Source organism: Falco punctatus, assembly GCF_963210335.1.
Source record: "Falco punctatus genome assembly, chromosome: 15".
Lineage (NCBI taxonomy): Eukaryota > Metazoa > Chordata > Aves > Falconiformes > Falconidae > Falco > Falco punctatus.
In genome coordinates this window covers 110,441-182,189 of record NC_137595.1, presented here as the reverse complement: position 1 = coordinate 182,189, position 71,749 = coordinate 110,441, and positions in this window count along the sequence as shown.

Genomic DNA, 71,749 nt, shown 5'->3' with positions numbered 1-71,749 from the left:
CGCCTCCTCGCTGAGGTAGCGGCGCAGCCCCGAGAGACAAAAAAAAAAAAAAACAAAAAAAAAAAATCCAGCCCAAAATAGGCAGCACCGTGAGGAGCCCGCTGACCACCGTCGCTGCCGGGGAGACGAGAACGGCCGGCAGCCCCGCCGGTCCCGGGCCGGGCCGGGCCGCCCGCCTCAGCCCGCCCGCCGCCGGCACCAGGCGCTCCCCGCCGCGGCCGAGCGCCGGCCCGCCGCATCCCCCGCCCCGCCCCCCCCGCTTCGGCCGCTGCCCGCCGGCCCCCGCCCGCCCGCCCGCCCGCCCTCAGGCCGAGCGCTCACCCAGCGCGCCGCCGCACGTCCCGGCCCGAAAGTCTTCCAGGCTGCCGGCGAAGGCTCCGCACCGCCACGGGCGCGGCGGCGCGCCGCGCGGGCTTGAAATGAACCCCACTTCCGGGGCCGTCTGCGTAACCCGTACGTGCGAGGCCGAAGCCCCGCCCCTAGGGGGCAAGCCGTTTCCGCGCACGCGCAAAAGCGGAATTGCGTCATACGCATGCGACGTCGCCGGAGACCACGCCCCCTTTGGCTTCAGTCCGGCACTGCGCATGCGCTGCCCTTAGTTTTGCCAGTACCTCTTCTGCGCATGCGCGAAAGCGGAATTGCGTCATACGCATGCGACGTCGCCGGAGACCACGCCCCCTTTGGCTTCAAGCCGGCACTGCGCATGCGCTGCCCTTAGTTTTGCCAGTACCTCTTCTGCGCATGCGCAGAAGCGGAATTGCGTCATCACCACGCGACTACTCCCCCAGACCACGCCCCCTTTGGCTTCAAGCCCCGTCTGCGCATGCGCTGCCCTTACTCTGCAGGGCGGCCACGCTGCTGCCGCCTGGCGAAAAAATTTGGGTACTGCAGCCAGTCTACCTAACAGACTGCACCCTTTATTAGACGAATGGAAGCGAGAAGGGAACTCTGCCCACGGCCCCTTAGCAAGTCGCCCGGCTTCACATCTCGCTGGATCAACTTCTTCCAGTGAACATATTCAATTCCACCAGTCTAGAGAAAAAGAGAAAAAAAAAAAAAAAAAAAAAAAAAAAAAGAAAAAACAAAAGAATCACTCGAGAGACCAGGCATACACTTTTTTTTTTTTTTTTTCCTTATAAAAACACCAGCAACATTGTCTTCACGATAAAAGAGGCAATGAAACCTTTTCTTGTCAAATGTAAGGGCACTAAAGAGAAGGTAATTCGACAGACAAGACAGAAACCTCTCCAGCTCTTTCCCCACGTCTATTTGGCATTCGTTTCCAAAAACTTTCTCGGGTGAACGTCTTTTGTCTTTGAGCAGTGCGACAGGCGGTTTGCAAACGGCACAAGTCTCTGCTTTTGAAAAATCAACTCAGACTCTGTAATCACTTTAGATGGGGCACTTTGTGTTTCAGAGAAACAAAACCAACGCTGAGTCTTTCCTTGAACGACACAGGCCTGTTCACCTTTAAATCAGAGAAACAACGGACGTGGTTCTGATCTCTCAAGGAATCTTTACTTTCCAACAGACTGCACCGTCAGGATCAACAAAGCAGTTTCCTACCGTTTCGCCAGCGAGCCAGAGGACTGTCTCGAGACTAAGTTTCCTTGAACAAACACCGAAGAGATCTTCAAGACTCGGTCCAAATGGCTCCGTCAACCTTGAAATCGTAGTCCCCTTCAGCTCCACACCGCTTCATTCTGGGAACGCCCGCTAGAAAAAAAAGGAACAGTTTATTCAGTGTAACGATTCGATTGGTATACAAGCCTTCAAGGCTCCCAAGACCAAGCCTAAGAGGGTCAGGACCGTGCATGTTTGTACTCGCAGTGAAGCTCAACACCTTAGGCAACCCTCAGCCGAGACAAAGGTGAAAAACTCACCGGCGCCGAACGTTTCCTCGTCTGTAAGCTGCCCATCCTTAGCATGCAGGACTCCACATTCAAAATTCACAGGTCCCGGAGAAAGAAAACCAAAAACTACAGGACAAACAGACAATCAAACAAAAGACCTCAAATAAGGTTTCCTCTAAGGACTGTTAGATACATCTTTTGTACACGACCTACGCACGGCAACATACGCTTCGTACCAGCTCCGTTACATGCTCAAGTAGCAGACGCCTCAGACTCTGCTTTCCATCACAGATTACGATTTTTTGATGACGTTACTAAAGCTGGTCATCTATTAGTACGATAGGTTATGCCAGTGCCTGAAATGATTTTCGATCTCAGACGCTGCACAGAAACGCCGCAGTTTTTCACTGCAATAAGCAATTGATACCTCAGTCGGTACACGTCACCGAGTGAGTGCTAGGAGTGAAAAGTTTACATTTACCTCTCGCTCTTCGACAGCCAATGAATCCGGTAAACAAAACAACATCTTTAGCACACCGGTACCGAAGACACAGCGCAAAACCCCCCGTTAATGTGCTCCTGTATTTGTTTTAATTTCAAAGTAGCCACTTCAACTGATAAAGACAGCCGATTCTCTACCTGTAACTCTACTCCTCCTTATTATCCTGCTACAGAAAGAAACAAACCGCTAGCATTTCTACGTAACGACTTATTTTTCCAGAGAAGAATAAAAAGCCACAACCGACCAACCAAAAAAAAAAAACCAAACAGAAACAAAACAAACAAAAAAAAAAAACCCCCAAAACAACTCACCTCCTACCTTCTGTGTCCCAGGATGAAAAGTTTCCTTCGGGTTCTTCCCAAATTTGTCATGACCCACAGGACTGAAATGCAAACGAAATACTGCTTTAGAGGAGAGCGAGCACACACCTCGACATTAAACCATGAACTGGCTGTAGTCGGAATCGATTGCGAGAAGAATCGTTCAAAGAGCCTCGCTGACGTGGAATTTTTTGCGGAAGAGCCATTTATTTCCCACACGACTAACCGCTGAGACTTCTTAAACTTCTTTCTGATTTTAAAAACAGAAACAACTAGGACCCTGCACGGAGATCACTTTTAAGCGTACCGTATTTACTTAGGAAGCACAGAACTTTATTCCCTCGTCCTTCGCTTCGGCTTTCTACGTAACTGTCGTGAGCGTTTTAGGAAGACTCGGTAACCTATCCTATTTCATAAGCTTCTCTTCCATCCCTTTGAAAACAACTCCAGGCACGTCAAATGAAAAACGAGCTGCTCGGCGTCAGGCTCGTACCCCAAAGATCCACAAGCAAGACCAGCTGCCTCGCTCAACGGAAAGACCTCACGTACAGCATTTCTTCCCAACTCGTGTTTCTACGTGACTGTCATTTTCGCCCCTTTTTTTTCCCCTACCGTGAATTTCTGGAGCTGCGCAGCACGCCACGGAGTGCCAAATGCAGTCTGTCTGAGGCACACCGAGCTGACACGGAGGTCACATCCGATGCGCCTCTCCATCATCGCTTACGCTAGGCCACCACGCCGACAGGATCTCCCGTAGTTCCCTTCGAAAGCAATTAAAAGGCTGAGATTAATTTAATTGACAAAAAAGCAGGTTTGTCGTGCAGCTGAAATTCGTTGACATAGTCGGTACCGAAACTCACGCTGGCTGTGAACGGGGTGAAATGGCAAAGGACCATCAGCCAGGCCCGAGGGAAGGCTCAAAGGCTGTACAAGCTAAAGAACAGCCAGGGAAGGGATTTTAGTCCGAGCCCAGGCGGGCAAAAGGAGATGACGTTAGTCCTGCTGCCTGCAGGCGTGTGGGAAAATCACCCCGGGGTGGGGGGGGGAACTCGAGAAAATTGCGTCCTAACGGAAGCAGGGTATTACGGAGAGCTTTTTTTAGGGTAGGATACAGCTACAGCCTCGAGGACGGTCGGCACGCACACAGCCTGTACCGCCACCGCTCCCTAAGCAGCGGCTCGGCGCACGCCGACAGCGGTGACGGAGGACGAGCTTAAGGCAAAAAGCCAAAAGCAAACCCCTCAAAGCCCAGAACCGTTCTCAGGAACGCAGGAGTCAAGCCTAAAAGCGGTTGAAAGCTGCCTCCTACCTCTTCCCCCTCCGACACCGGCACGTTTCCTCGCGATCCCTTTTCGCAAACAAAAGACGGACGCCTGCGGTATCAGCTTGGTCCCGAAGCACCACGACGCGCTTGCTGGCTACACGCTCTCTTCTGACAAGGCTGACAGCTTCTCCGCACGCGACAGCCGAGGCCCTGTGAAACACGAGGAAGGCAAACACCGGTAACGTCTCGCAGGGGTCAGGAGGAAGTCAGGATGCACTCCATTCGGAGCCCGACGCGTTACCCAAAGGAATTACCCCAGCAGAACAAGAGGCAGGAACGATCGGTAGACAGGCAGACCACATGCACGGCAGCGATACCCCCGTCAGACTTGCAGGGCGCTTCCAGTCCCAGCCGGCTGCCGCGGCTCAGGCCGGCGGCTGGGGGAAAGACAAAGCCCCGCGCAGAGCTGCGGCGGCTGCCCGGGCAGCCCAGAGGCGGCGGGGGGGGGGGGGGCGGCAGGTCGCCGCGGGCCGACCCCTCCCTCTCCCGGGCCCCGCCAGGCCGCCACAAGCGGCGAGCACCGGGGCCGCCCCGCCGCCGCTCCTCGCCTCCTCGCTGAGGTAGCGGCGCAGCCCCGAGAGACAAAAAAAAAAAAAAACAAAAAAAAAAAATCCAGCCCAAAATAGGCAGCACCGTGAGGAGCCCGCTGACCACCGTCGCTGCCGGGGAGACGAGAACGGCCGGCAGCCCCGCCGGTCCCGGGCCGGGCCGGGCCGCCCGCCTCAGCCCGCCCGCCGCCGGCACCAGGCGCTCCCCGCCGCGGCCGAGCGCCGGCCCGCCGCATCCCCCGCCCCGCCCCCCCCGCTTCGGCCGCTGCCCGCCGGCCCCCGCCCGCCCGCCCGCCCGCCCTCAGGCCGAGCGCTCACCCAGCGCGCCGCCGCACGTCCCGGCCCGAAAGTCTTCCAGGCTGCCGGCGAAGGCTCCGCACCGCCACGGGCGCGGCGGCGCGCCGCGCGGGCTTGAAATGAACCCCACTTCCGGGGCCGTCTGCGTAACCCGTACGTGCGAGGCCGAAGCCCCGCCCCTAGGGGGCAAGCCGTTTCCGCGCACGCGCAAAAGCGGAATTGCGTCATACGCATGCGACGTCGCCGGAGACCACGCCCCCTTTGGCTTCAGTCCGGCACTGCGCATGCGCTGCCCTTAGTTTTGCCAGTACCTCTTCTGCGCATGCGCGAAAGCGGAATTGCGTCATACGCATGCGACGTCGCCGGAGACCACGCCCCCTTTGGCTTCAAGCCGGCACTGCGCATGCGCTGCCCTTAGTTTTGCCAGTACCTCTTCTGCGCATGCGCAGAAGCGGAATTGCGTCATCACCACGCGACTACTCCCCCAGACCACGCCCCCTTTGGCTTCAAGCCCCGTCTGCGCATGCGCTGCCCTTACTCTGCAGGGCGGCCACGCTGCTGCCGCCTGGCGAAAAAATTTGGGTACTGCAGCCAGTCTACCTAACAGACTGCACCCTTTATTAGACGAATGGAAGCGAGAAGGGAACTCTGCCCACGGCCCCTTAGCAAGTCGCCCGGCTTCACATCTCGCTGGATCAACTTCTTCCAGTGAACATATTCAATTCCACCAGTCTAGAGAAAAAGAGAAAAAAAAAAAAAAGAAAAAACAAAAGAATCACTCGAGAGACCAGGCATACACTTTTTTTTTTTTTTTTTCCTTATAAAAACACCAGCAACATTGTCTTCACGATAAAAGAGGCAATGAAACCTTTTCTTGTCAAATGTAAGGGCACTAAAGAGAAGGTAATTCGACAGACAAGACAGAAACCTCTCCAGCTCTTTCCCCACGTCTATTTGGCATTCGTTTCCAAAAACTTTCTCGGGTGAACGTCTTTTGTCTTTGAGCAGTGCGACAGGCGGTTTGCAAACGGCACAAGTCTCTGCTTTTGAAAAATCAACTCAGACTCTGTAATCACTTTAGATGGGGCACTTTGTGTTTCAGAGAAACAAAACCAACGCTGAGTCTTTCCTTGAACGACACAGGCCTGTTCACCTTTAAATCAGAGAAACAACGGACGTGGTTCTGATCTCTCAAGGAATCTTTACTTTCCAACAGACTGCACCGTCAGGATCAACAAAGCAGTTTCCTACCGTTTCGCCAGCGAGCCAGAGGACTGTCTCGAGACTAAGTTTCCTTGAACAAACACCGAAGAGATCTTCAAGACTCGGTCCAAATGGCTCCGTCAACCTTGAAATCGTAGTCCCCTTCAGCTCCACACCGCTTCATTCTGGGAACGCCCGCTAGAAAAAAAAGGAACAGTTTATTCAGTGTAACGATTCGATTGGTATACAAGCCTTCAAGGCTCCCAAGACCAAGCCTAAGAGGGTCAGGACCGTGCATGTTTGTACTCGCAGTGAAGCTCAACACCTTAGGCAACCCTCAGCCGAGACAAAGGTGAAAAACTCACCGGCGCCGAACGTTTCCTCGTCTGTAAGCTGCCCATCCTTAGCATGCAGGACTCCACATTCAAAATTCACAGGTCCCGGAGAAAGAAAACCAAAAACTACAGGACAAACAGACAATCAAACAAAAGACCTCAAATAAGGTTTCCTCTAAGGACTGTTAGATACATCTTTTGTACACGACCTACGCACGGCAACATACGCTTCGTACCAGCTCCGTTACATGCTCAAGTAGCAGACGCCTCAGACTCTGCTTTCCATCACAGATTACGATTTTTTGATGACGTTACTAAAGCTGGTCATCTATTAGTACGATAGGTTATGCCAGTGCCTGAAATGATTTTCGATCTCAGACGCTGCACAGAAACGCCGCAGTTTTTCACTGCAATAAGCAATTGATACCTCAGTCGGTACACGTCACCGAGTGAGTGCTAGGAGTGAAAAGTTTACATTTACCTCTCGCTCTTCGACAGCCAATGAATCCGGTAAACAAAACAACATCTTTAGCACACCGGTACCGAAGACACAGCGCAAAACCCCCCGTTAATGTGCTCCTGTATTTGTTTTAATTTCAAAGTAGCCACTTCAACTGATAAAGACAGCCGATTCTCTACCTGTAACTCTACTCCTCCTTATTATCCTGCTACAGAAAGAAACAAACCGCTAGCATTTCTACGTAACGACTTATTTTTCCAGAGAAGAATAAAAAGCCACAACCGACCAACCAAAAAAAAAAAACCAAACAGAAACAAAACAAACAAAAAAAAAAAACCCCCAAAACAACTCACCTCCTACCTTCTGTGTCCCAGGATGAAAAGTTTCCTTCGGGTTCTTCCCAAATTTGTCATGACCCACAGGACTGAAATGCAAACGAAATACTGCTTTAGAGGAGAGCGAGCACACACCTCGACATTAAACCATGAACTGGCTGTAGTCGGAATCGATTGCGAGAAGAATCGTTCAAAGAGCCTCGCTGACGTGGAATTTTTTGCGGAAGAGCCATTTATTTCCCACACGACTAACCGCTGAGACTTCTTAAACTTCTTTCTGATTTTAAAAACAGAAACAACTAGGACCCTGCACGGAGATCACTTTTAAGCGTACCGTATTTACTTAGGAAGCACAGAACTTTATTCCCTCGTCCTTCGCTTCGGCTTTCTACGTAACTGTCGTGAGCGTTTTAGGAAGACTCGGTAACCTATCCTATTTCATAAGCTTCTCTTCCATCCCTTTGAAAACAACTCCAGGCACGTCAAATGAAAAACGAGCTGCTCGGCGTCAGGCTCGTACCCCAAAGATCCACAAGCAAGACCAGCTGCCTCGCTCAACGGAAAGACCTCACGTACAGCATTTCTTCCCAACTCGTGTTTCTACGTGACTGTCATTTTCGCCCCTTTTTTTTCCCCTACCGTGAATTTCTGGAGCTGCGCAGCACGCCACGGAGTGCCAAATGCAGTCTGTCTGAGGCACACCGAGCTGACACGGAGGTCACATCCGATGCGCCTCTCCATCATCGCTTACGCTAGGCCACCACGCCGACAGGATCTCCCGTAGTTCCCTTCGAAAGCAATTAAAAGGCTGAGATTAATTTAATTGACAAAAAAGCAGGTTTGTCGTGCAGCTGAAATTCGTTGACATAGTCGGTACCGAAACTCACGCTGGCTGTGAACGGGGTGAAATGGCAAAGGACCATCAGCCAGGCCCGAGGGAAGGCTCAAAGGCTGTACAAGCTAAAGAACAGCCAGGGAAGGGATTTTAGTCCGAGCCCAGGCGGGCAAAAGGAGATGACGTTAGTCCTGCTGCCTGCAGGCGTGTGGGAAAATCACCCCGGGGTGGGGGGGGGAACTCGAGAAAATTGCGTCCTAACGGAAGCAGGGTATTACGGAGAGCTTTTTTTAGGGTAGGATACAGCTACAGCCTCGAGGACGGTCGGCACGCACACAGCCTGTACCGCCACCGCTCCCTAAGCAGCGGCTCGGCGCACGCCAACAGCGGTGACGGAGGACGAGCTTAAGGCAAAAAGCCAAAAGCAAACCCCTCAAAGCCCAGAACCGTTCTCAGGAACGCAGGAGTCAAGCCTAAAAGCGGTTGAAAGCTGCCTCCTACCTCTTCCCCCTCCGACACCGGCACGTTTCCTCGCGATCCCTTTTCGCAAACAAAAGACGGACGCCTGCGGTATCAGCTTGGTCCCGAAGCACCACGACGCGCTTGCTGGCTACACGCTCTCTTCTGACAAGGCTGACAGCTTCTCCGCACGCGACAGCCGAGGCCCTGTGAAACACGAGGAAGGCAAACACCGGTAACGTCTCGCAGGGGTCAGGAGGAAGTCAGGATGCACTCCATTCGGAGCCCGACGCGTTACCCAAAGGAATTACCCCAGCAGAACAAGAGGCAGGAACGATCGGTAGACAGGCAGACCACATGCACGGCAGCGATACCCCCGTCAGACTTGCAGGGCGCTTCCAGTCCCAGCCGGCTGCCGCGGCTCAGGCCGGCGGCTGGGGGAAAGACAAAGCCCCGCGCAGAGCTGCGGCGGCTGCCCGGGCAGCCCAGAGGCGGCGGGGGGGGGGGGGGCGGCAGGTCGCCGCGGGCCGACCCCTCCCTCTCCCGGGCCCCGCCAGGCCGCCACAAGCGGCGAGCACCGGGGCCGCCCCGCCGCCGCTCCTCGCCTCCTCGCTGAGGTAGCGGCGCAGCCCCGAGAGACAAAAAAAAAAAAAAACAAAAAAAAAAAATCCAGCCCAAAATAGGCAGCACCGTGAGGAGCCCGCTGACCACCGTCGCTGCCGGGGAGACGAGAACGGCCGGCAGCCCCGCCGGTCCCGGGCCGGGCCGGGCCGCCCGCCTCAGCCCGCCCGCCGCCGGCACCAGGCGCTCCCCGCCGCGGCCGAGCGCCGGCCCGCCGCATCCCCCGCCCCGCCCCCCCCGCTTCGGCCGCTGCCCGCCGGCCCCCGCCCGCCCGCCCGCCCGCCCTCAGGCCGAGCGCTCACCCAGCGCGCCGCCGCACGTCCCGGCCCGAAAGTCTTCCAGGCTGCCGGCGAAGGCTCCGCACCGCCACGGGCGCGGCGGCGCGCCGCGCGGGCTTGAAATGAACCCCACTTCCGGGGCCGTCTGCGTAACCCGTACGTGCGAGGCCGAAGCCCCGCCCCTAGGGGGCAAGCCGTTTCCGCGCACGCGCAAAAGCGGAATTGCGTCATACGCATGCGACGTCGCCGGAGACCACGCCCCCTTTGGCTTCAGTCCGGCACTGCGCATGCGCTGCCCTTAGTTTTGCCAGTACCTCTTCTGCGCATGCGCGAAAGCGGAATTGCGTCATACGCATGCGACGTCGCCGGAGACCACGCCCCCTTTGGCTTCAAGCCGGCACTGCGCATGCGCTGCCCTTAGTTTTGCCGGTACCTCTTCTGCGCATGCGCAGAAGCGGAATTGCGTCATCACCACGCGACTACTCCCCCAGACCACGCCCCCTTTGGCTTCAAGCCCCGTCTGCGCATGCGCTGCCCTTACTCTGCAGGGCGGCCACGCTGCTGCCGCCTGGCGAAAAAATTTGGGTACTGCAGCCAGTCTACCTAACAGACTGCACCCTTTATTAGACGAATGGAAGCGAGAAGGGAACTCTGCCCACGGCCCCTTAGCAAGTCGCCCGGCTTCACATCTCGCTGGATCAACTTCTTCCAGTGAACATATTCAATTCCACCAGTCTAGAGAAAAAGAGAAAAAAAAAAAAAAAAAAAAAAAAAAAGAAAAAACAAAAGAATCACTCGAGAGACCAGGCATACACTTTTTTTTTTTTTTTTTCCTTATAAAAACACCAGCAACATTGTCTTCACGATAAAAGAGGCAATGAAACCTTTTCTTGTCAAATGTAAGGGCACTAAAGAGAAGGTAATTCGACAGACAAGACAGAAACCTCTCCAGCTCTTTCCCCACGTCTATTTGGCATTCGTTTCCAAAAACTTTCTCGGGTGAACGTCTTTTGTCTTTGAGCAGTGCGACAGGCGGTTTGCAAACGGCACAAGTCTCTGCTTTTGAAAAATCAACTCAGACTCTGTAATCACTTTAGATGGGGCACTTTGTGTTTCAGAGAAACAAAACCAACGCTGAGTCTTTCCTTGAACGACACAGGCCTGTTCACCTTTAAATCAGAGAAACAACGGACGTGGTTCTGATCTCTCAAGGAATCTTTACTTTCCAACAGACTGCACCGTCAGGATCAACAAAGCAGTTTCCTACCGTTTCGCCAGCGAGCCAGAGGACTGTCTCGAGACTAAGTTTCCTTGAACAAACACCGAAGAGATCTTCAAGACTCGGTCCAAATGGCTCCGTCAACCTTGAAATCGTAGTCCCCTTCAGCTCCACACCGCTTCATTCTGGGAACGCCCGCTAGAAAAAAAAGGAACAGTTTATTCAGTGTAACGATTCGATTGGTATACAAGCCTTCAAGGCTCCCAAGACCAAGCCTAAGAGGGTCAGGACCGTGCATGTTTGTACTCGCAGTGAAGCTCAACACCTTAGGCAACCCTCAGCCGAGACAAAGGTGAAAAACTCACCGGCGCCGAACGTTTCCTCGTCTGTAAGCTGCCCATCCTTAGCATGCAGGACTCCACATTCAAAATTCACAGGTCCCGGAGAAAGAAAACCAAAAACTACAGGACAAACAGACAATCAAACAAAAGACCTCAAATAAGGTTTCCTCTAAGGACTGTTAGATACATCTTTTGTACACGACCTACGCACGGCAACATACGCTTCGTACCAGCTCCGTTACATGCTCAAGTAGCAGACGCCTCAGACTCTGCTTTCCATCACAGATTACGATTTTTTGATGACGTTACTAAAGCTGGTCATCTATTAGTACGATAGGTTATGCCAGTGCCTGAAATGATTTTCGATCTCAGACGCTGCACAGAAACGCCGCAGTTTTTCACTGCAATAAGCAATTGATACCTCAGTCGGTACACGTCACCGAGTGAGTGCTAGGAGTGAAAAGTTTACATTTACCTCTCGCTCTTCGACAGCCAATGAATCCGGTAAACAAAACAACATCTTTAGCACACCGGTACCGAAGACACAGCGCAAAACCCCCCGTTAATGTGCTCCTGTATTTGTTTTAATTTCAAAGTAGCCACTTCAACTGATAAAGACAGCCGATTCTCTACCTGTAACTCTACTCCTCCTTATTATCCTGCTACAGAAAGAAACAAACCGCTAGCATTTCTACGTAACGACTTATTTTTCCAGAGAAGAATAAAAAGCCACAACCGACCAACCAAAAAAAAAAAACCAAACAGAAACAAAACAAACAAAAAAAAAAAACCCCCAAAACAACTCACCTCCTACCTTCTGTGTCCCAGGATGAAAAGTTTCCTTCGGGTTCTTCCCAAATTTGTCATGACCCACAGGACTGAAATGCAAACGAAATACTGCTTTAGAGGAGAGCGAGCACACACCTCGACATTAAACCATGAACTGGCTGTAGTCGGAATCGATTGCGAGAAGAATCGTTCAAAGAGCCTCGCTGACGTGGAATTTTTTGCGGAAGAGCCATTTATTTCCCACACGACTAACCGCTGAGACTTCTTAAACTTCTTTCTGATTTTAAAAACAGAAACAACTAGGACCCTGCACGGAGATCACTTTTAAGCGTACCGTATTTACTTAGGAAGCACAGAACTTTATTCCCTCGTCCTTCGCTTCGGCTTTCTACGTAACTGTCGTGAGCGTTTTAGGAAGACTCGGTAACCTATCCTATTTCATAAGCTTCTCTTCCATCCCTTTGAAAACAACTCCAGGCACGTCAAATGAAAAACGAGCTGCTCGGCGTCAGGCTCGTACCCCAAAGATCCACAAGCAAGACCAGCTGCCTCGCTCAACGGAAAGACCTCACGTACAGCATTTCTTCCCAACTCGTGTTTCTACGTGACTGTCATTTTCGCCCCTTTTTTTTCCCCTACCGTGAATTTCTGGAGCTGCGCAGCACGCCACGGAGTGCCAAATGCAGTCTGTCTGAGGCACACCGAGCTGACACGGAGGTCACATCCGATGCGCCTCTCCATCATCGCTTACGCTAGGCCACCACGCCGACAGGATCTCCCGTAGTTCCCTTCGAAAGCAATTAAAAGGCTGAGTTTAATTTAATTGACAAAAAAGCAGGTTTGTCGTGCAGCTGAAATTCGTTGACATAGTCGGTACCGAAACTCACGCTGGCTGTGAACGGGGTGAAATGGCAAAGGACCATCAGCCAGGCCCGAGGGAAGGCTCAAAGGCTGTACAAGCTAAAGAACAGCCAGGGAAGGGATTTTAGTCCGAGCCCAGGCGGGCAAAAGGAGATGACGTTAGTCCTGCTGCCTGCAGGCGTGTGGGAAAATCACCCCGGGGTGGGGGGGGGAACTCGAGAAAATTGCGTCCTAACGGAAGCAGGGTATTACGGAGAGCTTTTTTTAGGGTAGGATACAGCTACAGCCTCGAGGACGGTCGGCACGCACACAGCCTGTACCGCCACCGCTCCCTAAGCAGCGGCTCGGCGCACGCCGACAGCGGTGACGGAGGACGAGCTTAAGGCAAAAAGCCAAAAGCAAACCCCTCAAAGCCCAGAACCGTTCTCAGGAACGCAGGAGTCAAGCCTAAAAGCGGTTGAAAGCTGCCTCCTACCTCTTCCCCCTCCGACACCGGCACGTTTCCTCGCGATCCCTTTTCGCAAACAAAAGACGGACGCCTGCGGTATCAGCTTGGTCCCGAAGCACCACGACGCGCTTGCTGGCTACACGCTCTCTTCTGACAAGGCTGACAGCTTCTCCGCACGCGACAGCCGAGGCCCTGTGAAACACGAGGAAGGCAAACACCGGTAACGTCTCGCAGGGGTCAGGAGGAAGTCAGGATGCACTCCATTCGGAGCCCGACGCGTTACCCAAAGGAATTACCCCAGCAGAACAAGAGGCAGGAACGATCGGTAGACAGGCAGACCACATGCACGGCAGCGATACCCCCGTCAGACTTGCAGGGCGCTTCCAGTCCCAGCCGGCTGCCGCGGCTCAGGCCGGCGGCTGGGGGAAAGACAAAGCCCCGCGCAGAGCTGCGGCGGCTGCCCGGGCAGCCCAGAGGCGGCGGGGGGGGGGGGGGGCGGCAGGTCGCCGCGGGCCGACCCCTCCCTCTCCCGGGCCCCGCCAGGCCGCCACAAGCGGCGAGCACCGGGGCCGCCCCGCCGCCGCTCCTCGCCTCCTCGCTGAGGTAGCGGCGCAGCCCCGAGAGACAAAAAAAAAAAAAAACAAAAAAAAAAAATCCAGCCCAAAATAGGCAGCACCGTGAGGAGCCCGCTGACCACCGTCGCTGCCGGGGAGACGAGAACGGCCGGCAGCCCCGCCGGTCCCGGGCCGGGCCGGGCCGCCCGCCTCAGCCCGCCCGCCGCCGGCACCAGGCGCTCCCCGCCGCGGCCGAGCGCCGGCCCGCCGCATCCCCCGCCCCGCCCCCCCCGCTTCGGCCGCTGCCCGCCGGCCCCCGCCCGCCCGCCCGCCCGCCCTCAGGCCGAGCGCTCACCCAGCGCGCCGCCGCACGTCCCGGCCCGAAAGTCTTCCAGGCTGCCGGCGAAGGCTCCGCACCGCCACGGGCGCGGCGGCGCGCCGCGCGGGCTTGAAATGAACCCCACTTCCGGGGCCGTCTGCGTAACCCGTACGTGCGAGGCCGAAGCCCCGCCCCTAGGGGGCAAGCCGTTTCCGCGCACGCGCAAAAGCGGAATTGCGTCATACGCATGCGACGTCGCCGGAGACCACGCCCCCTTTGGCTTCAGTCCGGCACTGCGCATGCGCTGCCCTTAGTTTTGCCAGTACCTCTTCTGCGCATGCGCGAAAGCGGAATTGCGTCATACGCATGCGACGTCGCCGGAGACCACGCCCCCTTTGGCTTCAAGCCGGCACTGCGCATGCGCTGCCCTTAGTTTTGCCAGTACCTCTTCTGCGCATGCGCAGAAGCGGAATTGCGTCATCACCACGCGACTACTCCCCCAGACCACGCCCCCTTTGGCTTCAAGCCCCGTCTGCGCATGCGCTGCCCTTACTCTGCAGGGCGGCCACGCTGCTGCCGCCTGGCGAAAAAATTTGGGTACTGCAGCCAGTCTACCTAACAGACTGCACCCTTTATTAGACGAATGGAAGCGAGAAGGGAACTCTGCCCACGGCCCCTTAGCAAGTCGCCCGGCTTCACATCTCGCTGGATCAACTTCTTCCAGTGAACATATTCAATTCCACCAGTCTAGAGAAAAAGAGAAAAAAAAAAAAAAAAAAAAAAAAAAAGAAAAAACAAAAGAATCACTCGAGAGACCAGGCATACACTTTTTTTTTTTTTTTTTCCTTATAAAAACACCAGCAACATTGTCTTCACGATAAAAGAGGCAATGAAACCTTTTCTTGTCAAATGTAAGGGCACTAAAGAGAAGGTAATTCGACAGACAAGACAGAAACCTCTCCAGCTCTTTCCCCACGTCTATTTGGCATTCGTTTCCAAAAACTTTCTCGGGTGAACGTCTTTTGTCTTTGAGCAGTGCGACAGGCGGTTTGCAAACGGCACAAGTCTCTGCTTTTGAAAAATCAACTCAGACTCTGTAATCACTTTAGATGGGGCACTTTGTGTTTCAGAGAAACAAAACCAACGCTGAGTCTTTCCTTGAACGACACAGGCCTGTTCACCTTTAAATCAGAGAAACAACGGACGTGGTTCTGATCTCTCAAGGAATCTTTACTTTCCAACAGACTGCACCGTCAGGATCAACAAAGCAGTTTCCTACCGTTTCGCCAGCGAGCCAGAGGACTGTCTCGAGACTAAGTTTCCTTGAACAAACACCGAAGAGATCTTCAAGACTCGGTCCAAATGGCTCCGTCAACCTTGAAATCGTAGTCCCCTTCAGCTCCACACCGCTTCATTCTGGGAACGCCCGCTAGAAAAAAAAGGAACAGTTTATTCAGTGTAACGATTCGATTGGTATACAAGCCTTCAAGGCTCCCAAGACCAAGCCTAAGAGGGTCAGGACCGTGCATGTTTGTACTCGCAGTGAAGCTCAACACCTTAGGCAACCCTCAGCCGAGACAAAGGTGAAAAACTCACCGGCGCCGAACGTTTCCTCGTCTGTAAGCTGCCCATCCTTAGCATGCAGGACTCCACATTCAAAATTCACAGGTCCCGGAGAAAGAAAACCAAAAACTACAGGACAAACAGACAATCAAACAAAAGACCTCAAATAAGGTTTCCTCTAAGGACTGTTAGATACATCTTTTGTACACGACCTACGCACGGCAACATACGCTTCGTACCAGCTCCGTTACATGCTCAAGTAGCAGACGCCTCAGACTCTGCTTTCCATCACAGATTACGATTTTTTGATGACGTTACTAAAGCTGGTCATCTATTAGTACGATAGGTTATGCCAGTGCCTGAAATGATTTTCGATCTCAGACGCTGCACAGAAACGCCGCAGTTTTTCACTGCAATAAGCAATTGATACCTCAGTCGGTACACGTCACCGAGTGAGTGCTAGGAGTGAAAAGTTTACATTTACCTCTCGCTCTTCGACAGCCAATGAATCCGGTAAACAAAACAACATCTTTAGCACACCGGTACCGAAGACACAGCGCAAAACCCCCCGTTAATGTGCTCCTGTATTTGTTTTAATTTCAAAGTAGCCACTTCAACTGATAAAGACAGCCGATTCTCTACCTGTAACTCTACTCCTCCTTATTATCCTGCTACAGAAAGAAACAAACCGCTAGCATTTCTACGTAACGACTTATTTTTCCAGAGAAGAATAAAAAGCCACAACCGACCAACCAAAAAAAAAAACCAAACAGAAACAAAACAAACAAAAAAAAAAAACCCCCAAAACAACTCACCTCCTACCTTCTGTGTCCCAGGATGAAAAGTTTCCTTCGGGTTCTTCCCAAATTTGTCATGACCCACAGGACTGAAATGCAAACGAAATACTGCTTTAGAGGAGAGCGAGCACACACCTCGACATTAAACCATGAACTGGCTGTAGTCGGAATCGATTGCGAGAAGAATCGTTCAAAGAGCCTCGCTGACGTGGAATTTTTTGCGGAAGAGCCATTTATTTCCCACACGACTAACCGCTGAGACTTCTTAAACTTCTTTCTGATTTTAAAAACAGAAACAACTAGGACCCTGCACGGAGATCACTTTTAAGCGTACCGTATTTACTTAGGAAGCACAGAACTTTATTCCCTCGTCCTTCGCTTCGGCTTTCTACGTAACTGTCGTGAGCGTTTTAGGAAGACTCGGTAACCTATCCTATTTCATAAGCTTCTCTTCCATCCCTTTGAAAACAACTCCAGGCACGTCAAATGAAAAACGAGCTGCTCGGCGTCAGGCTCGTACCCCAAAGATCCACAAGCAAGACCAGCTGCCTCGCTCAACGGAAAGACCTCACGTACAGCATTTCTTCCCAACTCGTGTTTCTACGTGACTGTCATTTTCGCCCCTTTTTTTTCCCCTACCGTGAATTTCTGGAGCTGCGCAGCACGCCACGGAGTGCCAAATGCAGTCTGTCTGAGGCACACCGAGCTGACACGGAGGTCACATCCGATGCGCCTCTCCATCATCGCTTACGCTAGGCCACCACGCCGACAGGATCTCCCGTAGTTCCCTTCGAAAGCAATTAAAAGGCTGAGATTAATTTAATTGACAAAAAAGCAGGTTTGTCGTGCAGCTGAAATTCGTTGACATAGTCGGTACCGAAACTCACGCTGGCTGTGAACGGGGTGAAATGGCAAAGGACCATCAGCCAGGCCCGAGGGAAGGCTCAAAGGCTGTACAAGCTAAAGAACAGCCAGGGAAGGGATTTTAGTCCGAGCCCAGGCGGGCAAAAGGAGATGACGTTAGTCCTGCTGCCTGCAGGCGTGTGGGAAAATCACCCCGGGGTGGGGGGGGAGCTCGAGAAAATTGCGTCCTAACGGAAGCAGGGTATTACGGAGAGCTTTTTTTAGGGTAGGATACAGCTACAGCCTCGAGGACGGTCGGCACGCACACAGCCTGTACCGCCACCGCTCCCTAAGCAGCGGCTCGGCGCACGCCGACAGCGGTGACGGAGGACGAGCTTAAGGCAAAAAGCCAAAAGCAAACCCCTCAAAGCCCAGAACCGTTCTCAGGAACACAGGAGTTAAGCCTAAAAGCGGTTGAAAGCTGCCTCCTACCTCTTCCCCCTCCGAGACCGGCACGTTTCCTCGCGATCCCTTTTCGCAAACAAAAGACGGACGCCTGCGGTATCAGCTTGGTCCCGAAGCACCACGACGCGCTTGCTGGCTACACGCTCTCTTCTGACAAGGCTGACAGCTTCTCCGCACGCGACAGCCGAGGCCCTGTGAAACACGAGGAAGGCAAACACCGGTAACGTCTCGCAGGGGTCAGGAGGAAGTCAGGATGCACTCCATTCGGAGCCCGACGCGTTACCCAAAGGAATTACCCCAGCAGAACAAGAGGCAGGAACGATCGGTAGACAGGCAGACCACATGCACGGCAGCGATACCCCCGTCAGACTTGCAGGGCGCTTCCAGTCCCAGCCCGCTGCCGCGGCTCAGGCCGGCGGCTGGGGGAAAGACAAAGCCCCGCGCAGAGCTGCGGCGGCTGCCCGGGCAGCCCAGAGGCGGCGGGGGGGGGGGGGGGGGCGGCAGGTCGCCGCGGGCCGACCCCTCCCTCTCCCGGGCCCCGCCAGGCCGCCACAAGCGGCGAGCACCGGGGCCGCCCCGCCGCCGCTCCTCGCCTCCTCGCTGAGGTAGCGGCGCAGCCCCGAGAGACAAAAAAAAAAAAAAACAAAAAAAAACCCAGCCCAAAATAGGCAGCACCGTGAGGAGCCCGCTGACCACCGTCGCTGCCGGGGAGACGAGAACGGCCGGCAGCCCCGCCGGTCCCGGGCCGGGCCGCCCGCCTCAGCCCGCCCGCCGCCGGCACCAGGCGCTCCCCGCCGCGGCCGAGCGCCGGCCCGCCGCATCCCCCGCCCCGCCCCCCCCGCTTCGGCCGCTGCCCGCCGGCCCCCGCCCGCCCGCCCGCCCGCCCTCAGGCCGAGCGCTCACCCAGCGCGCCGCCGCACGTCCCGGCCCGAAAGTCTTCCAGGCTGCCGGCGAAGGCTCCGCACCGCCACGGGCGCGGCGGCGCGCCGCGCGGGCTTGAAATGAACCCCACTTCCGGGGCCGTCTGCGTAACCCGTACGTGCGAGGCCGAAGCCCCGCCCCTAGGGGGCAAGCCGTTTCCGCGCACGCGCAAAAGCGGAATTGCGTCATACGCATGCGACGTCGCCGGAGACCACGCCCCCTTTGGCTTCAGTCCGGCACTGCGCATGCGCTGCCCTTAGTTTTGCCAGTACCTCTTCTGCGCATGCGCGAAAGCGGAATTGCGTCATACGCATGCGACGTCGCCGGAGACCACGCCCCCTTTGGCTTCAAGCCGGCACTGCGCATGCGCTGCCCTTAGTTTTGCCAGTACCTCTTCTACGCATGCGCAGAAGCGGAATTGCGTCATCACCACGCGACTACTCCCCCAGACCACGCCCCCTTTGGCTTCAAGCCCCGTCTGCGCATGCGCTGCCCTTACTCTGCAGGGCGGCCACGCTGCTGCCGCCTGGCGAAAAAATTTGGGTACTGCAGCCAGTCTACCTAACAGACTGCACCCTTTATTAGACGAATGGAAGCGAGAAGGGAACTCTGCCCACGGCCCCTTAGCAAGTCGCCCGGCTTCACATCTCGCTGGATCAACTTCTTCCAGTGAACATATTCAATTCCACCAGTCTAGAGAAAAAGAGAAAAAAAAAAAAAAGAAAAAACAAAAGAATCACTCGAGAGACCAGGCATACACTTTTTTTTTTTTTTTTTCCTTATAAAAACACCAGCAACATTGTCTTCACGATAAAAGAGGCAATGAAACCTTTTCTTGTCAAATGTAAGGGCACTAAAGAGAAGGTAATTCGACAGACAAGACAGAAACCTCTCCAGCTCTTTCCCCACGTCTATTTGGCATTCGTTTCCAAAAACTTTCTCGGGTGAACGTCTTTTGTCTTTGAGCAGTGCGACAGGCGGTTTGCAAACGGCACAAGTCTCTGCTTTTGAAAAATCAACTCAGACTCTGTAATCACTTTAGATGGGGCACTTTGTGTTTCAGAGAAACAAAACCAACGCTGAGTCTTTCCTTGAACGACACAGGCCTGTTCACCTTTAAATCAGAGAAACAACGGACGTGGTTCTGATCTCTCAAGGAATCTTTACTTTCCAACAGACTGCACCGTCAGGATCAACAAAGCAGTTTCCTACCGTTTCGCCAGCGAGCCAGAGGACTGTCTCGAGACTAAGTTTCCTTGAACAAACACCGAAGAGATCTTCAAGACTCGGTCCAAATGGCTCCGTCAACCTTGAAATCGTAGTCCCCTTCAGCTCCACACCGCTTCATTCTGGGAACGCCCGCTAGAAAAAAAAGGAACAGTTTATTCAGTGTAACGATTCGATTGGTATACAAGCCTTCAAGGCTCCCAAGACCAAGCCTAAGAGGGTCAGGACCGTGCATGTTTGTACTCGCAGTGAAGCTCAACACCTTAGGCAACCCTCAGCCGAGACAAAGGTGAAAAACTCACCGGCGCCGAACGTTTCCTCGTCTGTAAGCTGCCCATCCTTAGCATGCAGGACTCCACATTCAAAATTCACAGGTCCCGGAGAAAGAAAACCAAAAACTACAGGACAAACAGACAATCAAACAAAAGACCTCAAATAAGGTTTCCTCTAAGGACTGTTAGATACATCTTTTGTACACGACCTACGCACGGCAACATACGCTTCGTACCAGCTCCGTTACATGCTCAAGTAGCAGACGCCTCAGACTCTGCTTTCCATCACAGATTACGATTTTTTGATGACGTTACTAAAGCTGGTCATCTATTAGTACGATAGGTTATGCCAGTGCCTGAAATGATTTTCGATCTCAGACGCTGCACAGAAACGCCGCAGTTTTTCACTGCAATAAGCAATTGATACCTCAGTCGGTACACGTCACCGAGTGAGTGCTAGGAGTGAAAAGTTTACATTTACCTCTCGCTCTTCGACAGCCAATGAATCCGGTAAACAAAACAACATCTTTAGCACACCGGTACCGAAGACACAGCGCAAAACCCCCCGTTAATGTGCTCCTGTATTTGTTTTAATTTCAAAGTAGCCACTTCAACTGATAAAGACAGCCGATTCTCTACCTGTAACTCTACTCCTCCTTATTATCCTGCTACAGAAAGAAACAAACCGCTAGCATTTCTACGTAACGACTTATTTTTCCAGAGAAGAATAAAAAGCCACAACCGACCAACCAAAAAAAAAAAACCAAACAGAAACAAAACAAACAAAAAAAAAAAACCCCCAAAACAACTCACCTCCTACCTTCTGTGTCCCAGGATGAAAAGTTTCCTTCGGGTTCTTCCCAAATTTGTCATGACCCACAGGACTGAAATGCAAACGAAATACTGCTTTAGAGGAGAGCGAGCACACACCTCGACATTAAACCATGAACTGGCTGTAGTCGGAATCGATTGCGAGAAGAATCGTTCAAAGAGCCTCGCTGACGTGGAATTTTTTGCGGAAGAGCCATTTATTTCCCACACGACTAACCGCTGAGACTTCTTAAACTTCTTTCTGATTTTAAAAACAGAAACAACTAGGACCCTGCACGGAGATCACTTTTAAGCGTACCGTATTTACTTAGGAAGCACAGAACTTTATTCCCTCGTCCTTCGCTTCGGCTTTCTACGTAACTGTCGTGAGCGTTTTAGGAAGACTCGGTAACCTATCCTATTTCATAAGCTTCTCTTCCATCCCTTTGAAAACAACTCCAGGCACGTCAAATGAAAAACGAGCTGCTCGGCGTCAGGCTCGTACCCCAAAGATCCACAAGCAAGACCAGCTGCCTCGCTCAACGGAAAGACCTCACGTACAGCATTTCTTCCCAACTCGTGTTTCTACGTGACTGTCATTTTCGCCCCTTTTTTTTCCCCTACCGTGAATTTCTGGAGCTGCGCAGCACGCCACGGAGTGCCAAATGCAGTCTGTCTGAGGCACACCGAGCTGACACGGAGGTCACATCCGATGCGCCTCTCCATCATCGCTTACGCTAGGCCACCACGCCGACAGGATCTCCCGTAGTTCCCTTCGAAAGCAATTAAAAGGCTGAGATTAATTTAATTGACAAAAAAGCAGGTTTGTCGTGCAGCTGAAATTCGTTGACATAGTCGGTACCGAAACTCACGCTGGCTGTGAACGGGGTGAAATGGCAAAGGACCATCAGCCAGGCCCGAGGGAAGGCTCAAAGGCTGTACAAGCTAAAGAACAGCCAGGGAAGGGATTTTAGTCCGAGCCCAGGCGGGCAAAAGGAGATGACGTTAGTCCTGCTGCCTGCAGGCGTGTGGGAAAATCACCCCGGGGTGGGGGGGGAACTCGAGAAAATTGCGTCCTAACGGAAGCAGGGTATTACGGAGAGCTTTTTTTAGGGTAGGATACAGCTACAGCCTCGAGGACGGTCGGCACGCACACAGCCTGTACCGCCACCGCTCCCTAAGCAGCGGCTCGGCGCACGCCGACAGCGGTGACGGAGGACGAGCTTAAGGCAAAAAGCCAAAAGCAAACCCCTCAAAGCCCAGAACCGTTCTCAGGAACGCAGGAGTTAAGCCTAAAAGCGGTTGAAAGCTGCCTCCTACCTCTTCCCCCTCCGAGACCGGCACGTTTCCTCGCGATCCCTTTTCGCAAACAAAAGACGGACGCCTGCGGTATCAGCTTGGTCCCGAAGCACCACGACGCGCTTGCTGGCTACACGCTCTCTTCTGACAAGGCTGACAGCTTCTCCGCACGCGACAGCCGAGGCCCTGTGAAACACGAGGAAGGCAAACACCGGTAACGTCTCGCAGGGGTCAGGAGGAAGTCAGGATGCACTCCATTCGGAGCCCGACGCGTTACCCAAAGGAATTACCCCAGCAGAACAAGAGGCAGGAACGATCGGTAGACAGGCAGACCACATGCACGGCAGCGATACCCCCGTCAGACTTGCAGGGCGCTTCCAGTCCCAGCCCGCTGCCGCGGCTCAGGCCGGCGGCTGGGGGAAAGACAAAGCCCCGCGCAGAGCTGCGGCGGCTGCCCGGGCAGCCCAGAGGCGGCGGGGGGGGGGGGGGGGGCGGCAGGTCGCCGCGGGCCGACCCCTCCCTCTCCCGGGCCCCGCCAGGCCGCCACAAGCGGCGAGCACCGGGGCCGCCCCGCCGCCGCTCCTCGCCTCCTCGCTGAGGTAGCGGCGCAGCCCCGAGAGACAAAAAAAAAAAAAAACAAAAAAAAACCCAGCCCAAAATAGGCAGCACCGTGAGGAGCCCGCTGACCACCGTCGCTGCCGGGGAGACGAGAACGGCCGGCAGCCCCGCCGGTCCCGGGCCGGGCCGGGCCGCCCGCCTCAGCCCGCCCGCCGCCGGCACCAGGCGCTCCCCGCCGCGGCCGAGCGCCGGCCCGCCGCATCCCCCGCCCCGCCCCCCCCGCTTCGGCCGCTGCCCGCCGGCCCCCGCCCGCCCGCCCGCCCGCCCTCAGGCCGAGCGCTCACCCAGCGCGCCGCCGCACGTCCCGGCCCGAAAGTCTTCCAGGCTGCCGGCGAAGGCTCCGCACCGCCACGGGCGCGGCGGCGCGCCGCGCGGGCTTGAAATGAACCCCACTTCCGGGGCCGTCTGCGTAACCCGTACGTGCGAGGCCGAAGCCCCGCCCCTAGGGGGCAAGCCGTTTCCGCGCACGCGCAAAAGCGGAATTGCGTCATACGCATGCGACGTCGCCGGAGACCACGCCCCCTTTGGCTTCAGTCCGGCACTGCGCATGCGCTGCCCTTAGTTTTGCCAGTACCTCTTCTGCGCATGCGCGAAAGCGGAATTGCGTCATACGCATGCGACGCCGCCGGAGACCACGCCCCCTTTGGCTTCAAGCCGGCACTGCGCATGCGCTGCCCTTAGTTTTGCCAGTACCTCTTCTACGCATGCGCAGAAGCGGAATTGCGTCATCACCACGCGACTACTCCCCCAGACCACGCCCCCTTTGGCTTCAAGCCCCGTCTGCGCATGCGCTGCCCTTACTCTGCAGGGCGGCCACGCTGCTGCCGCCTGGCGAAAAAATTTGGGTACTGCAGCCAGTCTACCTAACAGACTGCACCCTTTATTAGACGAATGGAAGCGAGAAGGGAACTCTGCCCACGGCCCCTTAGCAAGTCGCCCGGCTTCACATCTCGCTGGATCAACTTCTTCCAGTGAACATATTCAATTCCACCAGTCTAGAGAAAAAGAGAAAAAAAAAAAAAAGAAAAAACAAAAGAATCACTCGAGAGACCAGGCATACACTTTTTTTTTTTTTTTTTCCTTATAAAAACACCAGCAACATTGTCTTCACGATAAAAGAGGCAATGAAACCTTTTCTTGTCAAATGTAAGGGCACTAAAGAGAAGGTAATTCGACAGACAAGACAGAAACCTCTCCAGCTCTTTCCCCACGTCTATTTGGCATTCGTTTCCAAAAACTTTCTCGGGTGAACGTCTTTTGTCTTTGAGCAGTGCGACAGGCGGTTTGCAAACGGCACAAGTCTCTGCTTTTGAAAAATCAACTCAGACTCTGTAATCACTTTAGATGGGGCACTTTGTGTTTCAGAGAAACAAAACCAACGCTGAGTCTTTCCTTGAACGACACAGGCCTGTTCACCTTTAAATCAGAGAAACAACGGACGTGGTTCTGATCTCTCAAGGAATCTTTACTTTCCAACAGACTGCACCGTCAGGATCAACAAAGCAGTTTCCTACCGTTTCGCCAGCGAGCCAGAGGACTGTCTCGAGACTAAGTTTCCTTGAACAAACACCGAAGAGATCTTCAAGACTCGGTCCAAATGGCTCCGTCAACCTTGAAATCGTAGTCCCCTTCAGCTCCACACCGCTTCATTCTGGGAACGCCCGCTAGAAAAAAAAGGAACAGTTTATTCAGTGTAACGATTCGATTGGTATACAAGCCTTCAAGGCTCCCAAGACCAAGCCTAAGAGGGTCAGGACCGTGCATGTTTGTACTCGCAGTGAAGCTCAACACCTTAGGCAACCCTCAGCCGAGACAAAGGTGAAAAACTCACCGGCGCCGAACGTTTCCTCGTCTGTAAGCTGCCCATCCTTAGCATGCAGGACTCCACATTCAAAATTCACAGGTCCCGGAGAAAGAAAACCAAAAACTACAGGACAAACAGACAATCAAACAAAAGACCTCAAATAAGGTTTCCTCTAAGGACTGTTAGATACATCTTTTGTACACGACCTACGCACGGCAACATACGCTTCGTACCAGCTCCGTTACATGCTCAAGTAGCAGACGCCTCAGACTCTGCTTTCCATCACAGATTACGATTTTTTGATGACGTTACTAAAGCTGGTCATCTATTAGTACGATAGGTTATGCCAGTGCCTGAAATGATTTTCGATCTCAGACGCTGCACAGAAACGCCGCAGTTTTTCACTGCAATAAGCAATTGATACCTCAGTCGGTACACGTCACCGAGTGAGTGCTAGGAGTGAAAAGTTTACATTTACCTCTCGCTCTTCGACAGCCAATGAATCCGGTAAACAAAACAACATCTTTAGCACACCGGTACCGAAGACACAGCGCAAAACCCCCCGTTAATGTGCTCCTGTATTTGTTTTAATTTCAAAGTAGCCACTTCAACTGATAAAGACAGCCGATTCTCTACCTGTAACTCTACTCCTCCTTATTATCCTGCTACAGAAAGAAACAAACCGCTAGCATTTCTACGTAACGACTTATTTTTCCAGAGAAGAATAAAAAGCCACAACCGACCAACCAAAAAAAAAAAACCAAACAGAAACAAAACAAACAAAAAAAAAAAACCCCCAAAACAACTCACCTCCTACCTTCTGTGTCCCAGGATGAAAAGTTTCCTTCGGGTTCTTCCCAAATTTGTCATGACCCACAGGACTGAAATGCAAACGAAATACTGCTTTAGAGGAGAGCGAGCACACACCTCGACATTAAACCATGAACTGGCTGTAGTCGGAATCGATTGCGAGAAGAATCGTTCAAAGAGCCTCGCTGACGTGGAATTTTTTGCGGAAGAGCCATTTATTTCCCACACGACTAACCGCTGAGACTTCTTAAACTTCTTTCTGATTTTAAAAACAGAAACAACTAGGACCCTGCACGGAGATCACTTTTAAGCGTACCGTATTTACTTAGGAAGCACAGAACTTTATTCCCTCGTCCTTCGCTTCGGCTTTCTACGTAACTGTCGTGAGCGTTTTAGGAAGACTCGGTAACCTATCCTATTTCATAAGCTTCTCTTCCATCCCTTTGAAAACAACTCCAGGCACGTCAAATGAAAAACGAGCTGCTCGGCGTCAGGCTCGTACCCCAAAGATCCACAAGCAAGACCAGCTGCCTCGCTCAACGGAAAGACCTCACGTACAGCATTTCTTCCCAACTCGTGTTTCTACGTGACTGTCATTTTCGCCCCTTTTTTTTCCCCTACCGTGAATTTCTGGAGCTGCGCAGCACGCCACGGAGTGCCAAATGCAGTCTGTCTGAGGCACACCGAGCTGACACGGAGGTCACATCCGATGCGCCTCTCCATCATCGCTTACGCTAGGCCACCACGCCGACAGGATCTCCCGTAGTTCCCTTCGAAAGCAATTAAAAGGCTGAGTTTAATTTAATTGACAAAAAAGCAGGTTTGTCGTGCAGCTGAAATTCGTTGACATAGTCGGTACCGAAACTCACGCTGGCTGTGAACGGGGTGAAATGGCAAAGGACCATCAGCCAGGCCCGAGGGAAGGCTCAAAGGCTGTACAAGCTAAAGAACAGCCAGGGAAGGGATTTTAGTCCGAGCCCAGGCGGGCAAAAGGAGATGACGTTAGTCCTGCTGCCTGCAGGCGTGTGGGAAAATCACCCCGGGGTGGGGGGGGGAACTCGAGAAAATTGCGTCCTAACGGAAGCAGGGTATTACGGAGAGCTTTTTTTAGGGTAGGATACAGCTACAGCCTCGAGGACGGTCGGCACGCACACAGCCTGTACCGCCACCGCTCCCTAAGCAGCGGCTCGGCGCACGCCGACAGCGGTGACGGAGGACGAGCTTAAGGCAAAAAGCCAAAAGCAAACCCCTCAAAGCCCAGAACCGTTCTCAGGAACGCAGGAGTCAAGCCTAAAAGCGGTTGAAAGCTGCCTCCTACCTCTTCCCCCTCCGACACCGGCACGTTTCCTCGCGATCCCTTTTCGCAAACAAAAGACGGACGCCTGCGGTATCAGCTTGGTCCCGAAGCACCACGACGCGCTTGCTGGCTACACGCTCTCTTCTGACAAGGCTGACAGCTTCTCCGCACGCGACAGCCGAGGCCCTGTGAAACACGAGGAAGGCAAACACCGGTAACGTCTCGCAGGGGTCAGGAGGAAGTCAGGATGCACTCCATTCGGAGCCCGACGCGTTACCCAAAGGAATTACCCCAGCAGAACAAGAGGCAGGAACGATCGGTAGACAGGCAGACCACATGCACGGCAGCGATACCCCCGTCAGACTTGCAGGGCGCTTCCAGTCCCAGCCGGCTGCCGCGGCTCAGGCCGGCGGCTGGGGGAAAGACAAAGCCCCGCGCAGAGCTGCGGCGGCTGCCCGGGCAGCCCAGAGGCGGCGGGGGGGGGGGGGGCGGCAGGTCGCCGCGGGCCGACCCCTCCCTCTCCCGGGCCCCGCCAGGCCGCCACAAGCGGCGAGCACCGGGGCCGCCCCGCCGCCGCTCCTCGCCTCCTCGCTGAGGTAGCGGCGCAGCCCCGAGAGACAAAAAAAAAAAAAAACAAAAAAAAAAAATCCAGCCCAAAATAGGCAGCACCGTGAGGAGCCCGCTGACCACCGTCGCTGCCGGGGAGACGAGAACGGCCGGCAGCCCCGCCGGTCCCGGGCCGGGCCGGGCCGCCCGCCTCAGCCCGCCCGCCGCCGGCACCAGGCGCTCCCCGCCGCGGCCGAGCGCCGGCCCGCCGCATCCCCCGCCCCGCCCCCCCCGCTTCGGCCGCTGCCCGCCGGCCCCCGCCCGCCCGCCCGCCCGCCCTCAGGCCGAGCGCTCACCCAGCGCGCCGCCGCACGTCCCGGCCCGAAAGTCTTCCAGGCTGCCGGCGAAGGCTCCGCACCGCCACGGGCGCGGCGGCGCGCCGCGCGGGCTTGAAATGAACCCCACTTCCGGGGCCGTCTGCGTAACCCGTACGTGCGAGGCCGAAGCCCCGCCCCTAGGGGGCAAGCCGTTTCCGCGCACGCGCAAAAGCGGAATTGCGTCATACGCATGCGACGTCGCCGGAGACCACGCCCCCTTTGGCTTCAGTCCGGCACTGCGCATGCGCTGCCCTTAGTTTTGCCAGTACCTCTTCTGCGCATGCGCGAAAGCGGAATTGCGTCATACGCATGCGACGTCGCCGGAGACCACGCCCCCTTTGGCTTCAAGCCGGCACTGCGCATGCGCTGCCCTTAGTTTTGCCAGTACCTCTTCTGCGCATGCGCAGAAGCGGAATTGCGTCATCACCACGCGACTACTCCCCCAGACCACGCCCCCTTTGGCTTCAAGCCCCGTCTGCGCATGCGCTGCCCTTACTCTGCAGGGCGGCCACGCTGCTGCCGCCTGGCGAAAAAATTTGGGTACTGCAGCCAGTCTACCTAACAGACTGCACCCTTTATTAGACGAATGGAAGCGAGAAGGGAACTCTGCCCACGGCCCCTTAGCAAGTCGCCCGGCTTCACATCTCGCTGGATCAACTTCTTCCAGTGAACATATTCAATTCCACCAGTCTAGAGAAAAAGAGAAAAAAAAAAAAAAGAAAAAACAAAAGAATCACTCGAGAGACCAGGCATACACTTTTTTTTTTTTTTTTTCCTTATAAAAACACCAGCAACATTGTCTTCACGATAAAAGAGGCAATGAAACCTTTTCTTGTCAAATGTAAGGGCACTAAAGAGAAGGTAATTCGACAGACAAGACAGAAACCTCTCCAGCTCTTTCCCCACGTCTATTTGGCATTCGTTTCCAAAAACTTTCTCGGGTGAACGTCTTTTGTCTTTGAGCAGTGCGACAGGCGGTTTGCAAACGGCACAAGTCTCTGCTTTTGAAAAATCAACTCAGACTCTGTAATCACTTTAGATGGGGCACTTTGTGTTTCAGAGAAACAAAACCAACGCTGAGTCTTTCCTTGAACGACACAGGCCTGTTCACCTTTAAATCAGAGAAACAACGGACGTGGTTCTGATCTCTCAAGGAATCTTTACTTTCCAACAGACTGCACCGTCAGGATCAACAAAGCAGTTTCCTACCGTTTCGCCAGCGAGCCAGAGGACTGTCTCGAGACTAAGTTTCCTTGAACAAACACCGAAGAGATCTTCAAGACTCGGTCCAAATGGCTCCGTCAACCTTGAAATCGTAGTCCCCTTCAGCTCCACACCGCTTCATTCTGGGAACGCCCGCTAGAAAAAAAAGGAACAGTTTATTCAGTGTAACGATTCGATTGGTATACAAGCCTTCAAGGCTCCCAAGACCAAGCCTAAGAGGGTCAGGACCGTGCATGTTTGTACTCGCAGTGAAGCTCAACACCTTAGGCAACCCTCAGCCGAGACAAAGGTGAAAAACTCACCGGCGCCGAACGTTTCCTCGTCTGTAAGCTGCCCATCCTTAGCATGCAGGACTCCACATTCAAAATTCACAGGTCCCGGAGAAAGAAAACCAAAAACTACAGGACAAACAGACAATCAAACAAAAGACCTCAAATAAGGTTTCCTCTAAGGACTGTTAGATACATCTTTTGTACACGACCTACGCACGGCAACATACGCTTCGTACCAGCTCCGTTACATGCTCAAGTAGCAGACGCCTCAGACTCTGCTTTCCATCACAGATTACGATTTTTTGATGACGTTACTAAAGCTGGTCATCTATTAGTACGATAGGTTATGCCAGTGCCTGAAATGATTTTCGATCTCAGACGCTGCACAGAAACGCCGCAGTTTTTCACTGCAATAAGCAATTGATACCTCAGTCGGTACACGTCACCGAGTGAGTGCTAGGAGTGAAAAGTTTACATTTACCTCTCGCTCTTCGACAGCCAATGAATCCGGTAAACAAAACAACATCTTTAGCACACCGGTACCGAAGACACAGCGCAAAACCCCCCGTTAATGTGCTCCTGTATTTGTTTTAATTTCAAAGTAGCCACTTCAACTGATAAAGACAGCCGATTCTCTACCTGTAACTCTACTCCTCCTTATTATCCTGCTACAGAAAGAAACAAACCGCTAGCATTTCTACGTAACGACTTATTTTTCCAGAGAAGAATAAAAAGCCACAACCGACCAACCAAAAAAAAAAAACCAAACAGAAACAAAACAAACAAAAAAAAAAAACCCCCAAAACAACTCACCTCCTACCTTCTGTGTCCCAGGATGAAAAGTTTCCTTCGGGTTCTTCCCAAATTTGTCATGACCCACAGGACTGAAATGCAAACGAAATACTGCTTTAGAGGAGAGCGAGCACACACCTCGACATTAAACCATGAACTGGCTGTAGTCGGAATCGATTGCGAGAAGAATCGTTCAAAGAGCCTCGCTGACGTGGAATTTTTTGCGGAAGAGCCATTTATTTCCCACACGACTAACCGCTGAGACTTCTTAAACTTCTTTCTGATTTTAAAAACAGAAACAACTAGGACCCTGCACGGAGATCACTTTTAAGCGTACCGTATTTACTTAGGAAGCACAGAACTTTATTCCCTCGTCCTTCGCTTCGGCTTTCTACGTAACTGTCGTGAGCGTTTTAGGAAGACTCGGTAACCTATCCTATTTCATAAGCTTCTCTTCCATCCCTTTGAAAACAACTCCAGGCACGTCAAATGAAAAACGAGCTGCTCGGCGTCAGGCTCGTACCCCAAAGATCCACAAGCAAGACCAGCTGCCTCGCTCAACGGAAAGACCTCACGTACAGCATTTCTTCCCAACTCGTGTTTCTACGTGACTGTCATTTTCGCCCCTTTTTTTTCCCCTACCGTGAATTTCTGGAGCTGCGCAGCACGCCACGGAGTGCCAAATGCAGTCTGTCTGAGGCACACCGAGCTGACACGGAGGTCACATCCGATGCGCCTCTCCATCATCGCTTACGCTAGGCCACCACGCCGACAGGATCTCCCGTAGTTCCCTTCGAAAGCAATTAAAAGGCTGAGTTTAATTTAATTGACAAAAAAGCAGGTTTGTCGTGCAGCTGAAATTCGTTGACATAGTCGGTACCGAAACTCACGCTGGCTGTGAACGGGGTGAAATGGCAAAGGACCATCAGCCAGGCCCGAGGGAAGGCTCAAAGGCTGTACAAGCTAAAGAACAGCCAGGGAAGGGATTTTAGTCCGAGCCCAGGCGGGCAAAAGGAGATGACGTTAGTCCTGCTGCCTGCAGGCGTGTGGGAAAATCACCCCGGGGTGGGGGGGGGAACTCGAGAAAATTGCGTCCTAACGGAAGCAGGGTATTACGGAGAGCTTTTTTTAGGGTAGGATACAGCTACAGCCTCGAGGACGGTCGGCACGCACACAGCCTGTACCGCCACCGCTCCCTAAGCAGCGGCTCGGCGCACGCCGACAGCGGTGACGGAGGACGAGCTTAAGGCAAAAAGCCAAAAGCAAACCCCTCAAAGCCCAGAACCGTTCTCAGGAACGCAGGAGTCAAGCCTAAAAGCGGTTGAAAGCTGCCTCCTACCTCTTCCCCCTCCGACACCGGCACGTTTCCTCGCGATCCCTTTTCGCAAACAAAAGACGGACGCCTGCGGTATCAGCTTGGTCCCGAAGCACCACGACGCGCTTGCTGGCTACACGCTCTCTTCTGACAAGGCTGACAGCTTCTCCGCACGCGACAGCCGAGGCCCTGTGAAACACGAGGAAGGCAAACACCGGTAACGTCTCGCAGGGGTCAGGAGGAAGTCAGGATGCACTCCATTCGGAGCCCGACGCGTTACCCAAAGGAATTACCCCAGCAGAACAAGAGGCAGGAACGATCGGTAGACAGGCAGACCACATGCACGGCAGCGATACCCCCGTCAGACTTGCAGGGCGCTTCCAGTCCCAGCCGGCTGCCGCGGCTCAGGCCGGCGGCTGGGGGAAAGACAAAGCCCCGCGCAGAGCTGCGGCGGCTGCCCGGGCAGCCCAGAGGCGGCGGGGGGGGGGGGGGCGGCAGGTCGCCGCGGGCCGACCCCTCCCTCTCCCGGGCCCCGCCAGGCCGCCACAAGCGGCGAGCACCGGGGCCGCCCCGCCGCCGCTCCTCGCCTCCTCGCTGAGGTAGCGGCGCAGCCCCGAGAGACAAAAAAAAAAAAAAACAAAAAAAAAAAATCCAGCCCAAAATAGGCAGCACCGTGAGGAGCCCGCTGACCACCGTCGCTGCCGGGGAGACGAGAACGGCCGGCAGCCCCGCCGGTCCCGGGCCGGGCCGGGCCGCCCGCCTCAGCCCGCCCGCCGCCGGCACCAGGCGCTCCCCGCCGCGGCCGAGCGCCGGCCCGCCGCATCCCCCGCCCCGCCCCCCCCGCTTCGGCCGCTGCCCGCCGGCCCCCGCCCGCCCGCCCGCCCGCCCTCAGGCCGAGCGCTCACCCAGCGCGCCGCCGCACGTCCCGGCCCGAAAGTCTTCCAGGCTGCCGGCGAAGGCTCCGCACCGCCACGGGCGCGGCGGCGCGCCGCGCGGGCTTGAAATGAACCCCACTTCCGGGGCCGTCTGCGTAACCCGTACGTGCGAGGCCGAAGCCCCGCCCCTAGGGGGCAAGCCGTTTCCGCGCACGCGCAAAAGCGGAATTGCGTCATACGCATGCGACGTCGCCGGAGACCACGCCCCCTTTGGCTTCAGTCCGGCACTGCGCATGCGCTGCCCTTAGTTTTGCCAGTACCTCTTCTGCGCATGCGCGAAAGCGGAATTGCGTCATACGCATGCGACGTCGCCGGAGACCACGCCCCCTTTGGCTTCAAGCCGGCACTGCGCATGCGCTGCCCTTAGTTTTGCCAGTACCTCTTCTGCGCATGCGCAGAAGCGGAATTGCGTCATCACCACGCGACTACTCCCCCAGACCACGCCCCCTTTGGCTTCAAGCCCCGTCTGCGCATGCGCTGCCCTTACTCTGCAGGGCGGCCACGCTGCTGCCGCCTGGCGAAAAAATTTGGGTACTGCAGCCAGTCTACCTAACAGACTGCACCCTTTATTAGACGAATGGAAGCGAGAAGGGAACTCTGCCCACGGCCCCTTAGCAAGTCGCCCGGCTTCACATCTCGCTGGATCAACTTCTTCCAGTGAACATATTCAATTCCACCAGTCTAGAGAAAAAGAGAAAAAAAAAAAAAAGAAAAAACAAAAGAATCACTCGAGAGACCAGGCATACACTTTTTTTTTTTTTTTTTCCTTATAAAAACACCAGCAACATTGTCTTCACGATAAAAGAGGCAATGAAACCTTTTCTTGTCAAATGTAAGGGCACTAAAGAGAAGGTAATTCGACAGACAAGACAGAAACCTCTCCAGCTCTTTCCCCACGTCTATTTGGCATTCGTTTCCAAAAACTTTCTCGGGTGAACGTCTTTTGTCTTTGAGCAGTGCGACAGGCGGTTTGCAAACGGCACAAGTCTCTGCTTTTGAAAAATCAACTCAGACTCTGTAATCACTTTAGATGGGGCACTTTGTGTTTCAGAGAAACAAAACCAACGCTGAGTCTTTCCTTGAACGACACAGGCCTGTTCACCTTTAAATCAGAGAAACAACGGACGTGGTTCTGATCTCTCAAGGAATCTTTACTTTCCAACAGACTGCACCGTCAGGATCAACAAAGCAGTTTCCTACCGTTTCGCCAGCGAGCCAGAGGACTGTCTCGAGACTAAGTTTCCTTGAACAAACACCGAAGAGATCTTCAAGACTCGGTCCAAATGGCTCCGTCAACCTTGAAATCGTAGTCCCCTTCAGCTCCACACCGCTTCATTCTGGGAACGCCCGCTAGAAAAAAAAGGAACAGTTTATTCAGTGTAACGATTCGATTGGTATACAAGCCTTCAAGGCTCCCAAGACCAAGCCTAAGAGGGTCAGGACCGTGCATGTTTGTACTCGCAGTGAAGCTCAACACCTTAGGCAACCCTCAGCCGAGACAAAGGTGAAAAACTCACCGGCGCCGAACGTTTCCTCGTCTGTAAGCTGCCCATCCTTAGCATGCAGGACTCCACATTCAAAATTCACAGGTCCCGGAGAAAGAAAACCAAAAACTACAGGACAAACAGACAATCAAACAAAAGACCTCAAATAAGGTTTCCTCTAAGGACTGTTAGATACATCTTTTGTACACGACCTACGCACGGCAACATACGCTTCGTACCAGCTCCGTTACATGCTCAAGTAGCAGACGCCTCAGACTCTGCTTTCCATCACAGATTACGATTTTTTGATGACGTTACTAAAGCTGGTCATCTATTAGTACGATAGGTTATGCCAGTGCCTGAAATGATTTTCGATCTCAGACGCTGCACAGAAACGCCGCAGTTTTTCACTGCAATAAGCAATTGATACCTCAGTCGGTACACGTCACCGAGTGAGTGCTAGGAGTGAAAAGTTTACATTTACCTCTCGCTCTTCGACAGCCAATGAATCCGGTAAACAAAACAACATCTTTAGCACACCGGTACCGAAGACACAGCGCAAAACCCCCCGTTAATGTGCTCCTGTATTTGTTTTAATTTCAAAGTAGCCACTTCAACTGATAAAGACAGCCGATTCTCTACCTGTAACTCTACTCCTCCTTATTATCCTGCTACAGAAAGAAACAAACCGCTAGCATTTCTACGTAACGACTTATTTTTCCAGAGAAGAATAAAAAGCCACAACCGACCAACCAAAAAAAAAAAACCAAACAGAAACAAAACAAACAAAAAAAAAAAACCCCCAAAACAACTCACCTCCTACCTTCTGTGTCCCAGGATGAAAAGTTTCCTTCGGGTTCTTCCCAAATTTGTCATGACCCACAGGACTGAAATGCAAACGAAATACTGCTTTAGAGGAGAGCGAGCACACACCTCGACATTAAACCATGAACTGGCTGTAGTCGGAATCGATTGCGAGAAGAATCGTTCAAAGAGCCTCGCTGACGTGGAATTTTTTGCGGAAGAGCCATTTATTTCCCACACGACTAACCGCTGAGACTTCTTAAACTTCTTTCTGATTTTAAAAACAGAAACAACTAGGACCCTGCACGGAGATCACTTTTAAGCGTACCGTATTTACTTAGGAAGCACAGAACTTTATTCCCTCGTCCTTCGCTTCGGCTTTCTACGTAACTGTCGTGAGCGTTTTAGGAAGACTCGGTAACCTATCCTATTTCATAAGCTTCTCTTCCATCCCTTTGAAAACAACTCCAGGCACGTCAAATGAAAAACGAGCTGCTCGGCGTCAGGCTCGTACCCCAAAGATCCACAAGCAAGACCAGCTGCCTCGCTCAACGGAAAGACCTCACGTACAGCATTTCTTCCCAACTCGTGTTTCTACGTGACTGTCATTTTCGCCCCTTTTTTTTCCCCTACCGTGAATTTCTGGAGCTGCGCAGCACGCCACGGAGTGCCAAATGCAGTCTGTCTGAGGCACACCGAGCTGACACGGAGGTCACATCCGATGCGCCTCTCCATCATCGCTTACGCTAGGCCACCACGCCGACAGGATCTCCCGTAGTTCCCTTCGAAAGCAATTAAAAGGCTGAGTTTAATTTAATTGACAAAAAAGCAGGTTTGTCGTGCAGCTGAAATTCGTTGACATAGTCGGTACCGAAACTCACGCTGGCTGTGAACGGGGTGAAATGGCAAAGGACCATCAGCCAGGCCCGAGGGAAGGCTCAAAGGCTGTACAAGCTAAAGAACAGCCAGGGAAGGGATTTTAGTCCGAGCCCAGGCGGGCAAAAGGAGATGACGTTAGTCCTGCTGCCTGCAGGCGTGTGGGAAAATCACCCCGGGGTGGGGGGGGGAACTCGAGAAAATTGCGTCCTAACGGAAGCAGGGTATTACGGAGAGCTTTTTTTAGGGTAGGATACAGCTACAGCCTCGAGGACGGTCGGCACGCACACAGCCTGTACCGCCACCGCTCCCTAAGCAGCGGCTCGGCGCACGCCGACAGCGGTGACGGAGGACGAGCTTAAGGCAAAAAGCCAAAAGCAAACCCCTCAAAGCCCAGAACCGTTCTCAGGAACGCAGGAGTCAAGCCTAAAAGCGGTTGAAAGCTGCCTCCTACCTCTTCCCCCTCCGACACCGGCACGTTTCCTCGCGATCCCTTTTCGCAAACAAAAGACGGACGCCTGCGGTATCAGCTTGGTCCCGAAGCACCACGACGCGCTTGCTGGCTACACGCTCTCTTCTGACAAGGCTGACAGCTTCTCCGCACGCGACAGCCGAGGCCCTGTGAAACACGAGGAAGGCAAACACCGGTAACGTCTCGCAGGGGTCAGGAGGAAGTCAGGATGCACTCCATTCGGAGCCCGACGCGTTACCCAAAGGAATTACCCCAGCAGAACAAGAGGCAGGAACGATCGGTAGACAGGCAGACCACATGCACGGCAGCGATACCCCCGTCAGACTTGCAGGGCGCTTCCAGTCCCAGCCGGCTGCCGCGGCTCAGGCCGGCGGCTGGGGGAAAGACAAAGCCCCGCGCAGAGCTGCGGCGGCTGCCCGGGCAGCCCAGAGGCGGCGGGGGGGGGGGGGGGCGGCAGGTCGCCGCGGGCCGACCCCTCCCTCTCCCGGGCCCCGCCAGGCCGCCACAAGCGGCGAGCACCGGGGCCGCCCCGCCGCCGCTCCTCGCCTCCTCGCTGAGGTAGCGGCGCAGCCCCGAGAGACAAAAAAAAAAAAAAACAAAAAAAAAAAATCCAGCCCAAAATAGGCAGCACCGTGAGGAGCCCGCTGACCACCGTCGCTGCCGGGGAGACGAGAACGGCCGGCAGCCCCGCCGGTCCCGGGCCGGGCCGGGCCGCCCGCCTCAGCCCGCCCGCCGCCGGCACCAGGCGCTCCCCGCCGCGGCCGAGCGCCGGCCCGCCGCATCCCCCGCCCCGCCCCCCCCGCTTCGGCCGCTGCCCGCCGGCCCCCGCCCGCCCGCCCGCCCGCCCTCAGGCCGAGCGCTCACCCAGCGCGCCGCCGCACGTCCCGGCCCGAAAGTCTTCCAGGCTGCCGGCGAAGGCTCCGCACCGCCACGGGCGCGGCGGCGCGCCGCGCGGGCTTGAAATGAACCCCACTTCCGGGGCCGTCTGCGTAACCCGTACGTGCGAGGCCGAAGCCCCGCCCCTAGGGGGCAAGCCGTTTCCGCGCACGCGCAAAAGCGGAATTGCGTCATACGCATGCGACGTCGCCGGAGACCACGCCCCCTTTGGCTTCAGTCCGGCACTGCGCATGCGCTGCCCTTAGTTTTGCCAGTACCTCTTCTGCGCATGCGCGAAAGCGGAATTGCGTCATACGCATGCGACGTCGCCGGAGACCACGCCCCCTTTGGCTTCAAGCCGGCACTGCGCATGCGCTGCCCTTAGTTTTGCCGGTACCTCTTCTGCGCATGCGCAGAAGCGGAATTGCGTCATCACCACGCGACTACTCCCCCAGACCACGCCCCCTTTGGCTTCAAGCCCCGTCTGCGCATGCGCTGCCCTTACTCTGCAGGGCGGCCACGCTGCTGCCGCCTGGCGAAAAAATTTGGGTACTGCAGCCAGTCTACCTAACAGACTGCACCCTTTATTAGACGAATGGAAGCGAGAAGGGAACTCTGCCCACGGCCCCTTAGCAAGTCGCCCGGCTTCACATCTCGCTGGATCAACTTCTTCCAGTGAACATATTCAATTCCACCAGTCTAGAGAAAAAGAGAAAAAAAAAAAAAAAAAAAAAAAAAAAGAAAAAACAAAAGAATCACTCGAGAGACCAGGCATACACTTTTTTTTTTTTTTTTTCCTTATAAAAACACCAGCAACATTGTCTTCACGATAAAAGAGGCAATGAAACCTTTTCTTGTCAAATGTAAGGGCACTAAAGAGAAGGTAATTCGACAGACAAGACAGAAACCTCTCCAGCTCTTTCCCCACGTCTATTTGGCATTCGTTTCCAAAAACTTTCTCGGGTGAACGTCTTTTGTCTTTGAGCAGTGCGACAGGCGGTTTGCAAACGGCACAAGTCTCTGCTTTTGAAAAATCAACTCAGACTCTGTAATCACTTTAGATGGGGCACTTTGTGTTTCAGAGAAACAAAACCAACGCTGAGTCTTTCCTTGAACGACACAGGCCTGTTCACCTTTAAATCAGAGAAACAACGGACGTGGTTCTGATCTCTCAAGGAATCTTTACTTTCCAACAGACTGCACCGTCAGGATCAACAAAGCAGTTTCCTACCGTTTCGCCAGCGAGCCAGAGGACTGTCTCGAGACTAAGTTTCCTTGAACAAACACCGAAGAGATCTTCAAGACTCGGTCCAAATGGCTCCGTCAACCTTGAAATCGTAGTCCCCTTCAGCTCCACACCGCTTCATTCTGGGAACGCCCGCTAGAAAAAAAAGGAACAGTTTATTCAGTGTAACGATTCGATTGGTATACAAGCCTTCAAGGCTCCCAAGACCAAGCCTAAGAGGGTCAGGACCGTGCATGTTTGTACTCGCAGTGAAGCTCAACACCTTAGGCAACCCTCAGCCGAGACAAAGGTGAAAAACTCACCGGCGCCGAACGTTTCCTCGTCTGTAAGCTGCCCATCCTTAGCATGCAGGACTCCACATTCAAAATTCACAGGTCCCGGAGAAAGAAAACCAAAAACTACAGGACAAACAGACAATCAAACAAAAGACCTCAAATAAGGTTTCCTCTAAGGACTGTTAGATACATCTTTTGTACACGACCTACGCACGGCAACATACGCTTCGTACCAGCTCCGTTACATGCTCAAGTAGCAGACGCCTCAGACTCTGCTTTCCATCACAGATTACGATTTTTTGATGACGTTACTAAAGCTGGTCATCTATTAGTACGATAGGTTATGCCAGTGCCTGAAATGATTTTCGATCTCAGACGCTGCACAGAAACGCCGCAGTTTTTCACTGCAATAAGCAATTGATACCTCAGTCGGTACACGTCACCGAGTGAGTGCTAGGAGTGAAAAGTTTACATTTACCTCTCGCTCTTCGACAGCCAATGAATCCGGTAAACAAAACAACATCTTTAGCACACCGGTACCGAAGACACAGCGCAAAACCCCCCGTTAATGTGCTCCTGTATTTGTTTTAATTTCAAAGTAGCCACTTCAACTGATAAAGACAGCCGATTCTCTACCTGTAACTCTACTCCTCCTTATTATCCTGCTACAGAAAGAAACAAACCGCTAGCATTTCTACGTAACGACTTATTTTTCCAGAGAAGAATAAAAAGCCACAACCGACCAACCAAAAAAAAAAAACCAAACAGAAACAAAACAAACAAAAAAAAAAAAACCCCAAAACAACTCACCTCCTACCTTCTGTGTCCCAGGATGAAAAGTTTCCTTCGGGTTCTTCCCAAATTTGTCATGACCCACAGGACTGAAATGCAAACGAAATACTGCTTTAGAGGAGAGCGAGCACACACCTCGACATTAAACCATGAACTGGCTGTAGTCGGAATCGATTGCGAGAAGAATCGTTCAAAGAGCCTCGCTGACGTGGAATTTTTTGCGGAAGAGCCATTTATTTCCCACACGACTAACCGCTGAGACTTCTTAAACTTCTTTCTGATTTTAAAAACAGAAACAACTAGGACCCTGCACGGAGATCACTTTTAAGCGTACCGTATTTACTTAGGAAGCACAGAACTTTATTCCCTCGTCCTTCGCTTCGGCTTTCTACGTAACTGTCGTGAGCGTTTTAGGAAGACTCGGTAACCTATCCTATTTCATAAGCTTCTCTTCCATCCCTTTGAAAACAACTCCAGGCACGTCAAATGAAAAACGAGCTGCTCGGCGTCAGGCTCGTACCCCAAAGATCCACAAGCAAGACCAGCTGCCTCGCTCAACGGAAAGACCTCACGTACAGCATTTCTTCCCAACTCGTGTTTCTACGTGACTGTCATTTTCGCCCCTTTTTTTTCCCCTACCGTGAATTTCTGGAGCTGCGCAGCACGCCACGGAGTGCCAAATGCAGTCTGTCTGAGGCACACCGAGCTGACACGGAGGTCACATCCGATGCGCCTCTCCATCATCGCTTACGCTAGGCCACCACGCCGACAGGATCTCCCGTAGTTCCCTTCGAAAGCAATTAAAAGGCTGAGTTTAATTTAATTGACAAAAAAGCAGGTTTGTCGTGCAGCTGAAATTCGTTGACATAGTCGGTACCGAAACTCACGCTGGCTGTGAACGGGGTGAAATGGCAAAGGACCATCAGCCAGGCCCGAGGGAAGGCTCAAAGGCTGTACAAGCTAAAGAACAGCCAGGGAAGGGATTTTAGTCCGAGCCCAGGCGGGCAAAAGGAGATGACGTTAGTCCTGCTGCCTGCAGGCGTGTGGGAAAATCACCCCGGGGTGGGGGGGGGAACTCGAGAAAATTGCGTCCTAACGGAAGCAGGGTATTACGGAGAGCTTTTTTTAGGGTAGGATACAGCTACAGCCTCGAGGACGGTCGGCACGCACACAGCCTGTACCGCCACCGCTCCCTAAGCAGCGGCTCGGCGCACGCCGACAGCGGTGACGGAGGACGAGCTTAAGGCAAAAAGCCAAAAGCAAACCCCTCAAAGCCCAGAACCGTTCTCAGGAACGCAGGAGTCAAGCCTAAAAGCGGTTGAAAGCTGCCTCCTACCTCTTCCCCCTCCGACACCGGCACGTTTCCTCGCGATCCCTTTTCGCAAACAAAAGACGGACGCCTGCGGTATCAGCTTGGTCCCGAAGCACCACGACGCGCTTGCTGGCTACACGCTCTCTTCTGACAAGGCTGACAGCTTCTCCGCACGCGACAGCCGAGGCCCTGTGAAACACGAGGAAGGCAAACACCGGTAACGTCTCGCAGGGGTCAGGAGGAAGTCAGGATGCACTCCATTCGGAGCCCGACGCGTTACCCAAAGGAATTACCCCAGCAGAACAAGAGGCAGGAACGATCGGTAGACAGGCAGACCACATGCACGGCAGCGATACCCCCGTCAGACTTGCAGGGCGCTTCCAGTCCCAGCCGGCTGCCGCGGCTCAGGCCGGCGGCTGGGGGAAAGACAAAGCCCCGCGCAGAGCTGCGGCGGCTGCCCGGGCAGCCCAGAGGCGGCGGGGGGGGGGGGGGGCGGCAGGTCGCCGCGGGCCGACCCCTCCCTCTCCCGGGCCCCGCCAGGCCGCCACAAGCGGCGAGCACCGGGGCCGCCCCGCCGCCGCTCCTCGCCTCCTCGCTGAGGTAGCGGCGCAGCCCCGAGAGACAAAAAAAAAAAAAAACAAAAAAAAAAAATCCAGCCCAAAATAGGCAGCACCGTGAGGAGCCCGCTGACCACCGTCGCTGCCGGGGAGACGAGAACGGCCGGCAGCCCCGCCGGTCCCGGGCCGGGCCGGGCCGCCCGCCTCAGCCCGCCCGCCGCCGGCACCAGGCGCTCCCCGCCGCGGCCGAGCGCCGGCCCGCCGCATCCCCCGCCCCGCCCCCCCCGCTTCGGCCGCTGCCCGCCGGCCCCCGCCCGCCCGCCCGCCCGCCCTCAGGCCGAGCGCTCACCCAGCGCGCCGCCGCACGTCCCGGCCCGAAAGTCTTCCAGGCTGCCGGCGAAGGCTCCGCACCGCCACGGGCGCGGCGGCGCGCCGCGCGGGCTTGAAATGAACCCCACTTCCGGGGCCGTCTGCGTAACCCGTACGTGCGAGGCCGAAGCCCCGCCCCTAGGGGGCAAGCCGTTTCCGCGCACGCGCAAAAGCGGAATTGCGTCATACGCATGCGACGTCGCCGGAGACCACGCCCCCTTTGGCTTCAGTCCGGCACTGCGCATGCGCTGCCCTTAGTTTTGCCAGTACCTCTTCTGCGCATGCGCGAAAGCGGAATTGCGTCATACGCATGCGACGTCGCCGGAGACCACGCCCCCTTTGGCTTCAAGCCGGCACTGCGCATGCGCTGCCCTTAGTTTTGCCAGTACCTCTTCTGCGCATGCGCAGAAGCGGAATTGCGTCATCACCACGCGACTACTCCCCCAGACCACGCCCCCTTTGGCTTCAAGCCCCGTCTGCGCATGCGCTGCCCTTACTCTGCAGGGCGGCCACGCTGCTGCCGCCTGGCGAAAAAATTTGGGTACTGCAGCCAGTCTACCTAACAGACTGCACCCTTTATTAGACGAATGGAAGCGAGAAGGGAACTCTGCCCACGGCCCCTTAGCAAGTCGCCCGGCTTCACATCTCGCTGGATCAACTTCTTCCAGTGAACATATTCAATTCCACCAGTCTAGAGAAAAAGAGAAAAAAAAAAAAAAGAAAAAACAAAAGAATCACTCGAGAGACCAGGCATACACTTTTTTTTTTTTTTTTTCCTTATAAAAACACCAGCAACATTGTCTTCACGATAAAAGAGGCAATGAAACCTTTTCTTGTCAAATGTAAGGGCACTAAAGAGAAGGTAATTCGACAGACAAGACAGAAACCTCTCCAGCTCTTTCCCCACGTCTATTTGGCATTCGTTTCCAAAAACTTTCTCGGGTGAACGTCTTTTGTCTTTGAGCAGTGCGACAGGCGGTTTGCAAACGGCACAAGTCTCTGCTTTTGAAAAATCAACTCAGACTCTGTAATCACTTTAGATGGGGCACTTTGTGTTTCAGAGAAACAAAACCAACGCTGAGTCTTTCCTTGAACGACACAGGCCTGTTCACCTTTAAATCAGAGAAACAACGGACGTGGTTCTGATCTCTCAAGGAATCTTTACTTTCCAACAGACTGCACCGTCAGGATCAACAAAGCAGTTTCCTACCGTTTCGCCAGCGAGCCAGAGGACTATCTCGAGACTAAGTTTCCTTGAACAAACACCGAAGAGATCTTCAAGACTCGGTCCAAATGGCTCCGTCAACCTTGAAATCGTAGTCCCCTTCAGCTCCACACCGCTTCATTCTGGGAACGCCCGCTAGAAAAAAAAGGAACAGTTTATTCAGTGTAACGATTCGATTGGTATACAAGCCTTCAAGGCTCCCAAGACCAAGCCTAAGAGGGTCAGGACCGTGCATGTTTGTACTCGCAGTGAAGCTCAACACCTTAGGCAACCCTCAGCCGAGACAAAGGTGAAAAACTCACCGGCGCCGAACGTTTCCTCGTCTGTAAGCTGCCCATCCTTAGCATGCAGGACTCCACATTCAAAATTCACAGGTCCCGGAGAAAGAAAACCAAAAACTACAGGACAAACAGACAATCAAACAAAAGACCTCAAATAAGGTTTCCTCTAAGGACTGTTAGATACATCTTTTGTACACGACCTACGCACGGCAACATACGCTTCGTACCAGCTCCGTTACATGCTCAAGTAGCAGACGCCTCAGACTCTGCTTTCCATCACAGATTACGATTTTTTGATGACGTTACTAAAGCTGGTCATCTATTAGTACGATAGGTTATGCCAGTGCCTGAAATGATTTTCGATCTCAGACGCTGCACAGAAACGCCGCAGTTTTTCACTGCAATAAGCAATTGATACCTCAGTCGGTACACGTCACCGAGTGAGTGCTAGGAGTGAAAAGTTTACATTTACCTCTCGCTCTTCGACAGCCAATGAATCCGGTAAACAAAACAACATCTTTAGCACACCGGTACCGAAGACACAGCGCAAAACCCCCCGTTAATGTGCTCCTGTATTTGTTTTAATTTCAAAGTAGCCACTTCAACTGATAAAGACAGCCGATTCTCTACCTGTAACTCTACTCCTCCTTATTATCCTGCTACAGAAAGAAACAAACCGCTAGCATTTCTACGTAACGACTTATTTTTCCAGAGAAGAATAAAAAGCCACAACCGACCAACCAAAAAAAAAAACCAAACAGAAACAAAACAAACAAAAAAAAAAAACCCCCAAAACAACTCACCTCCTACCTTCTGTGTCCCAGGATGAAAAGTTTCCTTCGGGTTCTTCCCAAATTTGTCATGACCCACAGGACTGAAATGCAAACGAAATACTGCTTTAGAGGAGAGCGAGCACACACCTCGACATTAAACCATGAACTGGCTGTAGTCGGAATCGATTGCGAGAAGAATCGTTCAAAGAGCCTCGCTGACGTGGAATTTTTTGCGGAAGAGCCATTTATTTCCCACACGACTAACCGCTGAGACTTCTTAAACTTCTTTCTGATTTTAAAAACAGAAACAACTAGGACCCTGCACGGAGATCACTTTTAAGCGTACCGTATTTACTTAGGAAGCACAGAACTTTATTCCCTCGTCCTTCGCTTCGGCTTTCTACGTAACTGTCGTGAGCGTTTTAGGAAGACTCGGTAACCTATCCTATTTCATAAGCTTCTCTTCCATCCCTTTGAAAACAACTCCAGGCACGTCAAATGAAAAACGAGCTGCTCGGCGTCAGGCTCGTACCCCAAAGATCCACAAGCAAGACCAGCTGCCTCGCTCAACGGAAAGACCTCACGTACAGCATTTCTTCCCAACTCGTGTTTCTACGTGACTGTCATTTTCGCCCCTTTTTTTTCCCCTACCGTGAATTTCTGGAGCTGCGCAGCACGCCACGGAGTGCCAAATGCAGTCTGTCTGAGGCACACCGAGCTGACACGGAGGTCACATCCGATGCGCCTCTCCATCATCGCTTACGCTAGGCCACCACGCCGACAGGATCTCCCGTAGTTCCCTTCGAAAGCAATTAAAAGGCTGAGATTAATTTAATTGACAAAAAAGCAGGTTTGTCGTGCAGCTGAAATTCGTTGACATAGTCGGTACCGAAACTCACGCTGGCTGTGAACGGGGTGAAATGGCAAAGGACCATCAGCCAGGCCCGAGGGAAGGCTCAAAGGCTGTACAAGCTAAAGAACAGCCAGGGAAGGGATTTTAGTCCGAGCCCAGGCGGGCAAAAGGAGATGACGTTAGTCCTGCTGCCTGCAGGCGTGTGGGAAAATCACCCCGGGGTGGGGGGGGAGCTCGAGAAAATTGCGTCCTAACGGAAGCAGGGTATTACGGAGAGCTTTTTTTAGGGTAGGATACAGCTACAGCCTCGAGGACGGTCGGCACGCACACAGCCTGTACCGCCACCGCTCCCTAAGCAGCGGCTCGGCGCACGCCGACAGCGGTGACGGAGGACGAGCTTAAGGCAAAAAGCCAAAAGCAAACCCCTCAAAGCCCAGAACCGTTCTCAGGAACACAGGAGTTAAGCCTAAAAGCGGTTGAAAGCTGCCTCCTACCTCTTCCCCCTCCGAGACCGGCACGTTTCCTCGCGATCCCTTTTCGCAAACAAAAGACGGACGCCTGCGGTATCAGCTTGGTCCCGAAGCACCACGACGCGCTTGCTGGCTACACGCTCTCTTCTGACAAGGCTGACAGCTTCTCCGCACGCGACAGCCGAGGCCCTGTGAAACACGAGGAAGGCAAACACCGGTAACGTCTCGCAGGGGTCAGGAGGAAGTCAGGATGCACTCCATTCGGAGCCCGACGCGTTACCCAAAGGAATTACCCCAGCAGAACAAGAGGCAGGAACGATCGGTAGACAGGCAGACCACATGCACGGCAGCGATACCCCCGTCAGACTTGCAGGGCGCTTCCAGTCCCAGCCCGCTGCCGCGGCTCAGGCCGGCGGCTGGGGGAAAGACAAAGCCCCGCGCAGAGCTGCGGCGGCTGCCCGGGCAGCCCAGAGGCGGCGGGGGGGGGGGGGGGGGCGGCAGGTCGCCGCGGGCCGACCCCTCCCTCTCCCGGGCCCCGCCAGGCCGCCACAAGCGGCGAGCACCGGGGCCGCCCCGCCGCCGCTCCTCGCCTCCTCGCTGAGGTAGCGGCGCAGCCCCGAGAGACAAAAAAAAAAAAAAACAAAAAAAAACCCAGCCCAAAATAGGCAGCACCGTGAGGAGCCCGCTGACCACCGTCGCTGCCGGGGAGACGAGAACGGCCGGCAGCCCCGCCGGTCCCGGGCCGGGCCGCCCGCCTCAGCCCGCCCGCCGCCGGCACCAGGCGCTCCCCGCCGCGGCCGAGCGCCGGCCCGCCGCATCCCCCGCCCCGCCCCCCCCGCTTCGGCCGCTGCCCGCCGGCCCCCGCCCGCCCGCCCGCCCGCCCTCAGGCCGAGCGCTCACCCAGCGCGCCGCCGCACGTCCCGGCCCGAAAGTCTTCCAGGCTGCCGGCGAAGGCTCCGCACCGCCACGGGCGCGGCGGCGCGCCGCGCGGGCTTGAAATGAACCCCACTTCCGGGGCCGTCTGCGTAACCCGTACGTGCGAGGCCGAAGCCCCGCCCCTAGGGGGCAAGCCGTTTCCGCGCACGCGCAAAAGCGGAATTGCGTCATACGCATGCGACGTCGCCGGAGACCACGCCCCCTTTGGCTTCAGTCCGGCACTGCGCATGCGCTGCCCTTAGTTTTGCCAGTACCTCTTCTGCGCATGCGCGAAAGCGGAATTGCGTCATACGCATGCGACGTCGCCGGAGACCACGCCCCCTTTGGCTTCAAGCCGGCACTGCGCATGCGCTGCCCTTAGTTTTGCCAGTACCTCTTCTACGCATGCGCAGAAGCGGAATTGCGTCATCACCACGCGACTACTCCCCCAGACCACGCCCCCTTTGGCTTCAAGCCCCGTCTGCGCATGCGCTGCCCTTACTCTGCAGGGCGGCCACGCTGCTGCCGCCTGGCGAAAAAATTTGGGTACTGCAGCCAGTCTACCTAACAGACTGCACCCTTTATTAGACGAATGGAAGCGAGAAGGGAACTCTGCCCACGGCCCCTTAGCAAGTCGCCCGGCTTCACATCTCGCTGGATCAACTTCTTCCAGTGAACATATTCAATTCCACCAGTCTAGAGAAAAAGAGAAAAAAAAAAAAAAGAAAAAACAAAAGAATCACTCGAGAGACCAGGCATACACTTTTTTTTTTTTTTTTTCCTTATAAAAACACCAGCAACATTGTCTTCACGATAAAAGAGGCAATGAAACCTTTTCTTGTCAAATGTAAGGGCACTAAAGAGAAGGTAATTCGACAGACAAGACAGAAACCTCTCCAGCTCTTTCCCCACGTCTATTTGGCATTCGTTTCCAAAAACTTTCTCGGGTGAACGTCTTTTGTCTTTGAGCAGTGCGACAGGCGGTTTGCAAACGGCACAAGTCTCTGCTTTTGAAAAATCAACTCAGACTCTGTAATCACTTTAGATGGGGCACTTTGTGTTTCAGAGAAACAAAACCAACGCTGAGTCTTTCCTTGAACGACACAGGCCTGTTCACCTTTAAATCAGAGAAACAACGGACGTGGTTCTGATCTCTCAAGGAATCTTTACTTTCCAACAGACTGCACCGTCAGGATCAACAAAGCAGTTTCCTACCGTTTCGCCAGCGAGCCAGAGGACTGTCTCGAGACTAAGTTTCCTTGAACAAACACCGAAGAGATCTTCAAGACTCGGTCCAAATGGCTCCGTCAACCTTGAAATCGTAGTCCCCTTCAGCTCCACACCGCTTCATTCTGGGAACGCCCGCTAGAAAAAAAAGGAACAGTTTATTCAGTGTAACGATTCGATTGGTATACAAGCCTTCAAGGCTCCCAAGACCAAGCCTAAGAGGGTCAGGACCGTGCATGTTTGTACTCGCAGTGAAGCTCAACACCTTAGGCAACCCTCAGCCGAGACAAAGGTGAAAAACTCACCGGCGCCGAACGTTTCCTCGTCTGTAAGCTGCCCATCCTTAGCATGCAGGACTCCACATTCAAAATTCACAGGTCCCGGAGAAAGAAAACCAAAAACTACAGGACAAACAGACAATCAAACAAAAGACCTCAAATAAGGTTTCCTCTAAGGACTGTTAGATACATCTTTTGTACACGACCTACGCACGGCAACATACGCTTCGTACCAGCTCCGTTACATGCTCAAGTAGCAGACGCCTCAGACTCTGCTTTCCATCACAGATTACGATTTTTTGATGACGTTACTAAAGCTGGTCATCTATTAGTACGATAGGTTATGCCAGTGCCTGAAATGATTTTCGATCTCAGACGCTGCACAGAAACGCCGCAGTTTTTCACTGCAATAAGCAATTGATACCTCAGTCGGTACACGTCACCGAGTGAGTGCTAGGAGTGAAAAGTTTACATTTACCTCTCGCTCTTCGACAGCCAATGAATCCGGTAAACAAAACAACATCTTTAGCACACCGGTACCGAAGACACAGCGCAAAACCCCCCGTTAATGTGCTCCTGTATTTGTTTTAATTTCAAAGTAGCCACTTCAACTGATAAAGACAGCCGATTCTCTACCTGTAACTCTACTCCTCCTTATTATCCTGCTACAGAAAGAAACAAACCGCTAGCATTTCTACGTAACGACTTATTTTTCCAGAGAAGAATAAAAAGCCACAACCGACCAACCAAAAAAAAAAAACCAAACAGAAACAAAACAAACAAAAAAAAAAAACCCCCAAAACAACTCACCTCCTACCTTCTGTGTCCCAGGATGAAAAGTTTCCTTCGGGTTCTTCCCAAATTTGTCATGACCCACAGGACTGAAATGCAAACGAAATACTGCTTTAGAGGAGAGCGAGCACACACCTCGACATTAAACCATGAACTGGCTGTAGTCGGAATCGATTGCGAGAAGAATCGTTCAAAGAGCCTCGCTGACGTGGAATTTTTTGCGGAAGAGCCATTTATTTCCCACACGACTAACCGCTGAGACTTCTTAAACTTCTTTCTGATTTTAAAAACAGAAACAACTAGGACCCTGCACGGAGATCACTTTTAAGCGTACCGTATTTACTTAGGAAGCACAGAACTTTATTCCCTCGTCCTTCGCTTCGGCTTTCTACGTAACTGTCGTGAGCGTTTTAGGAAGACTCGGTAACCTATCCTATTTCATAAGCTTCTCTTCCATCCCTTTGAAAACAACTCCAGGCACGTCAAATGAAAAACGAGCTGCTCGGCGTCAGGCTCGTACCCCAAAGATCCACAAGCAAGACCAGCTGCCTCGCTCAACGGAAAGACCTCACGTACAGCATTTCTTCCCAACTCGTGTTTCTACGTGACTGTCATTTTCGCCCCTTTTTTTTCCCCTACCGTGAATTTCTGGAGCTGCGCAGCACGCCACGGAGTGCCAAATGCAGTCTGTCTGAGGCACACCGAGCTGACACGGAGGTCACATCCGATGCGCCTCTCCATCATCGCTTACGCTAGGCCACCACGCCGACAGGATCTCCCGTAGTTCCCTTCGAAAGCAATTAAAAGGCTGAGTTTAATTTAATTGACAAAAAAGCAGGTTTGTCGTGCAGCTGAAATTCGTTGACATAGTCGGTACCGAAACTCACGCTGGCTGTGAACGGGGTGAAATGGCAAAGGACCATCAGCCAGGCCCGAGGGAAGGCTCAAAGGCTGTACAAGCTAAAGAACAGCCAGGGAAGGGATTTTAGTCCGAGCCCAGGCGGGCAAAAGGAGATGACGTTAGTCCTGCTGCCTGCAGGCGTGTGGGAAAATCACCCCGGGGTGGGGGGGGAACTCGAGAAAATTGCGTCCTAACGGAAGCAGGGTATTACGGAGAGCTTTTTTTAGGGTAGGATACAGCTACAGCCTCGAGGACGGTCGGCACGCACACAGCCTGTACCGCCACCGCTCCCTAAGCAGCGGCTCGGCGCACGCCGACAGCGGTGACGGAGGACGAGCTTAAGGCAAAAAGCCAAAAGCAAACCCCTCAAAGCCCAGAACCGTTCTCAGGAACGCAGGAGTTAAGCCTAAAAGCGGTTGAAAGCTGCCTCCTACCTCTTCCCCCTCCGAGACCGGCACGTTTCCTCGCGATCCCTTTTCGCAAACAAAAGACGGACGCCTGCGGTATCAGCTTGGTCCCGAAGCACCACGACGCGCTTGCTGGCTACACGCTCTCTTCTGACAAGGCTGACAGCTTCTCCGCACGCGACAGCCGAGGCCCTGTGAAACACGAGGAAGGCAAACACCGGTAACGTCTCGCAGGGGTCAGGAGGAAGTCAGGATGCACTCCATTCGGAGCCCGACGCGTTACCCAAAGGAATTACCCCAGCAGAACAAGAGGCAGGAACGATCGGTAGACAGGCAGACCACATGCACGGCAGCGATACCCCCGTCAGACTTGCAGGGCGCTTCCAGTCCCAGCCCGCTGCCGCGGCTCAGGCCGGCGGCTGGGGGAAAGACAAAGCCCCGCGCAGAGCTGCGGCGGCTGCCCGGGCAGCCCAGAGGCGGCGGGGGGGGGGGGGGGGGCGGCAGGTCGCCGCGGGCCGACCCCTCCCTCTCCCGGGCCCCGCCAGGCCGCCACAAGCGGCGAGCACCGGGGCCGCCCCGCCGCCGCTCCTCGCCTCCTCGCTGAGGTAGCGGCGCAGCCCCGAGAGACAAAAAAAAAAAAAAACAAAAAAAAACCCAGCCCAAAATAGGCAGCACCGTGAGGAGCCCGCTGACCACCGTCGCTGCCGGGGAGACGAGAACGGCCGGCAGCCCCGCCGGTCCCGGGCCGGGCCGGGCCGCCCGCCTCAGCCCGCCCGCCGCCGGCACCAGGCGCTCCCCGCCGCGGCCGAGCGCCGGCCCGCCGCATCCCCCGCCCCGCCCCCCCCGCTTCGGCCGCTGCCCGCCGGCCCCCGCCCGCCCGCCCGCCCGCCCTCAGGCCGAGCGCTCACCCAGCGCGCCGCCGCACGTCCCGGCCCGAAAGTCTTCCAGGCTGCCGGCGAAGGCTCCGCACCGCCACGGGCGCGGCGGCGCGCCGCGCGGGCTTGAAATGAACCCCACTTCCGGGGCCGTCTGCGTAACCCGTACGTGCGAGGCCGAAGCCCCGCCCCTAGGGGGCAAGCCGTTTCCGCGCACGCGCAAAAGCGGAATTGCGTCATACGCATGCGACGTCGCCGGAGACCACGCCCCCTTTGGCTTCAGTCCGGCACTGCGCATGCGCTGCCCTTAGTTTTGCCAGTACCTCTTCTGCGCATGCGCGAAAGCGGAATTGCGTCATACGCATGCGACGTCGCCGGAGACCACGCCCCCTTTGGCTTCAAGCCGGCACTGCGCATGCGCTGCCCTTAGTTTTGCCAGTACCTCTTCTGCGCATGCGCAGAAGCGGAATTGCGTCATCACCACGCGACTACTCCCCCAGACCACGCCCCCTTTGGCTTCAAGCCCCGTCTGCGCATGCGCTGCCCTTACTCTGCAGGGCGGCCACGCTGCTGCCGCCTGGCGAAAAAATTTGGGTACTGCAGCCAGTCTACCTAACAGACTGCACCCTTTATTAGACGAATGGAAGCGAGAAGGGAACTCTGCCCACGGCCCCTTAGCAAGTCGCCCGGCTTCACATCTCGCTGGATCAACTTCTTCCAGTGAACATATTCAATTCCACCAGTCTAGAGAAAAAGAGAAAAAAAAAAAAAAGAAAAAACAAAAGAATCACTCGAGAGACCAGGCATACACTTTTTTTTTTTTTTTTTCCTTATAAAAACACCAGCAACATTGTCTTCACGATAAAAGAGGCAATGAAACCTTTTCTTGTCAAATGTAAGGGCACTAAAGAGAAGGTAATTCGACAGACAAGACAGAAACCTCTCCAGCTCTTTCCCCACGTCTATTTGGCATTCGTTTCCAAAAACTTTCTCGGGTGAACGTCTTTTGTCTTTGAGCAGTGCGACAGGCGGTTTGCAAACGGCACAAGTCTCTGCTTTTGAAAAATCAACTCAGACTCTGTAATCACTTTAGATGGGGCACTTTGTGTTTCAGAGAAACAAAACCAACGCTGAGTCTTTCCTTGAACGACACAGGCCTGTTCACCTTTAAATCAGAGAAACAACGGACGTGGTTCTGATCTCTCAAGGAATCTTTACTTTCCAACAGACTGCACCGTCAGGATCAACAAAGCAGTTTCCTACCGTTTCGCCAGCGAGCCAGAGGACTGTCTCGAGACTAAGTTTCCTTGAACAAACACCGAAGAGATCTTCAAGACTCGGTCCAAATGGCTCCGTCAACCTTGAAATCGTAGTCCCCTTCAGCTCCACACCGCTTCATTCTGGGAACGCCCGCTAGAAAAAAAAGGAACAGTTTATTCAGTGTAACGATTCGATTGGTATACAAGCCTTCAAGGCTCCCAAGACCAAGCCTAAGAGGGTCAGGACCGTGCATGTTTGTACTCGCAGTGAAGCTCAACACCTTAGGCAACCCTCAGCCGAGACAAAGGTGAAAAACTCACCGGCGCCGAACGTTTCCTCGTCTGTAAGCTGCCCATCCTTAGCATGCAGGACTCCACATTCAAAATTCACAGGTCCCGGAGAAAGAAAACCAAAAACTACAGGACAAACAGACAATCAAACAAAAGACCTCAAATAAGGTTTCCTCTAAGGACTGTTAGATACATCTTTTGTACACGACCTACGCACGGCAACATACGCTTCGTACCAGCTCCGTTACATGCTCAAGTAGCAGACGCCTCAGACTCTGCTTTCCATCACAGATTACGATTTTTTGATGACGTTACTAAAGCTGGTCATCTATTAGTACGATAGGTTATGCCAGTGCCTGAAATGATTTTCGATCTCAGACGCTGCACAGAAACGCCGCAGTTTTTCACTGCAATAAGCAATTGATACCTCAGTCGGTACACGTCACCGAGTGAGTGCTAGGAGTGAAAAGTTTACATTTACCTCTCGCTCTTCGACAGCCAATGAATCCGGTAAACAAAACAACATCTTTAGCACACCGGTACCGAAGACACAGCGCAAAACCCCCCGTTAATGTGCTCCTGTATTTGTTTTAATTTCAAAGTAGCCACTTCAACTGATAAAGACAGCCGATTCTCTACCTGTAACTCTACTCCTCCTTATTATCCTGCTACAGAAAGAAACAAACCGCTAGCATTTCTACGTAACGACTTATTTTTCCAGAGAAGAATAAAAAGCCACAACCGACCAACCAAAAAAAAAAAACCAAACAGAAACAAAACAAACAAAAAAAAAAAACCCCCAAAACAACTCACCTCCTACCTTCTGTGTCCCAGGATGAAAAGTTTCCTTCGGGTTCTTCCCAAATTTGTCATGACCCACAGGACTGAAATGCAAACGAAATACTGCTTTAGAGGAGAGCGAGCACACACCTCGACATTAAACCATGAACTGGCTGTAGTCGGAATCGATTGCGAGAAGAATCGTTCAAAGAGCCTCGCTGACGTGGAATTTTTTGCGGAAGAGCCATTTATTTCCCACACGACTAACCGCTGAGACTTCTTAAACTTCTTTCTGATTTTAAAAACAGAAACAACTAGGACCCTGCACGGAGATCACTTTTAAGCGTACCGTATTTACTTAGGAAGCACAGAACTTTATTCCCTCGTCCTTCGCTTCGGCTTTCTACGTAACTGTCGTGAGCGTTTTAGGAAGACTCGGTAACCTATCCTATTTCATAAGCTTCTCTTCCATCCCTTTGAAAACAACTCCAGGCACGTCAAATGAAAAACGAGCTGCTCGGCGTCAGGCTCGTACCCCAAAGATCCACAAGCAAGACCAGCTGCCTCGCTCAACGGAAAGACCTCACGTACAGCATTTCTTCCCAACTCGTGTTTCTACGTGACTGTCATTTTCGCCCCTTTTTTTTCCCCTACCGTGAATTTCTGGAGCTGCGCAGCACGCCACGGAGTGCCAAATGCAGTCTGTCTGAGGCACACCGAGCTGACACGGAGGTCACATCCGATGCGCCTCTCCATCATCGCTTACGCTAGGCCACCACGCCGACAGGATCTCCCGTAGTTCCCTTCGAAAGCAATTAAAAGGCTGAGTTTAATTTAATTGACAAAAAAGCAGGTTTGTCGTGCAGCTGAAATTCGTTGACATAGTCGGTACCGAAACTCACGCTGGCTGTGAACGGGGTGAAATGGCAAAGGACCATCAGCCAGGCCCGAGGGAAGGCTCAAAGGCTGTACAAGCTAAAGAACAGCCAGGGAAGGGATTTTAGTCCGAGCCCAGGCGGGCAAAAGGAGATGACGTTAGTCCTGCTGCCTGCAGGCGTGTGGGAAAATCACCCCGGGGTGGGGGGGGAACTCGAGAAAATTGCGTCCTAACGGAAGCAGGGTATTACGGAGAGCTTTTTTTAGGGTAGGATACAGCTACAGCCTCGAGGACGGTCGGCACGCACACAGCCTGTACCGCCACCGCTCCCTAAGCAGCGGCTCGGCGCACGCCGACAGCGGTGACGGAGGACGAGCTTAAGGCAAAAAGCCAAAAGCAAACCCCTCAAAGCCCAGAACCGTTCTCAGGAACGCAGGAGTTAAGCCTAAAAGCGGTTGAAAGCTGCCTCCTACCTCTTCCCCCTCCGAGACCGGCACGTTTCCTCGCGATCCCTTTTCGCAAACAAAAGACGGACGCCTGCGGTATCAGCTTGGTCCCGAAGCACCACGACGCGCTTGCTGGCTACACGCTCTCTTCTGACAAGGCTGACAGCTTCTCCGCACGCGACAGCCGAGGCCCTGTGAAACACGAGGAAGGCAAACACCGGTAACGTCTCGCAGGGGTCAGGAGGAAGTCAGGATGCACTCCATTCGGAGCCCGACGCGTTACCCAAAGGAATTACCCCAGCAGAACAAGAGGCAGGAACGATCGGTAGACAGGCAGACCACATGCACGGCAGCGATACCCCCGTCAGACTTGCAGGGCGCTTCCAGTCCCAGCCCGCTGCCGCGGCTCAGGCCGGCGGCTGGGGGAAAGACAAAGCCCCGCGCAGAGCTGCGGCGGCTGCCCGGGCAGCCCAGAGGCGGCGGGGGGGGGGGGGGGGGCGGCAGGTCGCCGCGGGCCGACCCCTCCCTCTCCCGGGCCCCGCCAGGCCGCCACAAGCGGCGAGCACCGGGGCCGCCCCGCCGCCGCTCCTCGCCTCCTCGCTGAGGTAGCGGCGCAGCCCCGAGAGACAAAAAAAAAAAAAAACAAAAAAAAACCCAGCCCAAAATAGGCAGCACCGTGAGGAGCCCGCTGACCACCGTCGCTGCCGGGGAGACGAGAACGGCCGGCAGCCCCGCCGGTCCCGGGCCGGGCCGGGCCGCCCGCCTCAGCCCGCCCGCCGCCGGCACCAGGCGCTCCCCGCCGCGGCCGAGCGCCGGCCCGCCGCATCCCCCGCCCCGCCCCCCCCGCTTCGGCCGCTGCCCGCCGGCCCCCGCCCGCCCGCCCGCCCGCCCTCAGGCCGAGCGCTCACCCAGCGCGCCGCCGCACGTCCCGGCCCGAAAGTCTTCCAGGCTGCCGGCGAAGGCTCCGCACCGCCACGGGCGCGGCGGCGCGCCGCGCGGGCTTGAAATGAACCCCACTTCCGGGGCCGTCTGCGTAACCCGTACGTGCGAGGCCGAAGCCCCGCCCCTAGGGGGCAAGCCGTTTCCGCGCACGCGCAAAAGCGGAATTGCGTCATACGCATGCGACGTCGCCGGAGACCACGCCCCCTTTGGCTTCAGTCCGGCACTGCGCATGCGCTGCCCTTAGTTTTGCCAGTACCTCTTCTGCGCATGCGCGAAAGCGGAATTGCGTCATACGCATGCGACGTCGCCGGAGACCACGCCCCCTTTGGCTTCAAGCCGGCACTGCGCATGCGCTGCCCTTAGTTTTGCCAGTACCTCTTCTGCGCATGCGCAGAAGCGGAATTGCGTCATCACCACGCGACTACTCCCCCAGACCACGCCCCCTTTGGCTTCAAGCCCCGTCTGCGCATGCGCTGCCCTTACTCTGCAGGGCGGCCACGCTGCTGCCGCCTGGCGAAAAAATTTGGGTACTGCAGCCAGTCTACCTAACAGACTGCACCCTTTATTAGACGAATGGAAGCGAGAAGGGAACTCTGCCCACGGCCCCTTAGCAAGTCGCCCGGCTTCACATCTCGCTGGATCAACTTCTTCCAGTGAACATATTCAATTCCACCAGTCTAGAGAAAAAGAGAAAAAAAAAAAAAAGAAAAAACAAAAGAATCACTCGAGAGACCAGGCATACACTTTTTTTTTTTTTTTTTCCTTATAAAAACACCAGCAACATTGTCTTCACGATAAAAGAGGCAATGAAACCTTTTCTTGTCAAATGTAAGGGCACTAAAGAGAAGGTAATTCGACAGACAAGACAGAAACCTCTCCAGCTCTTTCCCCACGTCTATTTGGCATTCGTTTCCAAAAACTTTCTCGGGTGAACGTCTTTTGTCTTTGAGCAGTGCGACAGGCGGTTTGCAAACGGCACAAGTCTCTGCTTTTGAAAAATCAACTCAGACTCTGTAATCACTTTAGATGGGGCACTTTGTGTTTCAGAGAAACAAAACCAACGCTGAGTCTTTCCTTGAACGACACAGGCCTGTTCACCTTTAAATCAGAGAAACAACGGACGTGGTTCTGATCTCTCAAGGAATCTTTACTTTCCAACAGACTGCACCGTCAGGATCAACAAAGCAGTTTCCTACCGTTTCGCCAGCGAGCCAGAGGACTGTCTCGAGACTAAGTTTCCTTGAACAAACACCGAAGAGATCTTCAAGACTCGGTCCAAATGGCTCCGTCAACCTTGAAATCGTAGTCCCCTTCAGCTCCACACCGCTTCATTCTGGGAACGCCCGCTAGAAAAAAAAGGAACAGTTTATTCAGTGTAACGATTCGATTGGTATACAAGCCTTCAAGGCTCCCAAGACCAAGCCTAAGAGGGTCAGGACCGTGCATGTTTGTACTCGCAGTGAAGCTCAACACCTTAGGCAACCCTCAGCCGAGACAAAGGTGAAAAACTCACCGGCGCCGAACGTTTCCTCGTCTGTAAGCTGCCCATCCTTAGCATGCAGGACTCCACATTCAAAATTCACAGGTCCCGGAGAAAGAAAACCAAAAACTACAGGACAAACAGACAATCAAACAAAAGACCTCAAATAAGGTTTCCTCTAAGGACTGTTAGATACATCTTTTGTACACGACCTACGCACGGCAACATACGCTTCGTACCAGCTCCGTTACATGCTCAAGTAGCAGACGCCTCAGACTCTGCTTTCCATCACAGATTACGATTTTTTGATGACGTTACTAAAGCTGGTCATCTATTAGTACGATAGGTTATGCCAGTGCCTGAAATGATTTTCGATCTCAGACGCTGCACAGAAACGCCGCAGTTTTTCACTGCAATAAGCAATTGATACCTCAGTCGGTACACGTCACCGAGTGAGTGCTAGGAGTGAAAAGTTTACATTTACCTCTCGCTCTTCGACAGCCAATGAATCCGGTAAACAAAACAACATCTTTAGCACACCGGTACCGAAGACACAGCGCAAAACCCCCCGTTAATGTGCTCCTGTATTTGTTTTAATTTCAAAGTAGCCACTTCAACTGATAAAGACAGCCGATTCTCTACCTGTAACTCTACTCCTCCTTATTATCCTGCTACAGAAAGAAACAAACCGCTAGCATTTCTACGTAACGACTTATTTTTCCAGAGAAGAATAAAAAGCCACAACCGACCAACCAAAAAAAAAAAACCAAACAGAAACAAAACAAACAAAAAAAAAAAACCCCCAAAACAACTCACCTCCTACCTTCTGTGTCCCAGGATGAAAAGTTTCCTTCGGGTTCTTCCCAAATTTGTCATGACCCACAGGACTGAAATGCAAACGAAATACTGCTTTAGAGGAGAGCGAGCACACACCTCGACATTAAACCATGAACTGGCTGTAGTCGGAATCGATTGCGAGAAGAATCGTTCAAAGAGCCTCGCTGACGTGGAATTTTTTGCGGAAGAGCCATTTATTTCCCACACGACTAACCGCTGAGACTTCTTAAACTTCTTTCTGATTTTAAAAACAGAAACAACTAGGACCCTGCACGGAGATCACTTTTAAGCGTACCGTATTTACTTAGGAAGCACAGAACTTTATTCCCTCGTCCTTCGCTTCGGCTTTCTACGTAACTGTCGTGAGCGTTTTAGGAAGACTCGGTAACCTATCCTATTTCATAAGCTTCTCTTCCATCCCTTTGAAAACAACTCCAGGCACGTCAAATGAAAAACGAGCTGCTCGGCGTCAGGCTCGTACCCCAAAGATCCACAAGCAAGACCAGCTGCCTCGCTCAACGGAAAGACCTCACGTACAGCATTTCTTCCCAACTCGTGTTTCTACGTGACTGTCATTTTCGCCCCTTTTTTTTCCCCTACCGTGAATTTCTGGAGCTGCGCAGCACGCCACGGAGTGCCAAATGCAGTCTGTCTGAGGCACACCGAGCTGACACGGAGGTCACATCCGATGCGCCTCTCCATCATCGCTTACGCTAGGCCACCACGCCGACAGGATCTCCCGTAGTTCCCTTCGAAAGCAATTAAAAGGCTGAGTTTAATTTAATTGACAAAAAAGCAGGTTTGTCGTGCAGCTGAAATTCGTTGACATAGTCGGTACCGAAACTCACGCTGGCTGTGAACGGGGTGAAATGGCAAAGGACCATCAGCCAGGCCCGAGGGAAGGCTCAAAGGCTGTACAAGCTAAAGAACAGCCAGGGAAGGGATTTTAGTCCGAGCCCAGGCGGGCAAAAGGAGATGACGTTAGTCCTGCTGCCTGCAGGCGTGTGGGAAAATCACCCCGGGGTGGGGGGGGGAACTCGAGAAAATTGCGTCCTAACGGAAGCAGGGTATTACGGAGAGCTTTTTTTAGGGTAGGATACAGCTACAGCCTCGAGGACGGTCGGCACGCACACAGCCTGTACCGCCACCGCTCCCTAAGCAGCGGCTCGGCGCACGCCGACAGCGGTGACGGAGGACGAGCTTAAGGCAAAAAGCCAAAAGCAAACCCCTCAAAGCCCAGAACCGTTCTCAGGAACGCAGGAGTCAAGCCTAAAAGCGGTTGAAAGCTGCCTCCTACCTCTTCCCCCTCCGACACCGGCACGTTTCCTCGCGATCCCTTTTCGCAAACAAAAGACGGACGCCTGCGGTATCAGCTTGGTCCCGAAGCACCACGACGCGCTTGCTGGCTACACGCTCTCTTCTGACAAGGCTGACAGCTTCTCCGCACGCGACAGCCGAGGCCCTGTGAAACACGAGGAAGGCAAACACCGGTAACGTCTCGCAGGGGTCAGGAGGAAGTCAGGATGCACTCCATTCGGAGCCCGACGCGTTACCCAAAGGAATTACCCCAGCAGAACAAGAGGCAGGAACGATCGGTAGACAGGCAGACCACATGCACGGCAGCGATACCCCCGTCAGACTTGCAGGGCGCTTCCAGTCCCAGCCGGCTGCCGCGGCTCAGGCCGGCGGCTGGGGGAAAGACAAAGCCCCGCGCAGAGCTGCGGCGGCTGCCCGGGCAGCCCAGAGGCGGCGGGGGGGGGGGGGGCGGCAGGTCGCCGCGGGCCGACCCCTCCCTCTCCCGGGCCCCGCCAGGCCGCCACAAGCGGCGAGCACCGGGGCCGCCCCGCCGCCGCTCCTCGCCTCCTCGCTGAGGTAGCGGCGCAGCCCCGAGAGACAAAAAAAAAAAAAAACAAAAAAAAAAAATCCAGCCCAAAATAGGCAGCACCGTGAGGAGCCCGCTGACCACCGTCGCTGCCGGGGAGACGAGAACGGCCGGCAGCCCCGCCGGTCCCGGGCCGGGCCGGGCCGCCCGCCTCAGCCCGCCCGCCGCCGGCACCAGGCGCTCCCCGCCGCGGCCGAGCGCCGGCCCGCCGCATCCCCCGCCCCGCCCCCCCCGCTTCGGCCGCTGCCCGCCGGCCCCCGCCCGCCCGCCCGCCCGCCCTCAGGCCGAGCGCTCACCCAGCGCGCCGCCGCACGTCCCGGCCCGAAAGTCTTCCAGGCTGCCGGCGAAGGCTCCGCACCGCCACGGGCGCGGCGGCGCGCCGCGCGGGCTTGAAATGAACCCCACTTCCGGGGCCGTCTGCGTAACCCGTACGTGCGAGGCCGAAGCCCCGCCCCTAGGGGGCAAGCCGTTTCCGCGCACGCGCAAAAGCGGAATTGCGTCATACGCATGCGACGTCGCCGGAGACCACGCCCCCTTTGGCTTCAGTCCGGCACTGCGCATGCGCTGCCCTTAGTTTTGCCAGTACCTCTTCTGCGCATGCGCGAAAGCGGAATTGCGTCATACGCATGCGACTACTCCCCCAGACCACGCCCCCTTTGGCTTCAAGCCCCGTCTGCGCATGCGCTGCCCTTACTCTGCAGGGCGGCCACGCTGCTGCCGCCTGGCGAAAAAATTTGGGTACTGCAGCCAGTCTACCTAACAGACTGCACCCTTTATTAGACGAATGGAAGCGAGAAGGGAACTCTGCCCACGGCCCCTTAGCAAGTCGCCCGGCTTCACATCTCGCTGGATCAACTTCTTCCAGTGAACATATTCAATTCCACCAGTCTAGAGAAAAAGAGAAAAAAAAAAAAAAGAAAAAACAAAAGAATCACTCGAGAGACCAGGCATACACTTTTTTTTTTTTTTTTTCCTTATAAAAACACCAGCAACATTGTCTTCACGATAAAAGAGGCAATGAAACCTTTTCTTGTCAAATGTAAGGGCACTAAAGAGAAGGTAATTCGACAGACAAGACAGAAACCTCTCCAGCTCTTTCCCCACGTCTATTTGGCATTCGTTTCCAAAAACTTTCTCGGGTGAACGTCTTTTGTCTTTGAGCAGTGCGACAGGCGGTTTGCAAACGGCACAAGTCTCTGCTTTTGAAAAATCAACTCAGACTCTGTAATCACTTTAGATGGGGCACTTTGTGTTTCAGAGAAACAAAACCAACGCTGAGTCTTTCCTTGAACGACACAGGCCTGTTCACCTTTAAATCAGAGAAACAACGGACGTGGTTCTGATCTCTCAAGGAATCTTTACTTTCCAACAGACTGCACCGTCAGGATCAACAAAGCAGTTTCCTACCGTTTCGCCAGCGAGCCAGAGGACTGTCTCGAGACTAAGTTTCCTTGAACAAACACCGAAGAGATCTTCAAGACTCGGTCCAAATGGCTCCGTCAACCTTGAAATCGTAGTCCCCTTCAGCTCCACACCGCTTCATTCTGGGAACGCCCGCTAGAAAAAAAAGGAACAGTTTATTCAGTGTAACGATTCGATTGGTATACAAGCCTTCAAGGCTCCCAAGACCAAGCCTAAGAGGGTCAGGACCGTGCATGTTTGTACTCGCAGTGAAGCTCAACACCTTAGGCAACCCTCAGCCGAGACAAAGGTGAAAAACTCACCGGCGCCGAACGTTTCCTCGTCTGTAAGCTGCCCATCCTTAGCATGCAGGACTCCACATTCAAAATTCACAGGTCCCGGAGAAAGAAAACCAAAAACTACAGGACAAACAGACAATCAAACAAAAGACCTCAAATAAGGTTTCCTCTAAGGACTGTTAGATACATCTTTTGTACACGACCTACGCACGGCAACATACGCTTCGTACCAGCTCCGTTACATGCTCAAGTAGCAGACGCCTCAGACTCTGCTTTCCATCACAGATTACGATTTTTTGATGACGTTACTAAAGCTGGTCATCTATTAGTACGATAGGTTATGCCAGTGCCTGAAATGATTTTCGATCTCAGACGCTGCACAGAAACGCCGCAGTTTTTCACTGCAATAAGCAATTGATACCTCAGTCGGTACACGTCACCGAGTGAGTGCTAGGAGTGAAAAGTTTACATTTACCTCTCGCTCTTCGACAGCCAATGAATCCGGTAAACAAAACAACATCTTTAGCACACCGGTACCGAAGACACAGCGCAAAACCCCCCGTTAATGTGCTCCTGTATTTGTTTTAATTTCAAAGTAGCCACTTCAACTGATAAAGACAGCCGATTCTCTACCTGTAACTCTACTCCTCCTTATTATCCTGCTACAGAAAGAAACAAACCGCTAGCATTTCTACGTAACGACTTATTTTTCCAGAGAAGAATAAAAAGCCACAACCGACCAACCAAAAAAAAAAAACCAAACAGAAACAAAACAAACAAAAAAAAAAAACCCCCAAAACAACTCACCTCCTACCTTCTGTGTCCCAGGATGAAAAGTTTCCTTCGGGTTCTTCCCAAATTTGTCATGACCCACAGGACTGAAATGCAAACGAAATACTGCTTTAGAGGAGAGCGAGCACACACCTCGACATTAAACCATGAACTGGCTGTAGTCGGAATCGATTGCGAGAAGAATCGTTCAAAGAGCCTCGCTGACGTGGAATTTTTTGCGGAAGAGCCATTTATTTCCCACACGACTAACCGCTGAGACTTCTTAAACTTCTTTCTGATTTTAAAAACAGAAACAACTAGGACCCTGCACGGAGATCACTTTTAAGCGTACCGTATTTACTTAGGAAGCACAGAACTTTATTCCCTCGTCCTTCGCTTCGGCTTTCTACGTAACTGTCGTGAGCGTTTTAGGAAGACTCGGTAACCTATCCTATTTCATAAGCTTCTCTTCCATCCCTTTGAAAACAACTCCAGGCACGTCAAATGAAAAACGAGCTGCTCGGCGTCAGGCTCGTACCCCAAAGATCCACAAGCAAGACCAGCTGCCTCGCTCAACGGAAAGACCTCACGTACAGCATTTCTTCCCAACTCGTGTTTCTACGTGACTGTCATTTTCGCCCCTTTTTTTTCCCCTACCGTGAATTTCTGGAGCTGCGCAGCACGCCACGGAGTGCCAAATGCAGTCTGTCTGAGGCACACCGAGCTGACACGGAGGTCACATCCGATGCGCCTCTCCATCATCGCTTACGCTAGGCCACCACGCCGACAGGATCTCCCGTAGTTCCCTTCGAAAGCAATTAAAAGGCTGAGTTTAATTTAATTGACAAAAAAGCAGGTTTGTCGTGCAGCTGAAATTCGTTGACATAGTCGGTACCGAAACTCACGCTGGCTGTGAACGGGGTGAAATGGCAAAGGACCATCAGCCAGGCCCGAGGGAAGGCTCAAAGGCTGTACAAGCTAAAGAACAGCCAGGGAAGGGATTTTAGTCCGAGCCCAGGCGGGCAAAAGGAGATGACGTTAGTCCTGCTGCCTGCAGGCGTGTGGGAAAATCACCCCGGGGTGGGGGGGGGAACTCGAGAAAATTGCGTCCTAACGGAAGCAGGGTATTACGGAGAGCTTTTTTTAGGGTAGGATACAGCTACAGCCTCGAGGACGGTCGGCACGCACACAGCCTGTACCGCCACCGCTCCCTAAGCAGCGGCTCGGCGCACGCCGACAGCGGTGACGGAGGACGAGCTTAAGGCAAAAAGCCAAAAGCAAACCCCTCAAAGCCCAGAACCGTTCTCAGGAACGCAGGAGTCAAGCCTAAAAGCGGTTGAAAGCTGCCTCCTACCTCTTCCCCCTCCGACACCGGCACGTTTCCTCGCGATCCCTTTTCGCAAACAAAAGACGGACGCCTGCGGTATCAGCTTGGTCCCGAAGCACCACGACGCGCTTGCTGGCTACACGCTCTCTTCTGACAAGGCTGACAGCTTCTCCGCACGCGACAGCCGAGGCCCTGTGAAACACGAGGAAGGCAAACACCGGTAACGTCTCGCAGGGGTCAGGAGGAAGTCAGGATGCACTCCATTCGGAGCCCGACGCGTTACCCAAAGGAATTACCCCAGCAGAACAAGAGGCAGGAACGATCGGTAGACAGGCAGACCACATGCACGGCAGCGATACCCCCGTCAGACTTGCAGGGCGCTTCCAGTCCCAGCCCGCTGCCGCGGCTCAGGCCGGCGGCTGGGGGAAAGACAAAGCCCCGCGCAGAGCTGCGGCGGCTGCCCGGGCAGCCCAGAGGCGGCGGGGGGGGGGGGGGGGCGGCAGGTCGCCGCGGGCCGACCCCTCCCTCTCCCGGGCCCCGCCAGGCCGCCACAAGCGGCGAGCACCGGGGCCGCCCCGCCGCCGCTCCTCGCCTCCTCGCTGAGGTAGCGGCGCAGCCCCGAGAGACAAAAAAAAAAAAAAACAAAAAAAAACCCAGCCCAAAATAGGCAGCACCGTGAGGAGCCCGCTGACCACCGTCGCTGCCGGGGAGACGAGAACGGCCGGCAGCCCCGCCGGTCCCGGGCCGGGCCGGGCCGCCCGCCTCAGCCCGCCCGCCGCCGGCACCAGGCGCTCCCCGCCGCGGCCGAGCGCCGGCCCGCCGCATCCCCCGCCCCGCCCCCCCCGCTTCGGCCGCTGCCCGCCGGCCCCCGCCCGCCCGCCCGCCCGCCCTCAGGCCGAGCGCTCACCCAGCGCGCCGCCGCACGTCCCGGCCCGAAAGTCTTCCAGGCTGCCGGCGAAGGCTCCGCACCGCCACGGGCGCGGCGGCGCGCCGCGCGGGCTTGAAATGAACCCCACTTCCGGGGCCGTCTGCGTAACCCGTACGTGCGAGGCCGAAGCCCCGCCCCTAGGGGGCAAGCCGTTTCCGCGCACGCGCAAAAGCGGAATTGCGTCATACGCATGCGACGTCGCCGGAGACCACGCCCCCTTTGGCTTCAGTCCGGCACTGCGCATGCGCTGCCCTTAGTTTTGCCAGTACCTCTTCTGCGCATGCGCGAAAGCGGAATTGCGTCATACGCATGCGACGTCGCCGGAGACCACGCCCCCTTTGGCTTCAAGCCGGCACTGCGCATGCGCTGCCCTTAGTTTTGCCAGTACCTCTTCTGCGCATGCGCAGAAGCGGAATTGCGTCATCACCACGCGACTACTCCCCCAGACCACGCCCCCTTTGGCTTCAAGCCCCGTCTGCGCATGCGCTGCCCTTACTCTGCAGGGCGGCCACGCTGCTGCCGCCTGGCGAAAAAATTTGGGTACTGCAGCCAGTCTACCTAACAGACTGCACCCTTTATTAGACGAATGGAAGCGAGAAGGGAACTCTGCCCACGGCCCCTTAGCAAGTCGCCCGGCTTCACATCTCGCTGGATCAACTTCTTCCAGTGAACATATTCAATTCCACCAGTCTAGAGAAAAAGAGAAAAAAAAAAAAAAGAAAAAACAAAAGAATCACTCGAGAGACCAGGCATACACTTTTTTTTTTTTTTTTTCCTTATAAAAACACCAGCAACATTGTCTTCACGATAAAAGAGGCAATGAAACCTTTTCTTGTCAAATGTAAGGGCACTAAAGAGAAGGTAATTCGACAGACAAGACAGAAACCTCTCCAGCTCTTTCCCCACGTCTATTTGGCATTCGTTTCCAAAAACTTTCTCGGGTGAACGTCTTTTGTCTTTGAGCAGTGCGACAGGCGGTTTGCAAACGGCACAAGTCTCTGCTTTTGAAAAATCAACTCAGACTCTGTAATCACTTTAGATGGGGCACTTTGTGTTTCAGAGAAACAAAACCAACGCTGAGTCTTTCCTTGAACGACACAGGCCTGTTCACCTTTAAATCAGAGAAACAACGGACGTGGTTCTGATCTCTCAAGGAATCTTTACTTTCCAACAGACTGCACCGTCAGGATCAACAAAGCAGTTTCCTACCGTTTCGCCAGCGAGCCAGAGGACTGTCTCGAGACTAAGTTTCCTTGAACAAACACCGAAGAGATCTTCAAGACTCGGTCCAAATGGCTCCGTCAACCTTGAAATCGTAGTCCCCTTCAGCTCCACACCGCTTCATTCTGGGAACGCCCGCTAGAAAAAAAAGAAACAGTTTATTCAGTGTAACGATTCGATTGGTATACAAGCCTTCAAGGCTCCCAAGACCAAGCCTAAGAGGGTCAGGACCGTGCATGTTTGTACTCGCAGTGAAGCTCAACACCTTAGGCAACCCTCAGCCGAGACAAAGGTGAAAAACTCACCGGCGCCGAACGTTTCCTCGTCTGTAAGCTGCCCATCCTTAGCATGCAGGACTCCACATTCAAAATTCACAGGTCCCGGAGAAAGAAAACCAAAAACTACAGGACAAACAGACAATCAAACAAAAGACCTCAAATAAGGTTTCCTCTAAGGACTGTTAGATACATCTTTTGTACACGACCTACGCACGGCAACATACGCTTCGTACCAGCTCCGTTACATGCTCAAGTAGCAGACGCCTCAGACTCTGCTTTCCATCACAGATTACGATTTTTTGATGACGTTACTAAAGCTGGTCATCTATTAGTACGATAGGTTATGCCAGTGCCTGAAATGATTTTCGATCTCAGACGCTGCACAGAAACGCCGCAGTTTTTCACTGCAATAAGCAATTGATACCTCAGTCGGTACACGTCACCGAGTGAGTGCTAGGAGTGAAAAGTTTACATTTACCTCTCGCTCTTCGACAGCCAATGAATCCGGTAAACAAAACAACATCTTTAGCACACCGGTACCGAAGACACAGCGCAAAACCCCCCGTTAATGTGCTCCTGTATTTGTTTTAATTTCAAAGTAGCCACTTCAACTGATAAAGACAGCCGATTCTCTACCTGTAACTCTACTCCTCCTTATTATCCTGCTACAGAAAGAAACAAACCGCTAGCATTTCTACGTAACGACTTATTTTTCCAGAGAAGAATAAAAAGCCACAACCGACCAACCAAAAAAAAAAAACCAAACAGAAACAAAACAAACAAAAAAAAAAAAACCCCAAAACAACTCACCTCCTACCTTCTGTGTCCCAGGATGAAAAGTTTCCTTCGGGTTCTTCCCAAATTTGTCATGACCCACAGGACTGAAATGCAAACGAAATACTGCTTTAGAGGAGAGCGAGCACACACCTCGACATTAAACCATGAACTGGCTGTAGTCGGAATCGATTGCGAGAAGAATCGTTCAAAGAGCCTCGCTGACGTGGAATTTTTTGCGGAAGAGCCATTTATTTCCCACACGACTAACCGCTGAGACTTCTTAAACTTCTTTCTGATTTTAAAAACAGAAACAACTAGGACCCTGCACGGAGATCACTTTTAAGCGTACCGTATTTACTTAGGAAGCACAGAACTTTATTCCCTCGTCCTTCGCTTCGGCTTTCTACGTAACTGTCGTGAGCGTTTTAGGAAGACTCGGTAACCTATCCTATTTCATAAGCTTCTCTTCCATCCCTTTGAAAACAACTCCAGGCACGTCAAATGAAAAACGAGCTGCTCGGCGTCAGGCTCGTACCCCAAAGATCCACAAGCAAGACCAGCTGCCTCGCTCAACGGAAAGACCTCACGTACAGCATTTCTTCCCAACTCGTGTTTCTACGTGACTGTCATTTTCGCCCCTTTTTTTTCCCCTACCGTGAATTTCTGGAGCTGCGCAGCACGCCACGGAGTGCCAAATGCAGTCTGTCTGAGGCACACCGAGCTGACACGGAGGTCACATCCGATGCGCCTCTCCATCATCGCTTACGCTAGGCCACCACGCCGACAGGATCTCCCGTAGTTCCCTTCGAAAGCAATTAAAAGGCTGAGTTTAATTTAATTGACAAAAAAGCAGGTTTGTCGTGCAGCTGAAATTCGTTGACATAGTCGGTACCGAAACTCACGCTGGCTGTGAACGGGGTGAAATGGCAAAGGACCATCAGCCAGGCCCGAGGGAAGGCTCAAAGGCTGTACAAGCTAAAGAACAGCCAGGGAAGGGATTTTAGTCCGAGCCCAGGCGGGCAAAAGGAGATGACGTTAGTCCTGCTGCCTGCAGGCGTGTGGGAAAATCACCCCGGGGTGGGGGGGGGAACTCGAGAAAATTGCGTCCTAACGGAAGCAGGGTATTACGGAGAGCTTTTTTTAGGGTAGGATACAGCTACAGCCTCGAGGACGGTCGGCACGCACACAGCCTGTACCGCCACCGCTCCCTAAGCAGCGGCTCGGCGCACGCCGACAGCGGTGACGGAGGACGAGCTTAAGGCAAAAAGCCAAAAGCAAACCCCTCAAAGCCCAGAACCGTTCTCAGGAACGCAGGAGTCAAGCCTAAAAGCGGTTGAAAGCTGCCTCCTACCTCTTCCCCCTCCGACACCGGCACGTTTCCTCGCGATCCCTTTTCGCAAACAAAAGACGGACGCCTGCGGTATCAGCTTGGTCCCGAAGCACCACGACGCGCTTGCTGGCTACACGCTCTCTTCTGACAAGGCTGACAGCTTCTCCGCACGCGACAGCCGAGGCCCTGTGAAACACGAGGAAGGCAAACACCGGTAACGTCTCGCAGGGGTCAGGAGGAAGTCAGGATGCACTCCATTCGGAGCCCGACGCGTTACCCAAAGGAATTACCCCAGCAGAACAAGAGGCAGGAACGATCGGTAGACAGGCAGACCACATGCACGGCAGCGATACCCCCGTCAGACTTGCAGGGCGCTTCCAGTCCCAGCCGGCTGCCGCGGCTCAGGCCGGCGGCTGGGGGAAAGACAAAGCCCCGCGCAGAGCTGCGGCGGCTGCCCGGGCAGCCCAGAGGCGGCGGGGGGGGGGGGGGCGGCAGGTCGCCGCGGGCCGACCCCTCCCTCTCCCGGGCCCCGCCAGGCCGCCACAAGCGGCGAGCACCGGGGCCGCCCCGCCGCCGCTCCTCGCCTCCTCGCTGAGGTAGCGGCGCAGCCCCGAGAGACAAAAAAAAAAAAAAACAAAAAAAAAAAATCCAGCCCAAAATAGGCAGCACCGTGAGGAGCCCGCTGACCACCGTCGCTGCCGGGGAGACGAGAACGGCCGGCAGCCCCGCCGGTCCCGGGCCGGGCCGGGCCGCCCGCCTCAGCCCGCCCGCCGCCGGCACCAGGCGCTCCCCGCCGCGGCCGAGCGCCGGCCCGCCGCATCCCCCGCCCCGCCCCCCCCGCTTCGGCCGCTGCCCGCCGGCCCCCGCCCGCCCGCCCGCCCGCCCTCAGGCCGAGCGCTCACCCAGCGCGCCGCCGCACGTCCCGGCCCGAAAGTCTTCCAGGCTGCCGGCGAAGGCTCCGCACCGCCACGGGCGCGGCGGCGCGCCGCGCGGGCTTGAAATGAACCCCACTTCCGGGGCCGTCTGCGTAACCCGTACGTGCGAGGCCGAAGCCCCGCCCCTAGGGGGCAAGCCGTTTCCGCGCACGCGCAAAAGCGGAATTGCGTCATACGCATGCGACGTCGCCGGAGACCACGCCCCCTTTGGCTTCAGTCCGGCACTGCGCATGCGCTGCCCTTAGTTTTGCCAGTACCTCTTCTGCGCATGCGCGAAAGCGGAATTGCGTCATACGCATGCGACGTCGCCGGAGACCACGCCCCCTTTGGCTTCAAGCCGGCACTGCGCATGCGCTGCCCTTAGTTTTGCCAGTACCTCTTCTGCGCATGCGCAGAAGCGGAATTGCGTCATCACCACGCGACTACTCCCCCAGACCACGCCCCCTTTGGCTTCAAGCCCCGTCTGCGCATGCGCTGCCCTTACTCTGCAGGGCGGCCACGCTGCTGCCGCCTGGCGAAAAAATTTGGGTACTGCAGCCAGTCTACCTAACAGACTGCACCCTTTATTAGACGAATGGAAGCGAGAAGGGAACTCTGCCCACGGCCCCTTAGCAAGTCGCCCGGCTTCACATCTCGCTGGATCAACTTCTTCCAGTGAACATATTCAATTCCACCAGTCTAGAGAAAAAGAGAAAAAAAAAAAAAAGAAAAAACAAAAGAATCACTCGAGAGACCAGGCATACACTTTTTTTTTTTTTTTTTCCTTATAAAAACACCAGCAACATTGTCTTCACGATAAAAGAGGCAATGAAACCTTTTCTTGTCAAATGTAAGGGCACTAAAGAGAAGGTAATTCGACAGACAAGACAGAAACCTCTCCAGCTCTTTCCCCACGTCTATTTGGCATTCGTTTCCAAAAACTTTCTCGGGTGAACGTCTTTTGTCTTTGAGCAGTGCGACAGGCGGTTTGCAAACGGCACAAGTCTCTGCTTTTGAAAAATCAACTCAGACTCTGTAATCACTTTAGATGGGGCACTTTGTGTTTCAGAGAAACAAAACCAACGCTGAGTCTTTCCTTGAACGACACAGGCCTGTTCACCTTTAAATCAGAGAAACAACGGACGTGGTTCTGATCTCTCAAGGAATCTTTACTTTCCAACAGACTGCACCGTCAGGATCAACAAAGCAGTTTCCTACCGTTTCGCCAGCGAGCCAGAGGACTGTCTCGAGACTAAGTTTCCTTGAACAAACACCGAAGAGATCTTCAAGACTCGGTCCAAATGGCTCCGTCAACCTTGAAATCGTAGTCCCCTTCAGCTCCACACCGCTTCATTCTGGGAACGCCCGCTAGAAAAAAAAGAAACAGTTTATTCAGTGTAACGATTCGATTGGTATACAAGCCTTCAAGGCTCCCAAGACCAAGCCTAAGAGGGTCAGGACCGTGCATGTTTGTACTCGCAGTGAAGCTCAACACCTTAGGCAACCCTCAGCCGAGACAAAGGTGAAAAACTCACCGGCGCCGAACGTTTCCTCGTCTGTAAGCTGCCCATCCTTAGCATGCAGGACTCCACATTCAAAATTCACAGGTCCCGGAGAAAGAAAACCAAAAACTACAGGACAAACAGACAATCAAACAAAAGACCTCAAATAAGGTTTCCTCTAAGGACTGTTAGATACATCTTTTGTACACGACCTACGCACGGCAACATACGCTTCGTACCAGCTCCGTTACATGCTCAAGTAGCAGACGCCTCAGACTCTGCTTTCCATCACAGATTACGATTTTTTGATGACGTTACTAAAGCTGGTCATCTATTAGTACGATAGGTTATGCCAGTGCCTGAAATGATTTTCGATCTCAGACGCTGCACAGAAACGCCGCAGTTTTTCACTGCAATAAGCAATTGATACCTCAGTCGGTACACGTCACCGAGTGAGTGCTAGGAGTGAAAAGTTTACATTTACCTCTCGCTCTTCGACAGCCAATGAATCCGGTAAACAAAACAACATCTTTAGCACACCGGTACCGAAGACACAGCGCAAAACCCCCCGTTAATGTGCTCCTGTATTTGTTTTAATTTCAAAGTAGCCACTTCAACTGATAAAGACAGCCGATTCTCTACCTGTAACTCTACTCCTCCTTATTATCCTGCTACAGAAAGAAACAAACCGCTAGCATTTCTACGTAACGACTTATTTTTCCAGAGAAGAATAAAAAGCCACAACCGACCAACCAAAAAAAAAAAACCAAACAGAAACAAAACAAACAAAAAAAAAAAAACCCCAAAACAACTCACCTCCTACCTTCTGTGTCCCAGGATGAAAAGTTTCCTTCGGGTTCTTCCCAAATTTGTCATGACCCACAGGACTGAAATGCAAACGAAATACTGCTTTAGAGGAGAGCGAGCACACACCTCGACATTAAACCATGAACTGGCTGTAGTCGGAATCGATTGCGAGAAGAATCGTTCAAAGAGCCTCGCTGACGTGGAATTTTTTGCGGAAGAGCCATTTATTTCCCACACGACTAACCGCTGAGACTTCTTAAACTTCTTTCTGATTTTAAAAACAGAAACAACTAGGACCCTGCACGGAGATCACTTTTAAGCGTACCGTATTTACTTAGGAAGCACAGAACTTTATTCCCTCGTCCTTCGCTTCGGCTTTCTACGTAACTGTCGTGAGCGTTTTAGGAAGACTCGGTAACCTATCCTATTTCATAAGCTTCTCTTCCATCCCTTTGAAAACAACTCCAGGCACGTCAAATGAAAAACGAGCTGCTCGGCGTCAGGCTCGTACCCCAAAGATCCACAAGCAAGACCAGCTGCCTCGCTCAACGGAAAGACCTCACGTACAGCATTTCTTCCCAACTCGTGTTTCTACGTGACTGTCATTTTCGCCCCTTTTTTTTCCCCTACCGTGAATTTCTGGAGCTGCGCAGCACGCCACGGAGTGCCAAATGCAGTCTGTCTGAGGCACACCGAGCTGACACGGAGGTCACATCCGATGCGCCTCTCCATCATCGCTTACGCTAGGCCACCACGCCGACAGGATCTCCCGTAGTTCCCTTCGAAAGCAATTAAAAGGCTGAGATTAATTTAATTGACAAAAAAGCAGGTTTGTCGTGCAGCTGAAATTCGTTGACATAGTCGGTACCGAAACTCACGCTGGCTGTGAACGGGGTGAAATGGCAAAGGACCATCAGCCAGGCCCGAGGGAAGGCTCAAAGGCTGTACAAGCTAAAGAACAGCCAGGGAAGGGATTTTAGTCCGAGCCCAGGCGGGCAAAAGGAGATGACGTTAGTCCTGCTGCCTGCAGGCGTGTGGGAAAATCACCCCGGGGTGGGGGGGGAGCTCGAGAAAATTGCGTCCTAACGGAAGCAGGGTATTACGGAGAGCTTTTTTTAGGGTAGGATACAGCTACAGCCTCGAGGACGGTCGGCACGCACACAGCCTGTACCGCCACCGCTCCCTAAGCAGCGGCTCGGCGCACGCCGACAGCGGTGACGGAGGACGAGCTTAAGGCAAAAAGCCAAAAGCA